Raw genomic sequence first — 71,620 nt, 5'->3', positions numbered from 1 at the left:
CTCAAATGCGCGTAATATTTTTATTTTGCTAAACAATTTTGACAAGTAGTATGAAGTAATCTACCAGATTTTCCAGTCTAAGTGTTTTGCCTATATGTACTTCTTGTTCGAGAATTCTACAACTCAGCTGTTCTCGACCCTGAGTATGCCGGAGACCCTTTTCGGGCTGGCAAAGTTGGTGGGGGAAGCAATGAGAACCGATGTCGACTCGTGTCAAAATGTGAAACAATTTACCCTATCAGCTAAAGTCGCCCTCATACTTACTCTATTCCCGCCTTTTGTGCTGATACGTGTCTTATTGTCGAGCAATTTGCTCTTCCAGCTAAAAGTTGCCCAAACAACTATATACTGCCTCTTGCGTGTTTGGCTTTTCTGCCTAGCCTCTGAGTCGTACAAAAAGCCAACCTTGAAAGATGTGATACGCGAAGCAATTAAAGGGGCCATGATGACAACATACCACTTTGTCCAGTTTGAAAGAACTAGCCTTTGGTAACTCCCTGAACTCCATTCCAGCCATGACAGACTTTTTTTTTATCTTAAAACAACAGAAATGCGTAAAAAAATTTAAATTTCGCGCTTCAGTGACTTAATATGGGCAGGAGTGACGTCATATGGGCCAGCGGTAAATATATTTTTATCACTGGTATGGGGTTTCTCCCCCTGGTTTCTTTCCCCTCCCCTCCCTCGCCTTTCCCCGCACCAGGCGTCCGACCTCTCCCTTCTGAATAAATAAATGCATTCATTCGTTCATCACTGCGGTACTGCACGTTAGCACGTTACCGCGAGAGCACCGAGGGAGCGCCTATGTGCACGGAAGCAAACGGAAATATTTTTTGCGCTCGACACTCAAGACGCTGCTCAGCAGCCAGTGGGACAGCAAAGGTAAGGTCGCACGGTAACTCGAGGTGTCGGTCCCGCTCGCTCGGCTCGCTCTGCCAGTTTCGCGTGATGTTTGCGTAGTCTCTGTAGCGCTTCAGTTTGCACCACAGACATGGCTAATCAGCAGAAAGCGGAATTCTTCTACTTTTCCGATCTTTCTAACCAGTTTATTTCAGTTGATTTTGCTTTACAAGGATAAGCCAAATTGCAAGAGAGAAAAAGCGTATTTTAAAATTCTTTGCCGAGTACTCGCACAGCCAGGACCGTTTATTGATCTGCATTTCCGCAAAAATAAAGATATCGTGGAAGTTCCACCTGTAATCGTTATGAAATTTTGAAAATTAATAAGAAATATAAAACTACGGGAAATTGCGAACCATGTAACGCCCTGCGTTCCCACAGTAATGCAGATTTCGTGAAAGTTCTTAATGTGATCGTTATAATAGCGTAAATGGAGGTAATGGGTACAAAAGGTTGAGTAATTTAAAAAAGGAAAAATATCAAAAAAACATAACCGCAAATCGTACAACGCCCTGCATTTGCACAATGCAGATTTCGCGGAAGTTCCACCTGTAATCGTTGCATGAGCGTAAATGGAGATAATCAGTCGAACTAAATTTCGGAACACTAAAAATTAAGAAAAATATAAAAAATTACGGAAAATGGCGAACCGTGTAACGCCCTGCATTTTTACAATAATGCAGATTTCGCCAAGTTCCACTTGTAATAGTTATAACGTAAATGGAGATAATTGGTTGGACAGGATTTAGAAAATCCAAAAAAATTTGGCTGTAAAGAACTCACACTCAGAACAAGTGGCATAAAATGCTATTAGTAGACAATTCTCTGAACTTCTGCAGAAGTTCTTGCTTCGCTTCCGTCGGTATTTACAACAATTGCAAAAAAAAAACTATTCAACGTAGTTGCATGTGGCTGGGTACGTGCTTAAAATACATGCCTGTGCAGACAATTACGCGGAGAATTTTCTTTTAAGCGAGTAGATTTTGTTATACGCAGTAAGAAAATAGCTGGAATAGAGTACTTCACTCGCTGAAATCGTTTATACGGCTTAATACAGAGCTATATGCGTTTTCGCATGCGCGTTGCCAGCATATGTATTTGTATACTACCGATGTGCACCTTCAAAATTTTCACAAATCAAGCTTGAAGACCTCCTTTAGGTATGAGGAGGAGGAAAACGTTTATTCAGAAAAATGGAGAGGGGAGGGGGAGAGAAAGAGTTAGGAGCGGTGGGTGGCCATCCTATTCCGGTAGGCCGTGCAGGGTCGCCGCCGCCTTCGCCCGAGAGATCAGGGCTTCCTGGTCCTCGAGCTGGCAACTGCGCAACGCGCTCTCCCATCGCTCTACAGAAGGGGGATCGGGTGGTTGGGGGTTCAGTGGGCACATCCAGACAAGGTGCAGGGTCGTGTTGGGAGTGTCGCACCGTGAGCAGTTGGGTGCATAGCAGGTGGGGGAGATGCGGTGGAGGGCGACGTGGTTGTGGTATGTGTTAGTTTGAAGTCTTCGCCAGATGCGGGCGTCGGGAACGGAGAGCGAAGGGTGAGGAGGGGGATAAGTGCGTCGGGAGGCCCTGTAGTGGTACAGGATGTCGGTGTAGGTTTGTTGGAGAGGGGTCAGAGCAGGGGGACCATGGTCTAGGTTGGGACGGCAGGCCTCGTCTGGGAGCGCCCGGGTAAGAAGATCGCGGGCCGTGGCGTGAGCCACTTCATTCCCAGGGAGGGATGTGTGGCTCGGTGTCCACACGATGCGGGTTAACGGTAGAGTGCGGCGTTGGGACAGGATGTAGAGTGCCATGGTGGAAACTCTGCCTTGAGCGTAGCGGCGGCAGGCAGCTTGAGAGTCCGTGAGCACCGTGACAGTTGGAGTCGTAGCGTGAGCGATGGCGAGGGCTATAGCGGCTTCTTCTGCCGTGCTCGTTGATGCTGTCTGCAGGCTGGAAGCAACGAGGGTGGTGGCGTCGGAGCGCACTACGGCAGCTACATGTGCTCGTTGTCGGGGGTAGGGAGTGGCGTCGGTGTAAAGGGAGTTGAATCACTGCCGTACTTTCGAAGAAGGAGGCGGGTCCGATGCTGTCGTCGTCCAATGTTGTACGTGGGGTGCATATGGTGTGGGATGGGAAGCGCCCGTATGTTCGCGCGTTGAGCAGTGGGTATTCGTTGGGGGGAATCGGGAGTCTGCTCTACATGTCGACCGAGCTTATGCAGCAGGTGTCGGCCCGTTGGGGTATGCAGTCGTTGCAACTGGTTGTTGATGTGGGCCTCCATCAATTCGATGAGAGTATTATGGAGACCGAGTTGCAGTAGCCGTTCGGTCGATGTGTACACGGGCAAGCCAAGCGCCGTCTTGTAGGATTTCCGAATTAGAATGTCAATTTTGGCCTGTTCTCGCGGTTTGAGGAGAAGGTATGGAGCTCCGTATGTGATCCGACTGATTAGCAAGCTCCGTATGTGATCCGACTGATTAGCATTGCTTGGAGAATGCGGCAGGTGTCGGCTTCTCTGAGACTGTGTCTTCTCGAACAGGTTCGTCGAATCAGGTGCGCGTAGCGCAAATTATTGTTGTGCAATGAATAGAAAAAGTATAAACTGACAGGTAAATTGGCCGATTTTTTCCACCCCGCCGAAAGCGCGCAAACACGTCCACTCACCTATATACACGAACATCCTGAAAGTGCGCCACATGGAATATAACGTCGTTGTCATATCTTTATAAAATTAAGTAAACGTGCAATTACACTTCTTTATTACTCCAGCGAAGATTTTATAGCTATAATAACAGCACAGTTTCTAGAAGCACCATCCCATGGCGAAATTGTGAAGCTTCTCTTTTCAGTTTCAACTTTCCGCTACGGATGGTGCGGCCACACTATTCCCTTTTCCTTTTCCGGGGTGCTGGTTCTCTATGAGTAAAGTCGCTTAGGCTTTGCGTTCAACCTGGGTAGTGAAACTGTGGCAGAGCAGTCTACCTATAGCGGGTTTTCTTTTCTATTCTTTTTTTTAATGAAGGGGAAACGCTGTCGAAAGTAACACAAAAAAACTAATCACACACCAGAGGGTGCGAAGCAATTCGCTCTGCCATAGCTCCCCTCGAATTCTTTGAAACCTGCAGCAGCAAGGACCCGCAAAAGGCTGTTCCACACGCACGTCGAGATGTGGCAGCTGTTACACCCGCAGCCAAATGCACCTAATTATGTATGTTCAAGCGACAGCAACATACGTTAGACTTATTTATCCAATTTCTTGCTTCAAGTTGTTCGGAGCTAGAAATTGACTTTTTTTTTTACAAAAAAAGAACGCCATCAAGGAGAATTGATCAGCATTCTTGGGTATATGTGCCCGTCTCTCATCTTTGTTAAATTCTGATCACGCTTTTCTAAAAAGAAATTCTGAATTCTGGAGTAGCAACTTCCATATCCACACGCAATACGCTAACAATGTCAACATACAAACATATTTTATTTGGACTGCATCAGACACTGTAGAGATAACTCGCTGAACATATCATAACTGGGTGGGATGCGAAACTAAAATGTCATTATAAAAAATCGATCTGGAGGTATTCGCCGCGGCATTGTGGAAAGGGGGGGGGGGGCAGTGTTTGTGGGCTTGGCAGTTTCACCTTATCTCCATTTCATGCTGAGCGAGGTTGCGAGAAGTCGGCCCGTGTGTAGCGAGAATTACGTGTATTTTTGTTTTAACACGACAGTGTTTTATTCCCGGATACACAAAGATTTCGCTGACGTCATATCCATTACGGAAATGACGTCAGTACAACGGAACAAGCGGCCTGGGAAGGTGCACTCCTTCACACAGGTCTGCTTTCGGGGAAGCAACCTTTACTACTAAAGAGTACGTTATACTTAGGGTTGTTCGTTTTTTTTTATATATATATTTTAACACGAAAGTTTTTATGCCACGGTACCCCAAGATTTCGCTGACGTCATATCCGTCACGGGAATGACATCAATGCACCTGTGCCGAAGCGACCCGCCAGCAGGACGTCGCTCGCCAAGCACACCCACAAGACAGCCGCGGACCCGCAAATCATGCTCAGCTGCTGATTTCGCTGCACATTTCACTCTCGTGTTTTACCGATTCCTATGACAGAGAAATCAACCACAGTTATGTGATCTTCTGCTATTCAGAAAAATAGAGTGCAGTGTGTGAGCTGGAAACCCGTGACAGTTGAGGTGCAAAAAGGGAAGAGAGACGAAAACGAGGCGACCTGCAGTATAGGGAATAACTGTTAACCGAACAAAAAACGTATGGAGACAAACTTTGGGCATCACAAAAACATAAATAGCATCGAATAATCCGTGCACGGAAATGTCCGGATCCCACGTGAAGGGTGTACCATCCGCGTTCACCACGGAAATCACCACACACAGATTGCTTTTGTCAGAGAGAAAAAGTTCTAGCTTTCTTTCGTATTCTTCCATTGGTGCATCGTCTGTGTAAACAGCGGCAAATAGAATGACTCGTTAGAAATTAGGTTTGACGGAGCGAATTTTCAGATAAAATATTGATTTGCTTGGAACGGCGGGTTGGTTCACGATCGCTACAAAGTTTATTTGACGGTCCTTCGGGAGTTTCTTACGTTCAAGCGGAAATTTTGCAAAGATAGATCGATTTTCTTATACTGACATTTTAGTTTTGCATATGTTCAGCGAGTTATCTCTACAGTGTCTCTGATGCAGCCCAAATAAAATATGTTTGTATGTTGACATTGTTAGCGTATTGCGTGTGGATGTGGAAGTTGCTACTCCAGAATTCAGAATTTCTGTTTAGCGTGATCAGAATTTAACAAGGATGAGAGATGCACATATTCCCAAGAATGCTGATCAATTTTCCTTGATGGCGTTTTTTTTTCGTTAAAAAAATGCCAATTTCTAGCTCCGAACAACTTGAAACAAGAAATGGGATAAGTAAGTGTAACGTATGTTACTGTCGCTTGAGCGTGCATAATTAGGTGCATTTGGCTGCGGGTATAACAGCTGCCACATCTCGATATGAGTGGGCTTGAAACGACGAACTAGTGGACTGCAACATGAAAATGAGCTAAGGCTCACGGAGAGAACACTACTTCCTAAAAATATGCCAATGTGCGAACGTTGTAAGCAAAGCGTTATGCTTTTCTATTGATAAATTTAATTTCATGATTCATTGTTTTTTTTTTTGTTTCCTTGATCAAAATACGCTGTATTTTATCATGGTTACAGAAGTATTGTAGCTCAAACACAAGCCGTTCGATCCTTTGATTTATACTCAAAGGAGGTGTAAATACGCGAGCGCCGATTTCTGTATACCGCTTGCACATTCGCGAGAAACATGAACCACATGAAAGGGGAAAAAACACAAATACGCAAGGAACGGACCGAGGACTTCCCCTGTGGTTCATTGACCAAACCGCCTGGAATATATGCATGAAACACAGGTAATCTGCACGATGTCACTCTCGTAACTCCTTTACACTCAAGTTCTTTGTTTGCTCTTTTAGTATGTGCGCTGGCAGTCTTGTCGACATATGTATCGCAAATCGTCCAACCTTCCACCCAAACAACAGTGGAAAGCAGGAAAGTCCAGTTGACGACCAATGTCCTGTTTTATTTGTGCTTCGCGCGTGTAGACCGCTAGCGCACTTCAGCGTGGTTAGGGAGAACGAGCAAGTCGCGGCAGCGAAGGCAGTGCCAAACCAACCCAGCCACGCATCTTACCGTGCAAGACAGCGAAAAAAAAAATGTTTGCCATGGTTCAGGCAGCAACAAAAAAATTCCCCGCATTTCCCCGGGGGGAAGAATGTGAAAGTGCGAATGCACGAGTTGAATTTGCGCGGTTCGGTAATGTTCGCGAAAGAGAGATCACACACACACACATACAAAGAAAGAAAGATGCATTTATTCACAGACACCTATTTGTGTTGTCGTTGTACTTGATTGCTAGAGCGGATCTCAGCTTTGAAATTTCGTGTCAGTACTCCTTTAAGCGGGTGCATTAGCCCTTCTCACGCCCGATTCCTGGCCAATCCCCCACGTGGGTATGCGCCATGTCAGCGGCCAGGCAGCGCGCGCCCATCTCTCCCCGTTGCCAAGGAAGACGAGGAGATTCCTGGCCAATCCCCCACGTGGGTATGTTATGCGGACATCGCCGGTGGACGCAGGTTCAGGGTCGCTTAAGAAGTGCATTCGCGCTTAAAAGGAGCGCCCTCGGGCATTGCAGGTGGAAGGGAGGGGACCCGGCACTTAATTAAATTTGCTCTCGCAAAAACCATCTCGGCCGCTTTCTCAGGTTGAATACCATAGGCAGATCCGGAGCACTTTCGGAGCAACTTTTTTACTCCGTCTGCAGCAGACACGTTCCAATGGCAGATCGGGAGCAACCAAACCCTGTTCCAATGGCAGAACGAGAGCGCCGTAGAAGCTGAGACCGCTCGGTGGAGCAAGAAAAGTTGCTCCCCCGAAATCGGCGGTGTTGGCCGGAACTCGCGGAGGCCTTGTCTTTTCTCGTGACGTCGTCTCCGTCTGCTTCCGCTGTATACTCCCCTTTTCGAATCGCCGTGACGCCGGCAACGCCGACTTCGGCAAATACGCGCAACGGCCACAGTCACAACGTAAAAAAAAATCACGCCATATCCACGGAATGAATGATGATAAGTGGGGCGAAGCTCGAGAGGGGGAGATCATCGGTAACCGTAACTCTCCCGTGAAAGTTCGCCCATTACATCATTAAGAAAAACGTCAGACTGTGTGCGTACATTGTACAAATCAACTTTTATTTTCGGAGTCAATTCTCCCAGGCCCAGACCTGGTGAAAGACCCCGCGCCATCGAGGACTACCCGGCACCTCCACCACAATTTGTCACCTAGGATGGGACACAACGGTAAAGAAAGAACTTTTATTTAGGGCGAACTTGTGCTCGAAAAAGACGAGAGGAAACGAGCAAAGGTCCTTGCGTCTCGTTCGATCTCCGAGAACGACTGCCTGCGTTCGTGGCGTGATCTCTTGCGTGATCTCCCCATCGCAGTGCACGTGCGCTCGCGCCTCCGTTGGCGAACACAGACAAGCTCGCGCTCCCGGTGCCGAGTTTGCGCTGCCGGTTGCAGCCGGTTCTTGCGCGTGCAACGCGGCCCACTTTGCGACATCTCCGAAAGCATGCGGCGGTCACGTACCACGAGACACAAGGGATGGACAGACCCATGACTTAAGGAGCTTCGCCCCTAAAAAGATGCTGCACGCCGTGTCCCGTTCATGCTTGCTACTTAACGAAAGTGAGTGCGACATCTGAAACTCAGAATCAAACGGCGAGGAGCCCAGCTCGAACGACGATTGGGTGGGCACGGCGTATAAACGCGCCTTCGGCGTTTCTTTCTTTTATCGCCTACCTGCGAAAAGGCCCACGAAACTTTCGTCACTTCCTGGTTGGGGTGGAAGTGGGAAGGAAGGGGGGGGGGGGGGGGCGTGCATGCATGCCGCTAGCGATGACATGCGCGGTGGTATGGCGGGAAATTAAAACGTGGAAGTCTCGCGGCTCAATGCGACCTGTCAGCTGTCCGCAATGGTCGAGCGGTTTGGGTTTAGGTTGGTGTGTTACACATACAATCAGATATACCTACAACGTGGGAGGGAAACGGACAGCCACATGTTTGTCCACTAGAAAAAGCTCGAATCCTTCCAGGTTTTAACTCCCGATGGAAAGACGCGTGTCGTTCGCTCGGATGAAGAACAGCGGGAATCGAAGAAACGTTTGCCGGAACTGAAGCGCAAATGGGCGCGAAAACAACAGAAAGAGGCGGCCGCGGCTGCCACCGTTTTCCACCGCAAGTTCCAGCTAACCGAATAGCTGGGAATCTCTCCCGGATGAACAGCAACTTCGAGGTGAGCCAATATTTCTTGTTCAGCTTGAAGGGCTGTCAGAGCGACAATTTTGGCGCTGTTTTTCACGCATGAGCACGTGCACATAACTGGTTGCTGGTTTACCAGGCACGAGTTGGGAGGGGAGGGAGGGGAGGGAGGGGAGGGGGTGCGCAGAAGTAGGTTTCATGCTCTCACTAATGGAATTGCCGTCATGCTGGCGGAAGGTTTAAACGCGTACGGCCACCGCCCCGAAATTGGCGAATTTTCCGGTGTCGTCAGTGGTCGAGCGAATTGGGCTGGTGTGTTACGCAGACAGTAAGATGGCTACTACGCGGGAGGGAAACAGACAGTTCCATGTTGGTCCACTAGAATAAATCTCGAGGCCTTCAAAGTTTCATTGGGCTAAAGCGCTGGACACATGTACGACTAGTTCACGCGATTCGCATGCGACTGCTCGTTACGATTGATCGTTAGGACCCGTTTTGGCGTCGATCGCTGGTCGAAGGAGGCTCACGACGTGCGTCTGGCAAGCCAGATGCAGTCGTGCCATCGTTGCAATCGTCGTGAGGCCACAGCCAATGAGAGCCCGCTGAGCCCCAACACCCCGCAACCGGCGTGCGTTGCTCTGGTCGGCTCGGGTATTGGAAACTCTAGGCTTAGCATCCTGGCGGATATTTGATTGCCGCTACCTGTCTAACTGCGAATGACAATCCGTAACACAACTTTTCACCACACTATCATCCCTTTTCTCGCATAAGCTACTTCTTTTTAGCGATCAGATTGATTCAGAAGAGCAGCGACAAGCGCGGTTGCTACCGTGGTCTGCGCCGGTTCGAGCCGCTGAGTGTGCCGAGCTGGCAGGCGCGACCGGCGTGTGCGCGGACTGTTTCCGAAGGCAGAAAACACTTCGCGATTGCCTGCTTTATCAATTTCTTGCGAACAAACGCGCGGAATCTACAAATTCAGCTCAGCGATCGTCGTAGTTGAACATCTGCGTAGCCTGTTTCGATGCTTCCGCGCAGGTATTGCCATCTCTCGACCGGTCGGCGCACCGCCCGCCGCGCGCCGCGGGGGCCGGTCAGCGTATACGCTTGCATCGCGGCAGATATCTGATCGCCGCTTTTAAAATAAGCCCTGATAACAATCCCAAGCACAATTTTTCACCACACTAACACCTACTTTCTCGCATGTGGAACTTCATTTTAACGACCAGATTGATTCAGAAGAGCAGCGACAAGCGGTTGCTACCGTGGTCTGCGCCGGTTCGAGCCGCTGAGTGTCCGAGCTGGCAGGCGCGGCCGGCGTGTGCGCGAACTGTTTCCGAAGGCAGGAAACGCTTCACGATTGCCTGCTTAAAAGTGCTAATTTCTCGATCGCAACGTAAGCGTGTTTTGGTGGTGGTGGTGGTGGTGGCCCGAAAAATGGCGCATACCCACTTAGGGGGATTGGCCAAGAAGAGTTATGTTTTCATTAGAATAAATCAAGCGAGGCAAAATAGTGGAGCAGAAGAAAGAATTTGGTCTAGGTTAATGAAAGAGAGAGAGATTCGTGCATTTCGTGTGCTGCGTTCAGCCTCGCAGGTCATCCTTCTTCACAGAGTAGAAAGACGCTAATATTTTAACTGCCGGGCGGTAGCCGGAACCTTGGGCAATCTCCCTAAGTGGGTATGCTTGTCTTGAAAAACGTGCGCCGGGGACGCTGGGCGGTCGCTGATAGGCACCCGCTCACGTGCACTCGGCATTTTCTTAACGTTTTAAACTGCGGACACGAAAAATAACGATTCTCTAAGCAGCTTCGCTGTTAAAAAACAACACAAAAGAAATTGGAGGCCCTAACCGGCGATAGGCTACGGTCCAGATCCCACGCTGATCCTCGGCAGAGGCAGAGGCAGAGGACGAGATTCGAACGAAACCGGTATAACTGGCCTCCAAACAGCAAAAGGAAACGAAACGAACATCCCAACTCAACAACTGGACCGCTTCAGGCACAAACACTTGCGTCTCCTATAAAGGCCTGTTACGTTATTTAAAACAATGCAAATGGCGAGTCCAAATAATGACCAGAACAACGGTGGTTTAACATGGGAGGAATAAGGGGGGCACAAAAAGAAATGCAACACAACAGGCACGGTAAAGGAGATAGTGGAAATTCTCGGAGAGAAAGAGAACAACCACGACAACAAAAGTGTGAACCTCCAGATTGAGTGTGGGGAAGGGGACGTAAGAAGATTTCGTGCCGTCTGCTGCGGGGTTGTTCGCTCCTCGTCGCCGCCTCGGTCATGCGCAGGTTGTTTTGTCGTGGATGCATCGCGCAATCGACCACTGCCTGCGGCGCCGCTGAGGCCAGCGAACGTCAGCGCACCTTGTTTTAAATCCCCGCGTACGAAGGGACTTTCCCGGTCTCTGTCACCTTCTTTCTGCGTTGGCTGAGTAAGCACATGTGCTTCACGAATGGGCCCTGGCCTCCGTAGCTCTTTCCTCCGTTACAGCCCTTTTATTGCGGCTGCCGGCCGCTCACGGACCGGCCGAAATTGAGGCGAAAACCACCCCGGAAACGTGAACGCCGGAGATGATTAAAATAAAAAAAAAAGAAATTGTGAGGAGGGGGGAGGTTTCAAGAATCTTGTGACCTCTTCTCCCTCCCTCCATCTCTGCGCATTCCTTACTAGAGAATCGCCAAACTCTCACTGTATGAATATACTACTACAATCGCAGGTGCCGCCGCAGGTGCAGAACGTCGCCGTAAAAAACGTCACCGTAAAGTCAGACCTTTTTGAAGAACAGGAGTGACGCATACCACAAATACTTCAGCTACGCGGCATGTACATGTGAACGAATACCTCCAAAAACTCACTGTGGCGCTGTTTGGCGTTCGGAGACCTCGTGCATTAACATGTGCATAGTACTACATCTGCTACTTAACTCTTAGTATACTAAGAGTAATGCGCCCGTTTTCCCCGAGCTTCCGCCGCCGCCACTGTTTGATGTTGTGCAGGAAGGCTCCCGTAGCACGGAGAAACACACCCCGTACGGCCGAACAGCTGCCACTGCAAGCAACGGCGCATGCGCGCCCAGACTCCGACCGCCCGAAGACGCAGTCTCCCGCACGATATCCGACATTCTGGATTGTCGCGCAACTGTGCTCCCCACAGGCCGCGGGGAAGCCCGTACCGACGCGCCGTGACAGCCCAGGGCTGGTCGTTAAAGGTCGACACGCCAGTGGCGGAAACGTGCTCATGGTGCATTGTCTTCGCTGTTTGCGCGAGAGATGATAAGATGCATCGCCTCTCAAATCGTATCTCATATGGACGAGATAAACGCTGGCGCCCGCGGCACGCTCCCGCGCTCTTCTCCGAGAGCAATGGATAGCGGCGCCGAGTCCCGACCACAAACCTCGAGCGCAGCGCACGGAACTGCGCCTTTCCCAGTCTCCAATGACGCCGACGACGGAGTGCTGCGGGGAGGGCTACGCGACACGTCACGGGACCTGGGGCGGTTCTTCGCGGGGCGTCGGAGCACGCCGCGTGTGCCAGCTGACCGTGCGTCACTTGCGTCTCGTCTCGACTGCCGACTCCGGCGCTGACTGCTCCGGTGAGTGCGACCGCAGATATGTGCATACCATCCCTGGCAGTCAATAACGTCGGCGGCTAGGCAACCGCACTAAGGGGGTTGCCTTAATCGCAGAATTCCGACTGCGAATGCTTTCTCAAGCACCTGCAACTTAATGTCAATGACGAGTACGGTAGAGATACGCAGTAGGCTGTTTCGTTGTACTGCAAGCGCAAAAGCCCTCCTTGCCCGGCGACTTACCGAAAAGGGAATGCGAAAACCGCAGGCTGGACCGCTGGAGTCGAAGCGATGTTCGGGGTCACAGTGCTCGTGTTGAGGAATCAGGGATCAAAAAACGTTTTCAACTTCAGCGTAAAAATGATCCTTGTCAGCGTCGCCGACCCGGAAGGCTTCATAGGAGTTGGTACCCCGCTTAGATGCAGAATTCACTTTGGAAAAACTTCAAAGTTGGATTACCCATCGATTTCTTCGAGACCGCTATAAATTGACAACCGCTATAACTACTCGTATTGAAAGGAAATTATAGTCTAATTCGTAAGCACATGTTCGCAATTTATAAGTAGGGTGGTTCGTTTCAGGGTAACACCCGATGCCACCCGATGTCCCTCAATCTCCTCCGACTCCACCGTCCAGCATTTTTTTTAAACCATCCGTATAAACCAATTTCTCTCTAGAAATGAGCCCGTCATATTGTATTTTTGCTTCCTAATGCGACTGTGTCTGTTGCAAGATACCTCGAGCAGGAAAATGTTTAATGCTTAAATCTCAGAAGATTTTTATATATCTGTGACTGAAAATCGCTTTCCAATGATACATTTACCAGATGTATTACTTCTGCTTTCAAAGTGTGGAGTACTTCACTATCGAATAAGAAATAACACTTCATGGTTAAATAAATCACTGCAGTGATATTCGTGGTCGCGAATGGGGAAATATTCTCAGCGTTATGTTTTAAAGTATTTTTTTTTCTGCCCTCAGGGAATTCACCGTACGTTCAGTCGAGGCCAAAATAATACTCCGAACTTGACGCCTTCAAGAAAATTTATTAATAGCCGATACAAAGACCCGCTGTGCTCAATACTACACGGGTCGCCTAAACCGTACACACTACATGTATCACTTCACTCACTACACCATTCACTACACACACAGTTCACTCCACAGTTCTCCACAGTTCACTAGTACTCACACTATTAGAAGCACAATTACTCTGAAAGACCACTGTAGATCACATCCTCGAAAGTTCACGACAATACGCCAAGATTATTACAACAGTCAATAGGGTAGAATAGACACTTCTATGTGTTTGTTTACCACACGGATAAACCGTGTGGACCACCGCTGAAGGAACAGCTCTTCCCCCAGCGCGGCGAGCTCAGCCTCCAGGTGATCGAACAGACGCGAGCGCATTTTCCGAAGCATTGGAAACATGTACTTTTGCGGCCGCGCTCTGAGAGCCGCAAAGCCGCGCCTTTTCCAGATGATCTGGGCACCAACGCACAGTAAAAACAGAACAAATGCGTCGCGCGACTTTGTGCGTGCGTCGAGCTTGTGTCCAAACATCCGAGATAACAATTTCCAGTAGGTCTTTGCAACCTGGCAATCGAACATCGCATGCTGCAGGGTTTCACGCTGCCCGCACTGTGGGCACCTGTTGGAGGGCGCCACACCCCATTTTGCGATGCGGTCTGCCGTGGGCAGGACCCCCCAGCCGCGTTGCCAGCTGAAATCTCTGACGTCGGCCGGTAAAAATGAGGCCGTCAGCTGCTTCCACCTTACCGCCCTGCTCTTTCGGAGCTGGTCCTGAGTGAGCTGCGTCACTGCGAGGGTTTCGCAAATTTTACTCGGTGGTGTGTTGAAGACGTCAATGTCAGGGAGTTGCGTTCTCAAATTTCTGAACGACTTTATGACGTGCTTATAAAACGGGGGTGGCTGCTCGGCTGAGGGTCCTACCCGCACACCATCGAAAAACAATGCTCGGTCAGTGCCAAGGAAGAACTCACAGAGCTTTCGCCCCGGGTATTCCTCATCACTAGCTAGGTTGAGCAAGTTCCTTATTGCGAGGAGACTACTCATTGTTTCTAAACAGGGGATACTGAAACCGCCCATGTTGCTTGGAAGTCGCAAGCAAGTGCGGGCCACTTTTTCAGTTTTCCCACCCCAGAAAAAGGAGCCGAGCATAGTTCCCAGTTTCCTGAGTGCATGCCGTGGTGGCCGCGCCACCCTCGCTACGTAGTAGTAGGCTGCCGACACACAGGCTTTTATCACATAGCTGCGCTCCTGCAAACAAAGGTCGAAGGATGCAGCTACCGCTAGCCGCGCCTCCGCCTTTCCTTTCAACTGCCTCCATGTCTCATTCGCCACCTCGCCCGACGCGCGAAAGACAACCCCCAACACTTTCACTCGGGCAACCCATTCAATGCCGCCAGGCAGGTCCGACGCGAACGCGCCAAAGCGGAGCGCCTTGCTTTTCCCCCTGTTCAGCTGGGCACCAACCAGACAGCTCGCTGTACTCTGTGAAAAGCCGTAAAAACGCTGCGTAACTGTCTTCGTCTCTTAAGAACAGGGAAACGTCGTCCGCGTACGCCGAGACCTTGACCTGGCCCTGGCCAGGCAACGGGAAGCCGCGTATCGCAGGGGAGTCAATAATTCGACGCAAAAGCGGATCAAGGCATAGAGCGAAGAGGAGGGGCGACAGCGGGCAACCCTGTCTTATTCCACGAGTGACTGGGAAGGGTTCAGTGAGCTGCCCGTTCACAAAAAGCTGCGATGTCACGTCCGTGTACAGTGCCCTCAACCTTGCCACGCAGTCCCGAGGAAAGCCGTAATTTTCCAGAACGGCGAGCAAGTACTGGTGCTCGACCCGATCGAAGGCTTTCGCCTGATCGACCGAGACAAAACAGCCGGAGATGCCCGTCCGCGTGGCAAAGGTGAAGAGGTCTCTAGTTAGTGTCAGCGCCGAGAATATAGTGCGGCCGGGGACGCTACACGTCTGCGCTAAGCTAACTATTTCCGGGAGCGCCATGCCGATGCGTTTAACCAGCACAGACGCTACCAGCTTGTAGTCCGCATTCAGCAGCGTTATCGGCCGGTAGGCATGCGGTTCTGAAGGATCACCGCCGGGCTTAGCTATTAGAACTACCCTCCCCGCGCGAAACGAGTCGGGTTTCCTTCCTTCGGCCAAGAATGCGTTCACCATTTTTAGCATCTGCTCTTTGAGGACCGGGAAAAACACTTTGTAAAACCCGGCCGGGATTCCGTCAGGACCAGGAGCAGAGGAGTCACGCATATCTTTCAGTACTTTCCATAGCTCCTCCGCCGTGACAGGGGCACAGAGACGCTCGTGCCAGTAGCTAGGGACGCTGGGCAGTGCCCCGCAAAAGTTCCCTACGTGATTTTTGAAGCTGTTCTCATCTAGGCAAGCCTTCTCTGAACTGAAAAATTCTTGAAAGTACTGGGCAAACGTCCTGCAGATATCCTCATTATTCGTACTCCGTTCACCATTCGGTGACTGTACGTATGGAACTTGAACACGCGATGCCTGATCTATTGAGCCTGCTTTAACGTGCCTCAAGACAGACGGATCTGAAACTGGGCGCCCCAAAACGAACGCTTTGCTTGCCGCGCGTGACGATTGGCGCAAAAGGCGCTCGTATCGCGCCTTTAGCAGGTCCATGTAGTCTCGCATAGCAAACGTTACAGTATCCGCGTTCTTAACTATTCGAAACCTTCTGAGGGTTTCGTTGAGTTCACGCGTGATGCGAACCTTGCGCTCACGCCCTGCTTGGGTAAGAAGTGTACGCCATCCAGCTTTCAAGCAGTCCCAGTCGGCTTCCCCTTGATGCGTGTTCCTTTCCTCCACTAGAGAAACCCTAATTCCTGCCACGCTAACGGCATCAGTAAGCAAGCATTGATCCATTCGCCACAAATTGGGGTTGGGATCACCTGTATGGGATTTTAGTTTAACCGAAACTGGCACGTGATCTGAAATTCTGGGCGCCTCCTCTGGGAAGGACAACACTTCGCAACTCTCTACCAAGCCACTTAACTCGGGCGGAAAAAGAAATTTGTCTAAACGACTGGCCGATCGACCCCCAGACCATGTTGCAACAAACACGTCTCCGTGCAGATGAACCCACGCATCGCAGAGGCGAAACTGATCCATCAGGTCGCGCAACGCGCTCGCACCTCTATACGGCCTTCCTCGGCCTGGCCCTCTAACGTCTCGCTCGGGGTCAACAACACAGTTAAAATCGCCCACTAGAAAAGTTGGGTAGGCATCCAACAAAAACATGTCTAGCGAACGAAAGAAACTGGCGGAAAGATGGCGCGGTGCAGGCGCATACAAATTAACTGCCCTCACCCGGCGTGAGAACAGGTAAAAATCAATGGCAATTACCCGGCCGTCAAATCCAAAAATTACATGTGCTTTGTCGCGAAGGTAAGCACTCAAAAAGACAACACCAACGCCTGAGGCCATAGAGTCGCTTAGCGAAAAAAAGGCGTGAACTGAAAAACGCTGTTTAAATAATTTAACATCATGCGGGGTGCGAAAATTGCACTCTTGCAAAAAAAGAATATCAACTTTCATTGCTCGCGCAAAATGCATGATCTCTCTCTGCTTGTCAAGGCTGCGGAAGCCTTGAGCATTTAAAGAAAGTAAATGCACTTGCATTAAAGGATATGGTAAATCAGGGCCTTTTTCTGTTGTCAATCCCTTACTCCTCCCCAGCAATCAGCGACGCAGATCACGAGCTCAGCTGGCCTCGTTACACCTTTAAAGGAAGGCGAAGCATACAGCCTCGTGAGGCGCAACCTCCCTGCGTCTCGCGTGCCCAACGCTAAACAAGCACCTAGCGTGGGGCGAGCCCACGACATGCACGTGATGCCGGAACGGAGCAACCGAGGGAGCTGGCAGAGGCCGTGTGCAAAGAAGAACGCTGTCACATGATGTGCATACGGAGGAGGAATGGCGACCAAAATGGCCGTCGAACCCAAAACAAAATCGAACATCAAAATGGCAATGAAAGGAGCATCAATGGGATTTCGTGCTGGCAATCGTTTCAACCAGTGCTTCCCATTTCGCCAGCATAAAACCCCGTGGGCAGGAAAGAATAACACGGCCATCTGACAATGAAGGATGGCTAGACTGGCAACGAAACCCATTGATGCTACCTTCATTTACAAATCAGGACTAGCGTTGGAGGCGGGCAGACACAGTTTCTTACTGAGGTCTGCCGTGTCATCTGAGGGCGTTGACGTCGATAACAGCCGCTTGCTGTCCACTCGTGAGGCACCTAGCAAGTCCCACACCTGATTAATCGGGTTGACCAGACGCGGGTCCTTGCCTTGCGTTGAACAGTCCGGTTCGCTCAGGGGTGCTGGGTCGGTCGAGAGGGAGGCATCCTCGGAGAGTCTAGGGGGGGCGCCATGATGGTCAGCTGCTGTCACATCGCGATGGTAGGGTTTTGCCGCCTCACGACGAATGGGCTTCACGTCTTCCTCGTTGGATGGGGCACGGAGACCACGGCTGCGAGGTCCTCGGGGAAGCTTGGTCGCACGAGTAGAATCCACTGACTTCAGTGGAGCGGGGGCTGTATGAAAGTCAGTAGAGCCACTTTCCTCTGTTTCGATATCCGAAGAGCTTGGCAGCGAAAGGGAAGCATCAGAGGGTGAGCTGCTCTCCGTCGCTGCACTGGGCTGGCTAGTCTGCTCGTCAGATGATGACGTGTCCTTGTCCGGATACGGCAAGGAGGGAGATTCATCCATCGGCGTCTCTTCAACTGTAGCTTTGTCCTGCGACGTGTCATCGTTGGAAGAATGCGCAGGGCTACAGGGGATATCGGCAGGTAGGGCCTGTAGGGGGGTCAAAGTCGCCTGAGGGGTCTCGCTGGTATTTCGGGGCAGTTCGGGAAAGTCGCTTGCCGCCTGCGCGTAAGAACGTGGACGAAGGCAGTCGGCCGTGGCGTGATCTCCCCGACAACGGCGACATCGGGCCGAGCACGAGTTGAACTCGTGGCCGAATGTCTCGCACCGACGGCACCACGGCGTTTTACAGTCTGTGCCGTTGTGACCTTCAAGATCACAACGAGAGCAAACTCTCTTCACGCCCCTGTACTCACACTGCACCTTGTACCCACGCACCGACAGGAAGTTCGGGATGGGCGACTTCATCTCGATGCGTACGAGGCGCATGCCGTTCTCAATGCGCGGCCGACTATTGAAGTTCGGGTACTGAATGCTGAGCACCCGACCGTAAGGCGCTAGGGCTGCCCCCAAGTCTTGGTCGTTCATGTACCACTGAAAACGGTACACGGTTACGTACACAATCTGGGGTCCAATGCATGTAACTGGGCACGAAATGCCATTCACGACGATGGCAGAACGCTCATTCAGGGACTTCGCTGCAGCAGCGGACGTGACCGCGGCACAAAACTTCATGCCTCCTTGGTGTTGGAGACCCTTCAGGCCGTGGGGACCCACGACGTCTTCTATGGCATCGATGATGTCGTCAACAGAGGCGTCTTTCGGCGCATCAAACTTGAAGCACTGTGACTTCGGCACTGGAGGCCGGTAGTGCACGGCTGCGGGCTGAGGAGAGGCCATCTTGGCCACAAGTCAAGGATTAGGCAAGTCCAGAAGGCAGCAGACGTCCAACAACGCGGGAGGGCGGGTAGGGGCTACCCAACGCAAACGTAGGGCCGCCCCGCGAAAACACCGAGAAAATGACGAAACCTCGCCCTCGCTGATCAAGACCGCAATATGCAAAACTAAGCCTCAAGAGAGTGCATCAGAGTGCAAGAGAGTGCACCATGACCACCGAACAGCCCAGCAACTTGACGCACTGTATTGTTCTTGAACTCCCTGTATCCCTCGTAGCACGGACATGAGCACAGCAAGTCGGCCAGCTCCCTCGCTTCTCCCCCACCAAACGGGCCGGTGGTGGTGAGAAACATTTATTGATTTATAGCCTTAGATGCAAGCTAAGGCTGAATTTAAAATAAAAAAGAAGGAAACTGGGGAAAACTAAAAAAAACCCATCATTGAGTCAGTCAGAGGCAAATCGCAGGAGTTTAAAATTTCCGTTTCTGAACGAGCAGAGCGAGGTCAGTGTAGACAGGCTAAATGACAACCCAACATCGGCACTCAGCGAATCAGCAGCACCTGTGGAAGAAGCAACGTGTGGGGAACAAACTGGAAAACCATCTAATAAAACGAAGGCACCAATTGCCAACGTAAGAACATGAAAGTGCCAAGTACGGCGGATCGTATTTGATTGGCTGAGCTTTTCAAACTGATTAACAGAAGTAAAACAAACGACATTCGTGCATATAAGGTGGAAGTGATCGAGGAAACGGGAAGCTTGTAAGCAACTGAGAGAAAGCTAGCCATCGGCAAAGAAAATTGTATGCGCACTCAAACACGAGCAGGGTAACATTACGCACAACTTGGACGAGATAATAAAGGTAGCAGAATGATTCTACACAAGGCTGTATGACAGCAACGTTATACCAGGGGAAACTGCTGAAAGTACAAGCTCAACTTGTGATGTCCCACAAGTAACTGAAGCTGAAGTTGGAAAGGCTCTCAAAGGCATGAAAATATAAAAAGCTGCGGGTGACGACGGCATAACCAGGGTTCTTTTGAAGGAGAGAGGAGATATTGTACCGGAAAAGCTCGCTGTACTATTTTCGGAATGCTTGAAGAATCAAAAAGTGCCCATAGCCTGGAAAAAACGCCAACATTATTGTGATTCATAAGAAGGGAGATCCCAAGGACCTCAAGAACTACAGACCCATCAGCCTACTCTCAGTTGTTTACAAACTTTTTACCAAAGTTGTAGTTAGCTGCTTAAGTGACAGTCTGGATTGCTAACAACCCAGAAAGCAGGCTGGGTTTAGGAAAGGGTACTCAACCATGGATCACATCCATGTCATCAATTAAGTGATTGATACGGCATTTATACATTATGAGAAAGTGCTCGATTCCGTACTCGTTCTAGAAACACTAAAATACTTTTAGCCGTTCTAGAAGCAGCCGTTCTAGAAGCACTAAAGACCAGGGAATAAAGGAAACCTACATAAGACTTCTAGAAGACATATACAGTAATCCCTCGTTAACTCGAACTCGGATATCCCGAAACATCGGTTAAGTCGAAACTTTTTTTTGTCGTGCATTTACCTCCCATAGGCGCCATGTATTTGCCCCCCCCCCCCTTTATCTCAAAACGTGTTTTCGGGGGACCATGGATATCTCGAAATGTTGACAGACAGGACACAAGGCAAAGTCCACTGCAGACAACTGATAAGGTCTCCGTTCTAACGCCTAGCTCCCACTACGCGCCGAACGCGGTCGTGATCGTCAAATTTACGCTGTACGAGGATGATGTCCCCGTTACCGGAATGCTATCCGACGCCTACATCGTTGAGAAAGCTGTGGACGATGCAGCTGGTCATGGGGACGAAGAGGAGCCTCGAAAAGTGCCTACAGCGATAGAAACAAGAAAGTTGCTGCGCCTGCTTCGCAACAAGGTGGAATGTAGCGGTGGCGACCAACAATTGATTCGATGCATTGAGCAGCTCGAGAACGCTTTTCTGGGACCAGATGCGAACGAGAAACAGGCAAACATCACGCAGCTCTTTCTTCGGAAATAATAAAAATTCGTTTTTCCTGCGACCTTTTTCGCTTTCATTACAAAAGCTTCCCTGTGCCGTGGAGTTCTTGTTGCCAGCATTAGCTTTCACTTCAGCGACCTGGCCACAAAATAGTCAGCGTTTCGCTTAACTCGAAACTCCACTCATCTCAAAATTTTCAGCGAATTTTACGAGTTAACGAGGGATTACTGTATTGCTTGTATTCACTGGCGAGGCGCACATGTAGGCAACCATGTGAGTACGCCGTCACTCGTTACGTCGGTCTCCGCGGGATGGCGGTACCTGTCCGTGCTAAGCACATGACTGTGTTGCACGCTAATGAACTCTACCTCACCGAACGCAAAGTATTGCGTCGAGTCCACTGTGAGCGCGATTAATAACATCTCTGTTGACACCACCGTTGAGAATCGGGTTGAAACGGAGCAGACGACGCATATCGGTGTTCTTGTTATGGTTTTTTTTCTTCGGCGGGCGGCCGCAGTGGCCCAAGCCGCGCCATGTCCGTGGCGCGTCGGCCGTTTGCTGTGTCGCCAGGCGAAGAAATTGACAGCTGAACTTTTCAACGAATACCACCTGGAATGGAAGGGCAGGATTACCCTCCACAAACAAAGCGATAAATTTACGATCCGACAGGGAGCAAGACCGGGCGATACCATCACGCCAAAACTATGTATAGAAACTAGACTGGGAAAAAATAGGATCAAGGGTAAACGGGGAATACTTGAGAGCCATTTGAGTGAGACTACAGAACACACGCAAACAATGCTAGAAAAGCTTGTGGGAATCGTGAAGAATCGCGACCCACGATCCCGAGCCAGCGCACGCTTCGGGAGAGACTGGTGCGCTGAAACCGGTCCGGCGCTGCGCTGGTTCGTCGGCGTCCCCCTAGAGATGGCACCACCGATAGGCGCGCGGGCGCGGGCGGCGCGAACGTTTGCGCGCGGGAGTCGGGAGAGTCTCGTCGGAGACCCGGTCGGGGCTGGTTCGGCGGAACATGGCGGCGGTGGAGGGGACATGTATCTCAGGTGGGAACTTTGTCGCGCGCCGTGAGTGCCTACCTCCCGTTCGCGATTACGACGCGGACGGCGTGATTCGTGAACTCCGTCGAGCCTTGTGCTCGCATGCTTTGGGATTCCCCAAATAAACGGCTGTGCTTCGGCACTACTGTCTACTGTGTTCTCGTATCGGCGAACCTCGCTGGGCTGCAGGCATGGGAGCCCGCGTGGTTGACACGCCGGGAGCTAGCGTGGTGGCTTACGCCAGGACTGGCTAGGTCGCCCCGAGGAACCCCTCCCTATCCCACAAACTTCAATCAGAAAGCACGGTACTGGGGCTAACAATAAATATGACAATGTGGGGCTAACGATAGCAATATGAATAAATCTAAATTAATGAGGAATAAGCATGCCAAAAACGTCCTCTTCAGCTTAGGAAATGAAACGCTAGAGGTAAAAAAATATAAATACCTCGGACGGTAGGTTTGTGCTGACCCCAACCACGAGAGAGAAATCCGGCGCAGAATAGGTAAGGGTCGGGGAGCATTTGGCAAGCACCCCAAATAATGAAAAGTGAACTACCTCTGTCACAACCAGGGCATACTGGGGGCGATGACATACCGAGCTGAAACTTGGCACCTTACTAAACAACTAGAAAACAAACTTAGGTCGGCTCAACAGGCTATGGAACGAATAATGTTAGGAATAACACTCAGGGACCAGAAACGAGGAACCTGAATCAGAGAACAAACTAGAGTAGAAAATATTATAGTTGAAATAAGGAAAAAGAAATGGACTTGGGCTGGCAACGTAGTGAGACGAACCGACAACTGGTGGAAAAGTAAAGTAACCGAGTGTATACCTAGAGCTAGAAGAAGGGGAAGGCCATTAATCCTATGGAGGGGTGAAATAAAGAAATTCGGGGATAAACTGTGGACTCGATCAACTCAGGACAGGAGTGGTTGGAGGTCAATTGGAGAGGCGTTCATCCTGCAGTGGACCTGAGTAGGATGATAATGATGGTGGTGGTGGTGATGGTGATGATGATGATATTGCAGAGAGGTAGCTAGAAGAGGGCGCCGTCCCTGGTGGGAAGTGCTCCCGTCACAATACTACGTGGAGTCCCTTCCCTATTCGAGGACCCCGTTGGCCGTGACCACTGAACCAGGGCTTGCTGAGCCGGTAGGTCGCACCGTTCTGGCGCACCTGAGCCGGCCCGTTCCCTCTTCGTTCCATGCGACACAACGCATTTCCACCATATCCGTATTCACGTCGGCGCCTCGCCCTTTCCGCGCTTTATGCGCCCCAGCACAACTGCGACACCGGTCCATGCGGAGCACGAGGTCGCCTCCTATGGGCATCCGTACCGGACAAGGACGCCGACCAGCCCACGCACTGGTTGCCCTCCATCCTGACGTCTGCCGCCACGGTCTCCCGTATATACGAACGCCGCTACCGCCGCCCTGAGCCCTCGCACCCACCACAGCCCCCACCGGCCAATTCATTATCCCTGCAAACTCTGAGCAAGCCCGCCGCAACTTTCTCAGCGGCTGCATTTCATTCCACGCCCTCAGGCTTCTCCAGACGGTCGAGACCCCGCCCCACACCCACATCGCGCCCATGGACCCTAGTTCATGCCTCCCTCCCACGGATGGAGGACTGCGTGCCTGAAGGTCCAACGAGACGAAAGATCCAAGAGCGGATCTTCTGCCTCGATGTACTTCTCGTCTCGTTGCATATCCGGCTCGATTAATTGGACCTCCTGCTTGTAAACTTGAAATCAGGAAACAGGAAGATCTAATATGCTTCGTCGTGCTGGTGCAGTTCAAGCGCACCAAGGAGCATGCGTCAGGGAAGAGGTATATTCTGCCAGCCGAGGAAAATGATGCAGTCAATAGCACGCGCTCTTCGTGTCTCAAGTTGGTTGACGACGACGCTTTACAAAGAGTGGTACCATGCAAGGAACGCGTTCCCATCCTCAACGGCGTTACAGGGATGTTCGTTGTTGTTCTCCTATTCGGCGAGCAGCTTCGTAAAAGATGTGATGGGGTCGCATAATGAGGTTGTTGAAAGGCCCCTCCTGCTCATACGTTTCGGTGTTTCCTATATATACCGTGAAAAATTGGCATAAAATACAGAAAGTTCGTTTGTTTACCTAAAAAATAACGATATCGGGGATACTTTTACAAGTCTTCTCCCGGTGATGCGATCCTCGGCTTCTCTTTTTTTTTTTTTTTTTTTGTTATGGTTCTACGAAGGACCTCTTTCCGAATGCCAGTTCTCTGGTAATTGGAGAGGCGAAAAGTATTTGCTTTTTCCACTAAGTTCGCTACGTCGAACGGGCATGGTGAATGGGCGGCGCACCTATTTGTTTTTGTTAAGGCTAAAGCCCTATGTGTCTCATGTGGGTGTGCCCTTGGACGATCTTGAAGAAGTTGAGCCGAAAGTGGACCCAAAGCTTGAGGACGCGAAACGTACCAAAGATACGACGTGACCGCAAGAGGCCTGGCCGCCGGAACAAAGCATACTAGCCGTGCATTGGGAGTCGAAGAGAGATTTTATTAATAACTAATTCCGGAAGCGCCGGTGTCGTCATTCCTTCTTGTCCGTGTTTTATAGTTCGCGCTTAATTTTCGGCAATGTATGTTCACCAACCGGCTCGACTCTCAATTTTACTAAAACTGCTAAAACGTTTATTCCCTTATTGAAAACATTGTAACACAAGTATTTGTATAAATTAAAATTGTATATGTATTTCCAAACATTAAATTTTAAAGACACGCCGCCCGGCGCCGCGTTGCCGCTGGGTTGCTCTCAGTGTGGCTAACTTACACCCATGCCCAGAATCAAAGGCAAAAACAGGCCCAGTGATGGAGCTTCCTGCTTGTGTTGTACGTTGTTTGACGATTGTGCCTGAGCCAGGGGCGTTTCTTCTGCAGAAATATTCATTTTCAGTTTCCAAAAACGCCAACGGCAGCTTAACAAAAAAGAGCGCGCCCGCGGGAAATCGAACTGCCGACCCCTGCAACCAGAAACCAGGATTCTACCTTCGTCCCTCCCAACAGATGGCGCCTCCGTTCAAAATTGAGTGGGGAATGTAGGGAGACTAAATGTAGAAAAAAAAAACACATAAAGTGGTAACAAAGCCGGCAATTCACTTTTTATTAGCTGGGGACAAGTTTTTAAATACCGGTTTTCATCTCGCATACAGACAAGAGTATGTTGCCGTGTTGCTGTATGTCATGGTTGCCGGCATTATTTCTGAGAGGACCCGAGCGCCCCTGGATTTAAAAATTTCTCTTTAGAAAGTACTAGGGCGCTATCAGCCAATCCGTTTCGCGTTAAGGTGTTTTAATGGATTCCTTTTGATTTGGGATAGAGAACATATACACTCGACAAAAATCGGTTGTCTGTCCCTTTAAAGAAGCAGAGATAATACGCCTCAAACAGGCATTTCTAATAAGACGCATTACGTATCTCTGCAAAACATCAATCCCGCTCAAGCAGAGTTGGCAAAAATTAATTGTCTCATTCGCCGGATATACAAAACGGCATTGCAATTACACCAAAGCACACACAATGCCAGATTGATTTATTTATCATATACTGCCAGCCACCTGTTTGCAGCCAAGGCAGGAGTAGTGGTTACATATTTATGCATTCGGCACTGTGGTGCTGAATGCATAAATGTTTCGCTGTACAGCGAAACATGAAACCGAACAAGGCAGCACAAAGCTTCCTGAGTAGAAACAAACAATCAGAAAAAATTACGCGTAACACACCCGACAATAAGCACTCTTGGTTAGGTACATCCGTCACAAAGTTTTTGGAGTAGAAAAAACAAGCAGAAAAAATCGGAAAGCAGAAAAAAAGAGAAGCAGGTGATTCGAACACCTTGGGACCTACAACAACGCAGAAGAAATATTCGAGGCTCATAGGCTCAATTAACTCAGACGCCTATCGACAACACCCACTGGTCGACAGATCATGCATGGATTAAATCATCGAGCCCCGTTAATACCTGATCCCAAAGTCCCCATTCCCCCCAAGCATTCATGCACACCTCTGCATTCGCCCTCTGCCACGCAACGTGCACCCAGTGCACAACAAAACACGCAGGGAACAGCGAGCACGGGCCTTGACTGATAAATACGCTTCATTAAACCGATCACGCTTTACGTGTACTCTGGGACAACTTTCTGTGGTAATGCAGTCAAGCCTCCTCCATGATAAGGTGGGCGTTCTTTCCTTCATGCCGACGGCCTTCGGCAGCTCGCGTCAGCTCGCCACTTCATTCCCCGCATAGGATTTTCAAGAAGCTTGAGAAGCAAAAGCTGCCCAAACAAACGAAGCAAGTGCTTCGATCAAGCTGTACGCCCAAGTGAGACTGATGCAACCGGGTCCGTCGTTTCCGCAATCCGTTTGGTTCGCCAGTTTGCCGGCGTAAGCGATCAGCTTCGTAGCGTGTGTGCATGCTGCTCTTTCAGTACAGTGCGCCCACGCTATGTAAGTACGCTACACACGTTTTTCAGCCCAGTTTTCAGCTCCAGAAGAGTTTACAAATCAGTGCATGCCGTCAAAACTGCAGCGCTGACAAAATGCATTTCACTTCTGAACGATACTGAGTGCTCCACTCAAAGCATTGGCTTGTGTTTACAAACAAACGAAGCGTGGGGAAGGGGGCCCCAATATGCCTGCACGCTTGGTGATACTGAACCACGCATACTGAACCACGCACGTCATGCGAATAAATGAACTGTATCAAATGCGTATCTGTCACGCCGAAGCTGAAACCGAAACAAGTTTACTGGGAACTACTTTGGTGCAGTAACATAAAACAGTTAGCTACCCCTCCCCTCAGAGCTTTCTCTCCATTGCCACAGAAAGTTGTCCCCGACTATAGATGCGGCAGACGACCGGCATCACGACGCGTACGCTGTGGAGGCCATATTGCGCCCTCATTCCCCACCCCTCAGCTCCCTCATAATACGCACCCGTCGTCCGGCAACAGCAGAGGAAGCAGCAATCGTCCTAGCACTAACGCAACGGCCAACCCCCCACAATCCCCATCTCTGATTCGAAAACGGCCATTTAAAACTTTGTAGAGGCACCATCTCTCCTCAAGCGCTCCAAACTCTTATTGACGCACGGGCTTAAAAAACATCGTGCACCAATACTAAAAGCTTTACAACTACATATCAGTGTCCACAAGTGTCTAGTTCACTTATTTTAGATATCTCACTTGCGCGCTGAAATAAAGAAATAAAACTCTTGCTTGCTAGTCAGCTAGCGCCACCTGGTGAAAACCGGAGAACCAAAATGCTCTTCATGTTTATTTTTTATCTGAAACGCAGGCACTGGTAACCAGGGTAGGCAGACAATACCATGCCGCCCGTGAGCAGGATATCGATTGTTGAGCTTTATCGCTTGCAACAAGGCACGTTTTCAAGCGCATACTTTCTCGAACTCAAGAGCGGCGGATACGGTTACCGCTGACGGCCGCGAGCGCCAGGGTAACCGGCGCCATTCTGCAGCCAAGCTCAGCCTCTTGTAAACTACCACGCCCAGTCATACACGCAAGCCAAGCGGCGATTAAAGATGTCAGATAAGGGGCCGGTGCAGTGCGCGCGCATCCCCGAAACGTCGCTCGTTGCTTCCGGCCGGCGTTCCTATAGACGGCGCCGCGATTCAATTCAGCCACCGCTCGCGTGCTCCGTTTACTTCTGCGCGGGCGTGTACACAGCGCCAAAACGCGCTAGATAAAATACAGAGTACCGTCACTGAGGCACGCAAGTGAGTGACCGCGGCCATTTTGGTGTTTATCAGTGTTGCCAGATTGCCGCTCCTGTGGCCTCACCACTAGCTTTGACGTGGTCATCTGTAAACAACAGTGCCGAAGACGCAGCAACACGGCATCTTCGGACACACTTCTGCAGCTGAAATGCTGCGAAGCGCGTTATCTTTGATTCGCACTCGGAAGGACGCCAGTTGCGCGCAGCCGCAGAGCAGGGAGGACAAGCTGAGACTACCACAGTTGCCCGACAGAAAACGCATAAACAACAAAATGGCGGTGCCTATGAACCGTCGCAGTGTAAACAAATGTCACGTGATGCGAACTGACCAATGATCACGGCGGCGGCACGGAACAATATAAGAAAAGAGTGGAGATAATCTGTAACCCTATCTAGTGACACTAGATAGGCCATAACTCTGCTCCGAACGAACTCTGCGCCGAATTTTTCGTCGTGATTTGGATCGGCTGTGACAGCTTGTCCAAAACATTCGCATTCTTCCTCACCCCTTTAAGTATATCTTCAGGGCAAAGGTGAGACTTTCTGTGTGTCTGTTTAATGTTACTTTAAATTTCTTCACGGAGCTTCCTGAGTGCAGGTCCTAAATCATTCTTGCAGATTTTTTTCAGTCTCACATAACAAGAAAAAAAATCGCTCGCAAGTCTCAAGAGAATGAAATATTCTGAATTTACTGACACCCTGGCTCCACCCAGTCAAGCTTCCCGAATTCTCTCTCCAGATAGGGTGCAAACAATTTTGGAGACATCGTGTCTCCTTTTTTCATGCCCTTCTTGATCGGGAACTTTTCACTCATTTATTTGGTCAAGGATTGTCCTGCCCATGCATCCCGTGAATATGCAAGCCCCATGCTATCCCTGGTCTTTCAACGTTTCGAGTACTGGGGGGGAAGGGGGGGGGGGTCTACAGGGTAAGATGCCATGTAAAGCGGCTTTTTATACTCCGAGAGTTTCTTTGTCATCTGGCTAATGACATGAATGTGACCAAATGTTGAGCAGGCCTTCCTAAATCCATCCTGCTCTCGGTGGTAAATCCGGGCCGTTGTTTGAATAGCGAGCAATAAGCTCTGTAAACAACTTCTATACTACAGAGAATACGCTGATACAGTGGTACTTAACCGTGAGTGTTCCGGGGACTTCTTCTGGGCTGGCGAAAGTGATGGAGGAGTCCAGGATAGCATGTATTGAACCGTATCATAATGTCAAACAATTTCCCTACGCAGCTAACGTAACCCACGCAAATTCAACGTCCGCCTTTTGAGGCAGAGTATTGTGCTGATGTACGCCGTATTGTCAAGCGATTTGCTCTAACATCCGCCTAAACTTTGAAATGCTGCCTTTTTGCGTGTCTGGCTTTCTTGCATAGCTTGAACGTTGTGCAAAAAGCCGACGTTTGAACAAATGTTCTACGCGGAGAAAACTTAAGCCGCATGTCTAGCAGAGAAGCCACATTCTTGCATTGGCAGCAAGGATGGGCGAAGCGGAGAAATGAGGGGGTTTGGGAGGCGGCTTCGGGCACCCTTGCAATGCTCTCGTGGACCCCCTGGGGTCTGAGTACCACTGGGTAATTGTTACGCTCCTTGACTCCACATTGCATGGGAACCAAATTATGTCGGCATTTTAGGGGCGAAGCCCCTCAGGGGCTGGGGCTTTTGGCGTCACCTGTCGTCGTCATCGTAATCGTCGTCTCATGTAGTCACGGTACTAATACACCGGGACACTCGTTTATGCCTCGCGCTGGATCGCTTCGTAACGCGCACTAAAAAAATAGCAGTGGCTTAGCTCGGCTATGCCAGGATAGCTAAGGTTCAGCTGGTTATTCTTAGGTTTCCTGGTTGTCTAGGATTACCTGATTATCATGCTTTTGCTGCTAAAATGATTTCCAATCCAATCAAGTCCAACCCAAATCAAATCCAATCCAATCGCGGCAGCGGTGGCTCCGGCGCGCCAGCTGTGCGCCGTGAGACGTCACTGCTCCTCGCGCATGCGCAGCACGGGTCTCCAGGAGCCACGCGAAACTGCTCAAACTCGGCCAGTGTAGTTCAAAGACAAGAAACATTTACAGCAAAACTGTATACCTCTACCCCCCAACGGTTTCATCTCCGTTGGCAAAAACTCAAAGGCTCTAAGAATACACTTATACACTGCATGCTTCGCCGCTTCCCATGTTTCACGTTGGTGGAGATGGCCCGGGATTTTTGCAGGCTAAGTGTACAGTTAGCCCATCAGTCATTCTCAATATAATTGTGCGAGCTTTCTAACACATTGTTCTCTCTCTCCTTTGTGTGATACGCGGCTATTCTGTCGTGTCCTGCCACTTTTCCTCTCTTCGACCCCTTCATCGCCTCTTCCACGTACCGTTAGTTACTAATGGGACCTCCCTAACTAAACTGGTTCTTTCGGTACTGCCTTCCGGACTAACATCCCTACCGCACTGAGTATAAAGATATTCAGCTCATCCATGTTGTGCGCAGTGTCACTGAATTTACCTTTTGGCGATCGACTTAGCAGTAGCTATTGCTAAAGCTGTTCATGCCTGAGTATATTTACACGATGCTTTGCCCGCATGTGCTCAGGTTGTCAATGCGCCTGGCCCGCGCGTAAATGATGTTTCAACCCAGTTAATGACGTAAAAGTTTGTTTCACGGTTGCTAATTTTTAAATGAAAGAATAAATGAGTGAATAACTATTTCAGAATGAAGGCGGCACGGCCCAAGCAGCTTCCATCCCAGATGGCAGCATTCTGTCAACTCCTGTGCACCTGCTTGATGATGGCGGTAGCCTCAGGTGAGAACTATTCATCTGCTTTGGGGCGGAAGAAGGTCTAACTGCCTTTACTGTAAGCTACCTGAGCGCTTGAAATTTGCTTTTCATCGCCCGTTTGACCTTTGCATCCATGATATCCTTTGCTGCCGACATGCTACTGACAGACGTGGTGGTGGTGGTGGTGGTGGCCCGAAAAATGGCGCATACCCACTTAGGGGGATTGGCCAAGAAGAATTATGTTTTCATTACAATCAATCAAGCTAGGCAAAATAATGGAGCAGAAGAAAGAATTTGGTCTAGGTTAATGAACGAGAGAGAGAGAGAACACGAGAAAAAAAACCACAGCGAGAAGAATAGGAAAACTATAGTAAAAGTCAGCCTAATCGGAATGTTTTTAACACTGCAGACGAGCTGTCTCCGAAATGAAGGAGTGGATGGCGTTGCACACGTCCCTATGGCATCGGCCCATCCTAGTCCTCCCAAATGACAAAAGCACCGGTACAGTTAAAGGCAGTCCAAGACGTAGCAGGGGAATCTCCAGCAGCCTTCTCCGATGGTTAGAAAATCGGCGGCAAAAAAGAAAGAAATGCTCTTCGGATTCAATTTCTTGGCAAAAGTGGCACAAAGGGGTGGTTATCAGATTTGCCCTGTATAAATACCGATTAAGTGGTGGCACACCACAACGAAAAGAAGTTATCAATACTTCGCACAAGCGAGTTTGGCATAAACTTCTCTCCCAGCGGTACCTGAGGTGTTCAAGTTCAGGAGAAGTGTTCAGACCATGGTCGGAGGCATCTTGATTGAACAGGTATTGGTGATAGCGTGCCAACAACACGAAAGAAAACGGGTGAAGAACCTCGACGATCGGTAAAGCCAAAGCTGTTTTAGCTAATATGTCAGCGATTTCATTGAGGGTTAACCCACAGTGGCCGGGCAGCCAAACGAGCCGAATCTCCCGCACATGAGTGGGGACGCAGGAATAAAAAGTTTTGGCAATAGGATGTAAAGTTTCTGAGGAGAGAGCCATGCACACGGACAAGGAGTCGGTGAGTAGCATCACGGAAGAATTCACCGGATCAAGTTTCAGGATTGCAAGGAGTAGAGCAAGAAATTCTGCATGAAAAATGGGGATAAAATCTGGTAATCGCAATGAAAAAGACCAGTTCAACGTCGGAGAGAAAGTGCCCACCCCAACCTTTTCGTCTTTTTTCGAAGCGTCAGTTGCAATGACCACGTGGGATGGGTATTCGGACTGGTGAGCCAGGAGAATGTTATTGAGTATGTTAGGCGGGAGAAGCTTAGCATTTTTAGGGAAAATATTATCAAACGAAATCCTTACTACTGTGGATGGTATCTGCAAGGCGGGAACTGACAGGAGGGTGGTGTTTAATGGAGTAAGCAACCAATTGGCAAAAATGACCTGTGGGCGCCGGAGACGAGACCAATATATACCAAAAAAGGACCTTGCATGCTCGAGGAAAACAGCCTGTGGTCTGGCCAGCGGGGACTCAAAGAACTTTGCGAATGCATTAACGGTTAGGTATTTGAACCTGGAGTTCAGCGTTAGGACTCCGGCTTCTAAGTACAACACTCTAATCGGGACGTAAGCGGGCAGGCCTAAGCAGCAGCGCAATGCTTGACGTTCAAGCTTCACCAAAGACAAGAGCTTATAGGCCGCAGAGCCAGAGAACAAAACGCACCCAAATTCTAAGACTGGGCGAACATACATGCGGTAGATCATCAAGAGTGTATCTGCTCTCAGACCTGATCGCTTGTGGCTAAGGCCCCTCAAAAGAGCGACAGCGCGGGAGCCTTTCACTGCAATGTGCTCAATGTGGAGACGCCAATTCAATTTACTGTCATATATAACTGCAAGGTGTTTTAGTGAATCAACCTGCCGAATGGATTGTTGACGATAGGATAACGAAATAGATATTGGGTCCGTAAGGGGGAACACGAGAATGGCACACTTATTAATATTTAACGAAAATTTCAGAGTGTCCAGCCATAGTTCTAGAGCATTCAGATACGACTGAAGAGAATGAAACAGGGAATGAATATCCTGCGAAGAAGAGAAAAAGGCAATGTCATCTGCATAAACGTATGTTTGTACATCAGGCTGACTAGGTATGGAGCTCAAGAGCACATTAAATAGCACTGGGGAGATGACAGACCCCTGGGGGACTCCACGCGTCTGCTTATACCGAGAAGAGGCGTAGCCATGTTGGTAACAAAAGAACTCTCTGCTTTCTAGAAAAGCCGCTATCCACGCAGTGATGTACTCCGGGAATGAATAATAAGCCAGGAGATCTAGGAGGATGCCATATTCCACGCTGTCGTAAGCTTTTGAAATATCCAGAGTGACCAATGCTGCAACCTACTGGCACCAACCCTCGAGCTGCCCCGTCGTATTTTCTTTCTCTCTGTTTTCGTCGTTTCTTTCGCGCTCTGTCTTAGACAAGTTCTAATTTTCGCGATATGTATACGGAAGGCAACTGCAATGTAGATACATTCCATGCATATTAAACACCTTGATTTTGTAAACTTGCGTGATGTATAATTAGAATCATGAGTGCGGCGAACTGGGCAATTTGGTGAATGTTCATGGTGAAAACAGCGCATAAAAGGCGAAGACAGAGAAGATCGACGCAAAGCTCCTCCCCTTTGCGACGTGCCTGCCGTGTACGGTGTTCAGTTTGACAACGGAGTGGAGGCATAGGCAAAAGTGATAACTCGCACCCTTTCAGTCTTGGCTGGCGATATCGCAATCTGCAGTACTCTGAACCGCTATCGAAACACAGAACAAAGAGGAAGAGCTTTGCACGGGTCTTCACAGTCTTGCGTGCGTAATCATGCGAACGGCACTTAAACTTCGCAGTTCGTTATCTCGGAGTACGAATGCGCCAGAAGAATTGTGCCAAATGAAACTGCATAGAAACACGATTGCGTCTAACTTTTGTATGCAAACATGCCTGCTTACTGCGGCCACTAAAAAAGTTCATTATTAAATTTTAGTTAATTATCCAAACGTCATCAACAATCACAACCTATTTCGGTGTCCCCCTTTGCGCGTAACCTCACTGTAGAGGTGGTCTTCATGTAAATGTAAGCGCCTAAATTTACAAAAAAATTGGCTCTAATCCACGCTGTGAAGGTGGTTGGAAAGCAAAACTTTAAACGACACCCACAACAATTGCCCGTGCGACGTCACTTGAATTCACACACGTGGCTCTACAAACAGTGAAATGATTCTACCAGCCGTTACTTGGAATTCGCGGGGGCGGTGTCGCGAACGCAGTCGCAGCGTCGGCCACGGCCGGGCTAGAGCGGTGGGCGCCGCCGCAGTAGCCCGGCCGTGCGTCGGCGGTAAGAAAACGGAGAGGAGCGTCTTTCCAAGGTTGAGACAGCGGAACCCAGCCATCCTGATGTGCTAGCTCGGGGCTACACCACCGCGCGACACAAGTGTAGACACCGAAACAATTCGGCATGTGAGCATATAGTGATTCCAATTTATACCGATTTAAAGTAGTTAGTTTAGTGTTTGAGAATTGCGAGAAAGCCGAGGGAACTTTTATAATCGTTATTTATCAGGACCAGTTGCTCCTTCCGCCTTCTGTAATGCCTCTTAAAACACAACCGAATTTGCATTCATCAATTTAAAAAACGGAGTCCCATTCGTGGTAAGCAGTGCGCAAAAGGTAGCGTTTCTCTAGCGGCCAGATGTCTGTCACCAGTTTAAAAACGGAGTCCCATTCGTGGCAAGCAGTGCGCAAAAGGTAGTGTTTCTATAGTGGCCAGATGTCTGTAAGTGGTCTCTACATTTTGCTTTCCCGCCCTTCAAACCCATCCTTTACGTATCTTTGCCTTACGACCACTTAATTCCGTCGGGTCCGGGTTACCCAGGAGGTGCTGTCGAATAAGTTCAGCCGTGCGAAGGAAGCGCGCAATGGACGCGAAAGCTGCGCCAAAACAGGCCCAAAACAACCGTCGCTAAAGCAGACAATAAAGACGCGTACCGCCAATGCGCCCGCGGTGAGCAGGCACCATCGCACGGGGAACGCTGGGTAAATTCGCCGTGTGATCTGCAGTGTGCTCCGTGAGTGAAACCCTCCGCCACATCCTCCCCCGTCAAAAACTTTCCGTTCCCTACAATGAAAAATAAATTAAATTAAAATGGGAACAAACCTGCGGGAGTTCATTGTCCCGCACGCCGCGAAAGAACCATTGGCTGGTAGAGGTAGAAAGGTTTGCTTTAAAACACCTGTCGACTTACTTTCAATCACCCTGTATAATGCGTGTATAAGCATGGGTAGACGTGTATATGCACACTAATGGGAGGGTCATATAATGCATTATTCGTTACTTTTATTTCAGCTGACAGGAAATGATGTGATAATTGTTGTGAAGTGTACTTCGTATCTTCTTTAAACTGCATGTGTAGTGTATGGGTACGGTTTTTCAGAATTCTTCAAGCCTGTCAGCATTCTGTGTCAACACAGTAACTGGCAGTAACTCATTTCTTCTTAGGGCTTGCAATGGTTGAAACCACATTTCTGCCTCAATGGTCACTTTGTCTCGATCCCCCGAAACATGCGCCCTACGCACCACACCGCTCGCCGTTCACACGCGCTACGGCCCTACACAGTTCACTTCGTTTACACAGGAAGGTTACACAGGAAGGATATATATTCTATGTCGATGCCACTGCCTACCCGTCTTACTCCTCCTTTGCCCTCGCGTCGTTACTTCAGATGCCCAAGTTACTACGGCAGCATCAATTTCTGCCGCCTCTCAGAGGCCGCCATCGCGCTTGCCATGACCCACTGCCCTTCTCTCACGATTGTGACTCGAAAATCGCAATCCGCAATTTCAGCGCTGGTAGGATTTCCGCTAATGACCTTGCCATCCTCTCCAGCCGACCCCCAACGCATGCCAAAGCTATTACCTACCAGCGCCCGAGGACATACCTACGGAGTTCTGAACACTCGGCAGCTCCAATCGCCGGGACTACCTTTAAGCTTCCAAAACATTGCAAAAGCTTCCACACCTTCCAAAACATTGCATCACAGTGCACCGTCTTGAACGACTCCCCCACCCCCCTGCCCGTCGCTCTACTTGGCGACAGCGGTAGGTCTTGTGCGTCAGCTCCAGACCCAGTCTTAAGGCACCTCGTGCACCGTGCCGTCTACTCTCCCTCCTGTCTCTCCTGCCCTGGAAGAGCTTACCTGAACCACGTATACTTCGCTGATGACCCTGACGACCCCTAGTCCCGAATCCGTGCAGGTGAGTACGTTTGCGCTGCCGTGGGAGGAGGCCATGCGCAGCGTAGCGCCTACAACCCAAGACAAAGTCCTGGAATGAGCGGAGAAGGTGGCAACGGCATACGATGTGTAGTGAGATGATATCAGGGTTCAATTGAAACATGAGGCTCACACTCGAGGTCAATGAAGAGAGATCTACGGACGAAGGTGAAGCGTAGAGGCTTTGTATTGAGATGTAAAGCGGGTCAAACGAAAAAAAAAAACGCTTACAGAAATGAAAGACGCCAAGAAAAGAAAAAAAAAAGCGGTAACGGGATTTGCAGCCGGGTTAGGATGATGGCTTCGCAGGAGCGGAACTACTACCTTATGAGACTTTTTTTCTCTTTAATGCATGGAAATTTTAGAAAAATTTAGAAGACAAGACACTTAACACACAATAGAAACACTAACAGACAGCAAAGGGCAAGGACATAAGTCAAACAAAATTCCCCCGCATTTCCCCGAGGGGGAGAGAGAGAGAGAGAGAGAGAGAGAGAAAGACTTTATTGAATTGTCCTGCGGGGGGAGGTGGGCGGGAGCCACTCAGGGCCTGCCCCCTCCTTGACGTTTCCTAAGTCGTCCCCGAGACAACGCCTTGCGGGCGTCTACGAGGTCGACGCGCGGAGGGTCGTCGGGTGTGATCCCTCAGACCTCCCGTCGGCGCCTCCCTACGCTTCTGCCCTGCAAGAGCAGCCTTGTATATGTGCGAATGCACGGTTGTCGGCCCGCTTGCGGCGCTTGCGCTCGGCCCCCGCAGCCCACCGCCTCGCCGCCTTCTCTTCCATCTCTTCCATCGGGTTTGTAGTATCACGTGTACACCACGCAGTTATCAAGCCGCTATAACGCCGCTGAGTCGCCAACGCACGCCGCTGACGACGTAGTTTGAATGCGTTAAAGATATAAGGCGCGTCACTAACACTGATATCAGCGTCGCGTCCGTGGCTTGGTCGGTAGAGCGTCGCGCTGCGGCCGCAAAGTCCTCGGATCGAAACCTGGCGCCGGATGCTGTTTCTTTTTTAAATATAGAGGAGCACTGCGGACGCCGCCGCCGCCGCCGCCGCCGCCGCCGGCGGTGGATGGTTTGGGGTCGCTTATAAAGTGCATTCGCACTTAAAAAACAGCGTGAGTCAGTCCTCCTCCTGCGCACAGTTCCACGCGAGTCCCATTTCAGTGATGATAGGGTAGAACAGGCTCACACGGGTAGTTCGTCGCTGTTGGTAGTCGGTGGTCGCAGTCGTGTTGGTCCCGTTGGGCCATGAGGCCCCACGTCGACCCGAGCTGTAGGTGAAGCAACCAGGCGCAGCATGAATGGCAGGAACACGAGGTGGTCCGGCACGGACCCCTCTCCCGGCGTCCCGGGAACGGCAGTCAAGGGTAGGCGTGGCGTCCCCGACGGGTGGTCCGTTCGAACAGATGGCGGCCCTGCCGATGGCCCGAGGGCCAGGCGCCCCGGCATAAAGCACGGCTGCCCGGTGCGGCGGCTGATACAGGTGACCGGCGCTATGGCGCGGCCCCCGTTATCTTGAGGTTGCTGGCGACGACACGGTGCGGTGGCAAAGGCGCCGTCGATAGGTGTGGGTGACGTTCGGTGCTGTTACGACTCAGCCCGCCGCTGGGCTTTGTTTTAACACTCCGCGGCTGTGCGGCGAAGCCTCCAGTACGTGCGCCTTTCAAGCAGACCACCCCCCCCCCCCCCCCGTGTCGGTGACTCATGCTTTCACGCCTCGATAAGCCTGAGTCAGACGCTTCGCTTTCGGCGAATTTCAAACTTCGGCGGTTGCCGACGAGGCAGGCTTCAACGCGCCCCAAGGACACAGAGGCCTCGCGTCCGCAGCGGAGTCCTCCTCTCTCCCCTCTCTCGGACTCAGCGTGCGCCGCTACTACCGACTGCTCACGAACTCTGGAAAGAGCGTTGTGTGTCTGTGACGTTCGTGGCGTGTGCACATTCTAGAGAGAACCCTGTTTTGACCGTTGCTGCTTTTGGGTATAAATAGAGCCGCCCAAGCGCTGTATTTTCATTCCTGTTTGAGCAGTGAATCAATGCTGTCACTCTGCACGAGTCCTGTACTGTAACCTCGCCCGTCGGGGCATTGTTGGCTTCGGCTCATCTCTCGCTATGAAGTAAACAGTTACGTTAGCCTACGGCTTCTGGACTTCATCACGGCTGCAACAGCGGCTGGCCGCTCGCCTCATACCACACTACCAAACGTATGTCGGAGGCGACGGAGCCCGGCTCGGGTCGGCCTTCCCGTATGCAACAGTGCTTTCGAAGCGCACCCCAAGCTTCCGCTGACCGCCGGTGGTTGGTTGGTTGGTTGGCTGCCTCATAGCATCGCACATACCCACGCGGGGGATTGGCCAAGACGCCTCTGTACCTAATCAGGATGTGACCTATGTTATTTTAGATGTCAAAATTTAGAAAAGGAAATACAGAGCAGAAAATATTTTTTTATAATATGGAAGTAGAGTCAGGAAGAAAAACCAAACAAATGTGAGCGCTTAGCTGGTTAGCAGGGAAACCGGCCTGTCACCACAACATAAGAGTGAAAGGCGGACACAGCATCCCTGTGGCAAACTCCTTTGGCGCCTAGTGACAGAACTTCGGAAGTACAGATAGCGGAAGGTGGAGCCAATTAAAGGTTGACGCCAGATGCGTACGTCGCATCGGGAAGAAGCTGCGGAAATGAAAAAGAAAATCTTCTATATTTTCCAGTTCATCGCAAAACGGGCATTGCGGAGATGGAGCCATACCAGATTAATGAAGATAAAAATTTAATTTGGGATTTCGCATGGAAGTTTAGTGATTGCTGCCTCGCGTATCCTTGATTCGCAAAACCTCGGTTCCCGTGAATGACGAAGGTAGTTATAATCGCTAGAAGAGAGAAGGGCATCTTGCCGATAAGTCTGGAGCGGTTGTAAATGCCTAAATCACACCCCCAATAGAAGGTTATCGTGTGGACATCGCACTACCCCGGGGTTACCAAGAGACAGACAGGCTAATTGATTGGTTGTAGGGTTTAACTCGCCGATGCAACGCAGGCGATGAGGCGCCCCGTAGTGGAGGGCTGCGGATTAATTTTGACAACCTGGGGATCTTTAACGTGCACCGAAATCGTATACACACGGGCGTTTTTTTATCTTTTCGCCTCCATCAGAAAAGCGGCCGCCGCGGCCGGGAATCGAACTCGCGACCTCGTGCTCAGCAGCACAACGCCTTAGCCACTGAGCCACGGCGGCGGGTAATAAAATAAAAATGTTTCCACCACCGCCACCACAAGCACTCACCTTTTCGCGTTGCACTTAAAACCGTGTTCTATTAACACACTCCCGCCTCAGCAATATCAGCTCAGGTTTTACTCTTTTTTGGCGAGGGGAAGGGAATGCTGACGTGAAAGAGACCCTGCAACACTGCCGATGAAGGTTTTCGCTCTCCTTTGTGCACGGAAGCACTGCAAAAAGCCATAGCTATCGCCAGCACGGAGCGACACGCTCGCTCGGTGCGAGTGCTTTTCTTTGAAGTGGCCATGAAATGCGTTCATTGCTATATACAGCTGAAAGGAAGCCAGCCAAAAGCCGCAACATCGCACGAATGACGCCATTCGAGCACGTGAACAAGACCAAGACCGGGCAACAGAGGAAGGTCTTTTGAGCAAGTTCCTGGTTATCTGGAAGGCGGAGGGCAGTAATTTTTGGATAAGATACTTTGAGACCCCAAATTTTAAGCACGGGGCGCGCTTGTCGGCTACGTTTTGAAAGCATTCAGGTTTATAAAAAAGCTGGTAAAAGTTGCAGGGTTGCTTGAAATCACATGCGCTGGGATCAGTTTAGTATTTATCTGTGTTATGCTTATTTTCACCTGCGCTTTTAGCTTCATAATTGCTATTGTAAATTTATACCAGCGTCGTGAATAGATGCTTATATACTTTGTTAGTTGCTTCATTCCTTTGCGTTCTCCTTTTGGTATAATTTGTGTCCTCTATATCTACTCTTCCTGGAAGCTCGAAAATAATTAATTAATTATTTAATGGGTCATTGCAGCCGATACGGCCGAGTTAATGCGGCCGTGTTCTACCTTCTGCGGACTCCTCCTCTGCATACTGGGCCGCCTTCGGGGCCTACAATGAACAGAAGGTCGCCATCGCGCTTGCCATGACCCGCTCGCCTAATAGTTGTGAGGGTCTTTGAAGTTGAAGCCCACAAACTCAGCGCTGGCAGGACCTCCGCGGCTGCCTTGCCGTCCACTCCCCCCGACTCGCATCCCACACTGTAGCACTTTGGATTACCGCAAATGCTGACCTCTCTGGCAGTGAGACAGCTGTGGCCAGTGCCCGAGGATTCACCAACGAAAATGTGGCCACTCGGCAGCCACGATCGCTGGGGCCACCCACCAGCTTCCGCGATTGCCTCTAGCAATATCACGTCCTATCACCGTCTCGCACGACTCCTCTACCCCCCATACCCATCGCTCCACTCCTTGACACCGACAGGCGTAGTGGTGTGAACTCACCCCTGCAGTCGTGAGGCACCTCATCCACCCCGGCCTTCTGTCTCTTCTGACCTGGAAGAGGTGACCCAAACCACATAATGCCCCGGATGGACTCCTCCGAAAGTCCTCCATGTACTCGCCACCCTTGAGCAGTGTAAGGCTACCGTGCGCAATTCAGCCTGCAGAATCCAAGACCGAGGTCTCGACGGGGAGGAGAGGGTGGCAACCACTCGCCCCATGTAGGCTCTTCCGCCCCCTCTTCCGCCACTGTTTTTTGTCTCCTCGACTATAAAATCGTTTTAACACCACCACAACACTCTTTCTAATCTGCTTTTTAGGAGATGCCTTGAAGCTGCGCCTGTCAACACGTGAGCTTGGCATCCCCATCGGCGAGAATGCAGGGTTCTTCACGTACCTCAAGTAAGTGTTTCACCGCCGCTCTTATTTATTTTTTTTTTTTGCGCTCTGGCATACCTTCTCTCTGCAGGCGTGTTTCACCGCGTATAGCTGCACCATGCATACTTACACCAGCTCATGCCGGGATTTGTGCTTGTCAGCAAATGATAAAATCCAGTAATCGAGAGATAAACGAATCACTGAATCCACTGCCCACCTACCTAATGTGGAAGACAAAGCGGCTATGTATCGCGAACTTGGTGCCTCATGTGCCCGCATGCACGATACCCCACACCCAGAACTGCTCATGTGCACAATTCGTACGTGCCGTGCCCGCCGTCTCCGTTCCTTGTCGTAAGTGGCCGCACCAGCTAAGGCCATTCGTCTATATATGTGCTATACACTCCGAGGCAAATGAATGGCCGCGGCATATGCCCACTCGGCTGGAGTCAGCTGAACCGCTGCCTCCACAAGGAAGCGGAGACTGGCTAACCGGAGTGAAGGCTCAGCGGGGTCGAAACAGTCGAGCCCCCAACAAAGGCTGGTGACGGTCAAGCCGCCATAAACTGGGTGTCCCGGTGGCGCCTATACTGGCAGAGCAGGCGCCAATGTTCTATTTATCTGAGTCCCTCTTCGCGGGACTTTGAGTTGGTGTTACTGGAGTGCGCGGGAAAAAATTGTTTGGGGAGTTTGTTCGCGGCTAAAGTAACAAATGGGCACAGCGCTAGCACACAAGGGCGAATGTAATGCGCAGAGCGGCGTGTCTGTCATCCTGCGTCTTTTTTCGTCCTCGTCGGTTAGCGCTGCACCCCTTCGGTACTATAGTACGACCCTAACAGTGCACGCGAACAGAAGGCATAGCCCCTATAAAAGCCCATCGACAGTTCCCAAGCGCCACCTGATTTAATCATGATTGGAGGCATGGCAGGCTGAATAGAAATCCCGAGGCACTCTGCCCTCTGAGCTGTCTCGTGTTTTCACCCAATCTCGGTCGTATAGCCTGAGTGGCCAGAAAGCTAACGGTGTCGCCCAGTGCCTGTATCATTATAACTGTCCTAATCGTTTCCCTCTTTTCTTTTTAGAAGTTTTACATTGTACAGATACTGCTTACTACTTTGCATTCGTGTCATGAATAATTGGCAATAGAAAACTTTAATGTGCCATGTTCGAGAGAACGAGAGAGAAATTTTGATATATTGTATATGCCAGCCCCAGCCATGGCTTCTGCAAGCTGACTAATCTTTGTGCACAGCCTGTGTGCCGCTCGGCAGGCTTAGCATATACAGCCACGTGTCGTCGACTGTTAACCTGGACCGTGCCCGCGTGCAGTGTGCCGTCCAATGAGAGCGTGGAGGTGCACGCGGCCGTAGCTGAAGGAGCGGGAGTGGTCGGCTTACCTGGGCCAGCCTGGCGGGCGCTTCCTGCGTGGATCAACGTCTCTGCCATCCAGGCAGGCCATGCCACCGTCACACTGAACGCGTCCCTGCCTTCCGTCAGGTACACTGGCGCCTGCGTTTGGCACGGACGCATTCTTTTGCTCGACAGGTTGTGTGGTGCATACACTTATCGCCATCAGCTGCCGTGTACTGTAGTCACGGGAGACGCGAACACTCAAGATACGTTCCCACAGGCGGTCCTGACAATTTCAATGTTATCATGACGTTGTCACTCGAGTGCAGCCAAGCTAAAACTACGCGAGCGGTTGTAGACGCGATTACTGAAAATAAAAGAAAATACCTGCCTAAATCAATAGAGTCAGCGCTTTTATATATATAGTGTTTTGAACTGGAACTGAACCGAAAAAAGAAATAACGGTTACCGGTACATGCCGAAACGGTTCGACCCTCCGTTGTTGATATTGCACAGTCAATGCAATTTAGGCCTTTTTTTCTTTCACGTACCATCAACTTCGTACCCTCTCGCGCACTTTCCCCTCCAGACAAGTGAACATTAACACGCGCTATGTAACAACAGGGGAAATGACTGAGCACCAATGTAGCAATGGTCTGTTGCTGCTGGAAGCGCGAGCGTAGTGCAAGCTGACCAAACGAAATGTCATTCCCGCCAGCTTGCAAAGGATATAAAACGACTTTGCCCATCCCCAGCTGCGACTTTATGGGAGCAATCAGGCTGCAGGAGTGCTCCACTGCGCAACAGCGAAGGCCCACGCCCGATGTGTGCAAACTTTTTGCATTTCATAATTTGTTTAAAAGGTCCGACACCTGCAAATTGTTAATACCTGACAAGTGTGACCGCAGGAGCTGCTCAGTGGCTAAGCCGTTTGCTGTTGACCACAAGTGGCCTCGATCTCCCATCCCCACGACCGTTTTTCTGGGGTAGATGGAAATCGAGAACGTCCGTGTATCGAGATTTTGATCCACGTTTAATATCACCAGCTCGTTAAAATAAGTCTGCCGGCCTGCAACATAAGCTGCGCCTCGAAGCAGAGATATAGCACGGGGCATCAAATGCGCCAGTTTTTGTTTTATGTGTTGGCTGCGCTAAACAGCTCTATGTGTGCCCTGTTTCCCGTGACACGATAACTTCTAGCAGCAGCAACGTTGGTGAAATGGCCATCGCGCTGACTGAGCCAGTACGCGGCCTCGCCTAATTTCTCCTGCATCCGGGCAGGAGCGTACTTGTGAGCTCGTGCACCCTTGCCTCACGCAGCCGCTCCTTCGCAGAACAAGAGAGGCCTTCGTCCGAGTCGGCGTCTTCAAGCTTGGCTGGCTGGTGACGTTCAGTGACGTGGTGGGCTGGGTGTACTTCGTGGCCTGGTCCGTCTCCTTCTACCCGCAGATATACCTCAACTGGAAGCGAAAGAGGTGAGTGCGCCCGCGCTCTTTGGACCAGTCAGGGCGTATACTGTATGCACCAGCCGCTCGGCTACGCCCCTGGACCCCGTGCTCGGACATCGTCTAGCCGCCCATCGTATCAAAGCTTACCATCACTCAACCGGAAATGTTCACCATACATTTTATCACAATGCTTATCAGAAATACATCCGCATGGTACTATCAGGTTGAACCCCAGAACTCAAGAGTATGGATCCCTGCGATAAGTGAGGTATTAACATCCTGTCTGAGAATTTTTCATCAAAGAATGACCTCGTGGTTCCGGGGATCGTAACGAAGGCTTCTTAATGAATCGCAGTAATAAGAAGATATACGATAGCGACAAGGCAAGAGAAATGTCAATGGTAAAAGCAAAAAATGTGTGTAAATAACAGCGTTAAAACCAATAAAATCTGTGTCATCTCTTCACCATCAATGACAGAAGCATCAGCCTGCTGTTGTCTATTGCAAGACTAATGCCTCCCTTACCTGCTTCCATCCTGCAACACCTTAATCCATGTTTTTGTACCTGTTCCGTCCATTTAATTGTCCCATTCCGTCTCACGGAGGCCCCCCTTCCTACTCGGGTGACGTGGCTGGCATATACCAGCACTTGTTTGCCTTGTTGTCAGCTTGGATGTCCCCTACATGAGATTGTTTCCTAATCCGGGACGCTCGTTTCCTGTCCCTAAGCGCTAGCCACATATATCCATTCCGTGGCTATTTGGGCTGACCTACCCTTTTTTTCCTGGATGCTAAGTATGAGCCCAATTTTCTGCCTCATCAGTTAGCGCCTGGAAGAATGCGTCGATTAGTGGCACATTGGAAGCACTCAATGTGGCAAAATGTGTAGAAGAAGCACGACAAAAAAGCACATATGGGATTGGTTGAATACAGGGTGTTTCAGGGAAGACTAAGAATTAAAAAAAAAAAACTAAGAAAAGCTTCGCGGCCGCCGAGCTCGAGATGCCCGCGTTTATAGGACTGAAGTATACTCAGCCCGTAGGTCTGCGGGCAATTACATTTTCGCAAACCTAGCGCTGGATATCGGGGTGACTGGTGATTTTCCATATTACAATCACACGCCTACCACTGATAATTAAAAAGCTGACTAGTACTAGTTAATTGTTGGCCTAATTAGCAAATAGAACTCGTTTTATTGCTCCCGCCACGGCCCGTGATCACGTTGAACAAGAAAAACAATTTCGCCTCTGAAAGCCAATTTTTAGTCTTCCTTGAAGCACCGTGTAGCGTCCTCGAAGGGGCGCTCACGTCAATTTGTAGAACTTATTTGGTGGCTGCATTGCGTGCTTTAACTTTTGTCATTTGTAATCTTGCCAGTATTTATCTCAAGACTATTGAGGGATCTTTATAGCGCCTATAGTTCTCTCGAAGGCGTTGTCAGTATACGTCACTCCCGCTAATGTTTCGTCACTGCAGCACAAAATTTGAGAGTTCTTCAACATATCTTACGCTTTCTTTTCTCGGTTAAAAAAAAAACGTATTTCGTGGCTGCAGTGGAGCTGAGTGAGTTAACAAAGGCCAGTTGCTTTCAATTGAACAAAGCTTTATTTTGTCTTCATGGCCCCTTTCAGCGTGTCTCTCCTGCTATCTGTGTACGGTGGTGTTAGGTTGTTTCTTGTGTTTGTTTTTAGCAATTCTTCGTGCGCCACCATTAAGGCCAGTCACACATAGTGAGCGCATTGATAAACATGATTTGCTGCTTATTACCCAGTTATATTACCCATAATTACCCACTATTATGTACATCTTGTGGCAGCTGTGTACGTAGCACCGCTGTTCCATTCAGCGAGCTGTTCCCCCTCCCCCTGTTCACCTGAGTGGCTGCGTCATTGATTCGCACACCGTGGCGCAGCGTCGGGGGCCTGAGCTTCGACTTCATCGGGCTCAACCTGACTGGCTTCCTGGCATACTCGTTCTTCAACCTGGGCATGTTCTTCAGCCGCATCGTTCAGGTCAGAGGCTTCCCTGCGCCTTTTCGTAGCCGATCGGTTGGAGCGCGAAGTTAATAAGCGCAAAGAATGTTTCTTTGCCTTGACCAAAACCCCTTTGCAGGAAAGGACTCTTGCTTGCTTGTGCGGCCTCAGTGATGACCATGCACTAGTTTCCTAGGTCCTTATTTCTTTCGTCATGCCTAAAAGTGATTGAAAACGCAACAATATTTTTAAAACGCATTATGAGCTGTTTTCCGCCTGCGTAGTCTAAAAGCAGAAAGTGTGTCCGCTGTTTGCGAAATTGTGACTGTTCAGGGGAGTGGTCTCTTGTATATTGGGGGGGATTTAGAATGTCGAACATGGACCTCTTGCGCGTGCAAGTGACACTGAGCTGCAAGTCACTTGCAGCTCCCTTCTTTTTCTCTTTACAGTGTAAAGAGAGGGAGGAGGGAGCTTGTGCACACCAATGTAAGGGCCCAGCCACGTGGACGCGCAATTACGACGTGGCTCGGCGTAAGCGCGCGTAAGCTTAAGCGTACTCCGCCTTACGGTGAATGCATCGGTATGCGCCTGTTGCGCCCAAGACTGCGCAAACCAGATATCCGCGCAATGCAACCGCGCGAACTACGCGCTGAAACCAGTTCCGCCTGCGCATCCGAGTGGACGGCTGGTTGAGCGGCGGAGTTGGTAGCCAGAACAGCGCTCTGTTTCTTCCCGCGTTGAAAGTGGTTTGTCATGAAATAAAAACGAGTCATTGTTTTACCGTTCTTCTTTAGGGCCTAATTTACCGGTCAGGCAAGCCTTGTTTTGAAACAAGTCCAGCGGCCTATAGCTGTTGCAGTAGCATTGGGCTGCTTGCCCTCGCCGGAGTCTGTGCGGCAGCACGTGGTGGTCTACGCGCCCTTACGTCGATGCGCGAGTACTTTGTTATTTGGCGCCCATGTGCAGAAAGCTTGTCTATCACATTTACAGGACGAATACCGCGCCCTGCACCCTAGGGGCGTGATCCCTGTGGAGCTGAACGACATCGTGTTCGGCCTGCATGCCGCACTGGCCACTTTCATCACCGTGCTTCAGTGCTGCTTCTACGAGGTGACCCATTTCTCGCTACACGGCGCCCATTGCATTTCAAGCGGCCTAGACGACGAGCAAAAGTTTGGCCAGTGATTCAAGTATAGCAGCGTGGAATGAGTTTAGTTGGAGTCCACTTACGAGCCTTTCCTAATTGGAAGTTCGAGGTAAACATAAGTGACTGACCCCCCCTCCCCCTTCCCTCCCCCCCACATGACAGATCGTCTTGCAGTCACATTGTTTCGCACCGCAATTGTGTACATCCATGCTTCTAGTAACAGACGTTCTATCCAGTGGACTTCAGTAGGTACACGAGCTGCTGCTTGGGACGCCTTTCCATTGCCGGGTTCACGCAGATTCTTGGCATACAAGTATCGTGGCTTTGTTTCGGCTGACACGAGCGGCCCACGGTTGGGCGCCCCGCCGGGTTCAGTTGTGGGGCGGGTCCTGTTCCCTGGTGGTGTGCAGCGCGAGCAGCAGCGGGTGTCCCTGGCGGCGAGGGTGCTGCTGGGCGCCGTGTGGGCGGGGGCGGCCGTCTACGGCGTCGTCACGCTCTCCGCCGGCCGGCGACTGAGCAGGAGCCCGTGGCTCGACTACCTCTACTACTTCTCGTACTGCAAGCTCATCATCACCCTCACCAAGTACATGCCTCAGGTACGTACGGATCGCTTTCGAACAGTACTTCTCCCACAGGCTGTGAGCGATTCCTCGTGCTGCGTGCGTCTCGATGGCAATACTCCGTCCCCTCGACTGTGCGACTGCGCGCCGTTTTTGCTAACGATGCCCTCTGAACTTCACTGGAGGCAGGACTGGCAGGAGGCAGGACTGGAGGCCTGGCGAACTCGAGTCGAAACCAAGCCGGTTGCGGCTCAAAATTATTGAGACCTTAGCAGCTCAAAAGTTGATTCCATTTTGCTAGGGCATGGCCGAACGCAATATTTTGTTCAACCAATACAGCAACGCGCAACACATAGCTGTCTAGTGAACAAATGACGAAATTCAGTAGGGCAACAGTTCTGAAACGTGAGCACTTAGCAACCTGTGTGGGAAGGACGTAGATGGAGTGTGCCATCATGCGACGGGAAGCGTTACGCAATCGCAGCCGCGAGACGTGCAGCGGCAAAGAATGGGCGCCGGCATCGCAAAACAGCAGCAACATGGAGGTTCCTTTGTCCTGCAGTTAATGAACATGATGGTGCTGGCAAGCTTGATGAACTTTCGCATGTGCAAGCTTAATTGTTTTAGCAAACTACTACGGCTATGTTGTACTCCTATTGGCAAGCCAGTGTGGAACTATTTTACAGTAAGTGCCTGATCAAATAAAAGTTGCGATCTTATCACGCGTCCAGTGGGCCAAATATTTAACTAGCGTTCGGGAGCGGTCACTTTTCATGCGTCAGCGGCGTATGACGGAAGCCAAGTTGCAAACAGGTCGACTTCCAAACAGGTCGGAAGCCAAGTTGCAAACAGGCCCATCGTCTGCAAGGCTGTTCCTTCCAAAGAGCGTCATTAATATTGAAAAATCGCAGCTAGCGCACGCTAGTTAAAGATTTGGCCGACTGTAAACATACGCGCCCCCATACTCTTATATCAGCGCCATCTGATGATTGCAGCGCCTCCAGCTTTTCGTGCCTAGCTTTCTGCCCGCTGCACAAACTCTGCGTGGATGCTCTCACGGTTCCGCACACTGAGTGTGGGGGTCTCCCTAACTGCGGTGACATTTCGGTCGTGCGTTGCCCTGTCGAGTACGAGTTCCCACTTTGGCCCCTCCTGCAGGCGTACCTGAACTTCAAGAGGAAGTCCACCGTCGGCTGGAGCATCGGAAACATTCTGCTTGACTTCACGGGAGGAAGTCTGAGCTTTCTTCAAATGTGCCTGATCGCCCACAACTACGGTACGTGCGCTAGCTGTACGCGTATTGTTTTGACAGACGCACTTCAATGCGGTCCGAGCAACGCGAGCAGCGGACGACCCACCATATAGTCCCACTTGAGAGGAGGACCCCACCCACTATGTATGACTCTTCACTGGGAAATTATTTTCACCAAAAAAGGCTTACCTCTTTTTCTTTATAACTCACGCCCTTACACTATGCCTCCCCTAAAAACGAGCCAAAGCCCTCTTTTACGGGAGTATCTAATTTGCATAACACTCGTTAAAGCCTCTAAATTACTATAATGTTGTTCGAACACAAATATGAGCTAACAAAGGGCGCACAGGCTGTTTTAGAGCGAGATCCCCAAATTCCCCATCGTGTGGAGAACCATCGTTGTTGTAGTTGCTGTGCGGTGCAGAAAATGGCCGGCGCCGCTGTAAATAGTAAACAAAAACAGATTGGCCACAGCAGCAAACCACGGTGCCTTCGTCCCTGAGATGGGGAGTTGGTCCTCCGATTCATGGCTGTTTCGTAGCCCAGAGCTTAGCGGAGCCGTGACTACGCCGCTCTGAGCGCTTCCATTGTACGCGACAGTGCGCTTATACGTAATATATCATGCTCATAAGTAGGCGGATGCTACGCAGTTTGAAATTATCATCCTTAAAGGAGTACTGACACGAAATTTCAAAGCTGAGATAACTATGTAAAACGCTTCCTTTTTATCAGGAGATATCTCCCAGCAAGTTTCAACAGCAACCGTTCAGCGAAACATATTTAAAATCCATTTTAATCTTCGCCCGCACGAGAAAGCCCAGAGCGGGCCGACGTGACATCATCTGCTACGTGCCCCAAACTGCCGACGTCGGGGCTCCCGTGACGAAGCCGACGCGCTGGCTGTGGTTGGCGCGCGCTGCTCGGGCGTGTGTACACGTCATGGTTTTGGGACTGACGTCATGCTGCCCGGGCCTGTGGGGACGGCGAAAACCTCGGCCAGTCTGGGCGCGCGCGTGCGCTCGCTCGCGCGCGCTTCCAGAGAGGCAGCGATACGGCAAGAATGGTGACGTCATGTTATACATGCTGTCATGGCGGCCGCTCGGCGTTTTTCAGTCGAAACCGAAACTGGCACGAATAAACGACGCCGTAAATGAATGTTTACGCTGCGCTCGACCGTCTAATCTGTCATTCTATGATTAGTGGGCTGGTAGGCACGCATAGCAGCGAAAAAAACGTAACATAAAAATTTCGTGTCAGTACTCCTTTAAACACTAATTTCCCAGTTTCCCGTCTGACCATGTCGTTGTCGTGGAGTACGTTTTCGTGCATCAGACCACTCACTCTTAATAAAAAAAGTTCGTAAAAGGGTAGTGACGGCCGCATTTACTAACTCCTTACGAACCGTACTACCCCTCGGTACGGCACGTAGGCTCTGCCACGAGCAACTGCATGGTTAGGGAATTAACTGAGTGTAAGAAGTAGTATGCGCTAGAATAAGGTCGCGCGCATGACTAGGTTATGCATGGCCTGTTAGTAAACGCATGTAGCTCAGAAGAGTGCTATCGCTAGGACTTTACTAGGGGAGGTAGTGGTACTTACTGCCGGCTTCAGTTAGTGGGGCCTGCTGCATTTACTACCTCCAGTTACTAAAAACCTAGTGTATACTGGGGCAAGTAACTTTTCAGTATTCTATTAGTGAATGCCCCGACCTTTTTTTTTTTTTTAATGCTCGTTCAGGTCCGTTCGCTAGAGTCAGCAGTGCACGCGCAGGGAGGGGGTCGCTGCCTGATTCACGATGCCCAACGCGTACCGTCGCTTGTGCGCGTGCAGATGACTGGACGTCCCTGTTCGGCAACGTGGTCAAGACTGGCCTCAGCTTCATCAGCATGGCCTTCGACGTGCTCTTCATTGTCCAGCACTACGTCCTCTACAGGCATGGCGGGAGCGGACGCCTGGAGAACGAGGAGAGCTAGCCAGCTGTGCGACCACGTCGGCGCCGCAGCAAAGGTCACCGGCCAGCGGGGCCCACTGCCGGGAAGGCCTGCCTCGAGTCTATTGCGAGGCTGTTGCCATAGGCGTAGCAGCATATTCTGCTGCTGGACACTGAGCGCCAAGCGTCTTGTTGCTCCCCTCAGTGCACACCACGGCGACCTTTGTATACTGGCTCCCAATTGACTGTTACCCAACGCGTACCTTATGAACTCAATTAAATCTCATTTTTGTTACTTTGACATAGGCTGCAGCTCTGCTCTCCACTTCCAAACCAGAGCTGCCCGTGAACTAGACTCCGTGGGGAAGTCGCTCGCTGAACGGCTGCATTTACGGGTTGAGCATATTTCGCCCAGCCTAATGCAGTCCGCAGTGCATATCTGGTTATGCTAATTTCCCCCTGGCAAGTCATACACCTTTATGTGGAACCATATTGATTACCAGTCAGAAGTAATTAATTTTTCATCATTTTAAGGTCGCAGGAAAATGCATTACGATTAAAATTTGCCATTCTCAAGTTTACGACTACTTTGGGGTGTAGACTAAATGCATTAAACCTGGCTTCCATATTTCGAGAAATAATTTACGCAAACACGCTCTTCCCTATATGTGTAAGGAGATGTCCGGCGCCCCTTAGATGCGTGCAAGAAATGCTGAAGGAGGCATGCAAAAAGTGTCGGGGACGTTTTCCGGCCTGCGCCGTCTGTCAATCCAAAAAGTAAACCCAGTTTCACCCAGTGTGAAATCTGCTGAAACAGCAGAGCCGTGGTGCTCTTTTGTCATCTCGAACGTCAACGGCCCTCGCCCGACAGCGGCACCGCGCGCCGTCTGCCCTACAGACCCGTAACCCCCCCCCCACACACACACACATACACACACACACGCACTCCCCGTTCCCTGCCCTCACCTCTGGGAGCAGATGTTGCGTTACCCGGGGGAATCAGGCCAAGTCCTGACCACCGCCCGGGCCCTGGCGGTCGCGGCGGCCCTGTGGGCCAACGTTACTTTATTCTAGTAACGTTGCTGTGGGCCTCCTCCACCCCAAATACCTGATTACGATGGACGAAAAAATGTATTCCTTCCTTCCTTCCTTCCGCGTAAATTCTACAATTCAGGCAAAATAATCGGCAGCTAAACGTCAGCGGCGGGAGGAAGAGGAACCCACCCCTGCGAGGCCACTGCGCCTTCTATCGGTGGGTCTGGGAACCGGTTTCTGCGAGCCGGTAGGTCTGGGAACCTGCTCCTACCCCTGCGTTACGCATGACCTTCAGCCGACGGACGACCTACAACAGCTCAACGAAAATAATCGATGGGTATAATGGTTGGAGGTGGGAAGCGAGAACAACAGACAATGAAAAAATAGCCCGGTATGTGCTTGCGTCACTCCAAATGTCGCCAGACTATCGTCTTCTGCCTCCTTTCCCACATCACACCTTCTTCTCTCTACCCCTCCCACCCCTCAGCTTTTCCCCTCCTCTCTCGTTCCTTCCGTGATGAATGCAGTACAGGTTTGCTCAATTCAACTCAATTTTCCCGCGCTCGCACGGCTCGCGCGCCATCTATGGGAGCTTTTTGTTAGTGTTGTGCTTGTAACAGCTCGTGGCGACATCCTTTGCTGTTGTGCTTGCTTTTATCGTGCCTCCCTTCTACACTATTTTTTAGAGTTTTTTAAAGCTGAGCTTTTTACCTCTACCCCCCAAGGTTTCTGTCACGACCGTTTGTGTCAACAGAGAACTACCGCGAACAAATAATAGTTACTGGCACCGCCAGGAATCAAACCTGGAACGAATAGAGAAACGGAGCGAGAGCCCGTTATCTCAGCGATTGAGCTACGAGCCCACGCGGAGGAAAAGGACTCACCGAGCACATTTACGGGTTTACCCCCGGAGTTATCGCTGAATGCCACGTAATAGCATCACGCGACCTCTCGTGCCACTGTGCACTCAGAACACGGCACGTGTAGCGGCCGTGTGCACGCCTCGCGAATGCGCTAGAAGTTATTAAAAATTAAACAAATCTCACACCAACGCAAGGCATCTCACTTCTCCTCTGTCTGCCGCCGATCTCATCGTCTCCACCGGAGGCGGCACAGACGGAGGAGAAGTGAGATCGTCTAACACCGGGTGTGAGCTTCCTTTTATTTTCTTAAAAAAAGAGTTTCCACTCATGTGCGTCACCCATACAACTCAACCAACCACCGTTCAAAGATAATGCATTGATTTGACCTTAGCAGCTCAGCCGCGGCGCCGAGCTCGCGCCGCCGGAGCAGTGCATCGCGTGACCTCAGATACTGTCCCGAGCCACGGGTCACGCGGCCGGCAGTTGGAATGGAGACACCGAGCCGACAGCACCGCGCTCGCACTGGGCCACGCACTACCACCACCGGCGCCATGGATCGCCTGTCTCCGCCGCTGTTCGCCTTCTGCTCTTCGCTCGACACTCCTCAATAAATTTGAAGGCGGAACGTCTCCTCACATCCCCTTCAATCTCTTTGAAGTAATGAAGGGTGTGGTTAAGTTCATTTCACTTGCCTATGGTTTCACTCTTTGTAGACCCGCGTGTGTGAATTCAAGGGACGTCACATGGATAATTGTTGTGGGTGTCGCTTACAGCTTCGCTTTCCAACCACCATCACAGGGTGAATTGGCGCGCTTTTTTTTCATTTTCTATTGTAAAAACCTATTCGCCCACCTTTTTCAACGTGTTGTTTTAATGAGCAGCATTAAGCTCCCGTTCCTGTGGTTTCACTGCGCTGTCGTCCCTCGTTGTAACCCAGCGAACGGAGGGATAACGAAGGCAAACGAGATAAACCGAGCACGAAAGCGGACGAGGAAAGAATGGCGAAAGTGTGAGGGGGAGGGTGGTATGCCGAGACGGCGCGAGACATTTTTGCGGCGGCGACGCGCCACGAGATAACCGAAAGAACGAAGAGACCACCCAAGCTTGAGCGAGCAGAAAAGCGGAGGATGAAAGTATGGCGGAAGGGCGCGCGAAACGCGGTTCTCCGCAGCAACGTGCTACGAGCTAGACAACGCCCGAGGATATCGCGCGCCTTCTCAGCGCGTTCGCTGATGCGGCGATGACTTCGTGAGACGCAGCAGGTATGCACCGTCACCCAGAAGACTGCATTTCGCCCTGCGCACAAATTTCACATTGGGAAGTATCATAACCGTAAGCTAAATTTTTTTGTTCATTAGCCTAAAAACCAACATGTCGGCTCGAGCTGTTTGAAGCACAACGAAACAGGTCCCAACAAACGGCCTGCGAGCAGTGTGAACGCGGGAAAATTGTATTATTGAGCAAACCTCTCGCATTCATCATGGAAGGAGCCTCTAAAGGCGAGGAGAAGAGCGCTGACGCTACGAGAACGCTACGTGCCAGGGGTAGCACGACTGCCGTCCCTCGACCACATTTGCAGTAAAGCGAGCAGATAAGCGGCCAATTTTAACGCTATAGCGCTACTAGACTCATTTCTCCGTTTTTTCGTGCCTGCTAGCCGTTGTTACGACTGAGCCCGTCGCTGGGCTTCGTCTCATCACTCCTCGGCTGTGAGGCGAAGCCACTACGTGCGCCTTTCAAACAAGTCCCACCGTGTCGGTGACTCAGTTTTTCACGTTTCGACAAGCTTGGGTCAGACGCCTCGCTTTCGGCGCGCTTCAAACTCTGGCGTGCTTCAAACTCAAAAAAATATGGAATATTCTACTTTGACAAGCTCCGCTCCCAAGGCATGTACACTTTGGAGCTGGTAGAAAGAAACCACTTATCTTTTTTTGGGAGCCGGGCATTGGAGCCGTTAGTTTTTATACGCCGGCCACATCTAACACATGTCGGTATGATCATTGTCCCAGTTCGTTTGGTTTAGTTGCAGTAGAGAGAGAGAATAAACTTATTTAATTTCGAGCTTAATGGTGCACGATGGTGAGAGCACCCGTGTGAGGCGTCCGATGGTCCGGGATGCCCTGGTCCTTGCTGGCTGCTTGTGCCCCCTCTATCAGCATGCGCAGGGTCAAGAGGTTCGAGCTGGACAGCCGGTTCACACACTGCTCGTACGTGGGACGGGATTGCACTAACAGTGCCACATGGATCGAGCTGAACAAAACTCAGCGTTTATAGAGCTCCGTCCTGTTTCTTTTTCTGTTTTTTCTTCTGTTTTAAACCGTTTGTGACCAGTACCAAGGAAAATATAAAGGCCGAAATATTTTATCATGTAGAAAAGCGGTGATCCGTAATGCGATGGCTATATCAATTTGAATAATTGGAACGTAAATTGCATTTGTATTAGGAAATGTCGAGCAGCATGAGGCTCTTACAATATGAAAGCAAGGGAGTATTTTTAATTTGGTAATTCGGGTTCGGAATAGTTTATGGTCCATTTAAGAAATCTGAAAAACAGCCCAAAGACCCCAAGACCTCCCCCCCCCCACCAAGTGGTGGCTCTTATAATGTCGGCATAGAACCATTATTTATTGTTTGCAAAAAGAAAGATTCGTAGCTTGACATTGCTCTCCCCCCCCCCCCCAAGGTGAGCAAGGTGATTACAAGGTGATTACAAGGTGAGCAGCTATATAGACCACATGAATAAACGTATTAAAAAACATTAACATAAAAACACATATGTGAGAAAATCACGGGATGCTTCTGTAGCAAACTAAACTGTTAAAGTTCTCACACTCGGAGAGAAAAAAAAAAGGCGTACAGCACTAAAATCATAAATAATTCAAGCAGAGCGATTCACATCAGAGAAAAACCAAAATTTGCATTCTACAAACACCTATACAACACTTACATGGGAGATGTACAACTCGCAAACAATGGAAACGAAAAAAGAATAATAAAGCTGGTACAGTTAATAACAAATGCTACACTGTTAGCGACAATGACGCACAAACACTACGCTATACATATAAATGAAGCCCATCTTTGAATGTAAGTCGATTTCCACTGCTCATCAAGACATCCAAAGTTTCGGGACAATGTTTTGCATCAAGTCGTCGCCATAATTTGATCTAGTGGCAAGGAATGTCCAATAATCAGATCGTCTCGTGCTGTAGGAATGCTCTTTAACGGTTAGGCTGGACATATTACAAATAGTAAATGTTTGCCTTATTCTTTCAGCAAGCAACGCCTTCCATAAACGGTAATTATACTAATTAATTGTTCGTGCTGACGAAACCAAACGATTTGAACAAAGATCTAGTTGGCTGGTCTGCTGCAGCGTTGGGTATAAATCGAACAGCTTTATTTGCACCCCAGATATTTTAGGAATATTTGTAACCGCTGTTGGACCCCAAACAAGAAAACAATACTTCAGTAAAATATATGCCGTTGGGATGGTTGGTGCATATTGCTTCAAGAAAAAGAGCGCTACAAACCAAGACGGAAGAAACGAAGAACGACGATACAGATGCGCATCTGTCTCGTCGTTCTTCGTTTCTTCCGTCTTGGTTTGTAGCGCTCTTTTTATTTAAAAAAAAAACAATAGTTTACGCACGACAGGAGCAGCCAATAATAAATGAGTAGCTTTGTATTCGCCCGAAATAGGTCATTAATTGTGTAAAGCAATCTAGTTATTCTCGACAGTTTGTAGGAAATTTGGTTAGCGTGCTATTCCCGAAGCATGTGTTCGGTAAAAACTACTCATAAGTTTTTTAAAGCTGGCTACTACCTCTACAGGACACCCATTTAAAACTAAATATTGGTTTTGATGGACGAATTTACCTTTTTGCACGAAAAATAACTGCCTTAGATTTTTCAGCGTTTTTCAAGAACCCATTGCAACAAGCCCATACGGCTAATTTTACAAGGACCTCATTACCTCGTTGGAGTAATCTCTCGCTAGCCTTTTCTGCGATAAACAAACTCGTGTCGTCTGCGTAAATTGCGAACTTCACTGACGGGTCTATCTGCACAATGGCATTAATATAAATATTAAATAAGAACGGTCCTGGAATACTGCCCTGGGGAACACCCGAACATGTTTTCTGAATATTCGACTTGCAATAGTGTTATTGTCACAAATAGGGAACGATAACTGAGATAATAAGTAATAAGGCTTAAAGCCGTACCCCGAATATCATAGAATTCCTGTTCATGTCCAAGAATATCACGATAGAGTATTACGATCAAAAGGTAACAAAAACTCCTTTTTTTACATCAAGCGTAAATATCAAATCGTCAAAACAAGTGAAAAAACATCAAGTAAAATTCGTAACCTAGCTAAATAACCTTCGATTTTCTTTCCGTGTACCAGCAATGCTCTTTAATGAGAACTTTATATGATAACTTTTCTCTCTCCGTTCTCCGTTCACGTCCATCGATGTATTAGTGCGAATGCATCTTGCTTCTAAACGCCTAGAGTATCTAACCGATCGTTATGTAGTAGACTCGGTCTAAAAGTACATGCCAAAGCCTCTACATGCTTATTGGAGGAAGTAAAACACAAGATCAGAAAGTGCTGTCGCGACTCACGAATTAAGGGCAACGTGTGGGTAAATTGATAAGAGCGTCCTTTCCAACGTCTAAATGGAAAATGGCGACTACCTTAGCACACAAACTGCGTCAATGAACCCAGTGCATTTGTTAGCGTGTATAAGTGACTAATTATTTATGTCCAAAAGAGGAAGACTAAACAGTCCTACCGAACTGATAACTGTAGAGAATGGTACATATCGTAGCGAGCGCTGTCTGCCGGTCCGGTAGCAGGGCCGGTCGCAGTCGCGCCTCCTGTGCGATGTAGTCCAGCTTTGTACAAGCTGAACATGCTTATTTATAACGTACGCGTACGTCACACTCTGCGACCCACTGCAGAGGCGCTGCCCGTCGTTTCGTGGTTTCCACAAACAATGCTGTCCCATCGGAAAAGTGAAAGTTCCCCTCTCAGCAGCACGACCATCAAAAGGGGGACACGCCTTGGGCGCATGTGTGAGGCTTTGATGTGTGGTGGTTTGGCGGCAAGTAAGCCGCCGAACGATGCCGCGCCGCCGCGCAGTAGCGCCAACAAACTGTAGAAGAAACACACACACACAATGCCCTTGGCGGTACAGGAAGGGGGACACACTGCAACAGCTTTACCTTACAGGATGTTCAACGCCGCCGCGGCATCGTGCGCTCTATTCTTTAAAGCTCAAGGACCTGGCCCACGTGCGAGCCCTTCCGCCGCCGCAACACACATGCCGCTGGATGCGTTGAGCTGAAATGCCGCCATACGCGTTTTACATGGAAACACCCCGTACCTCGACCCCTTCGGAGAGCTAACACGCCGTGCACGAAAGTCAGGACTGCCCACCTACAATGTGCACACAACGCCCTTGCGGGTTCGACAATAGGCCTCCTGCGCTGCCCAGGGGGCGCTGCGCAAGCGGCTTCCGGGCAGTACTTCCGGGTAGTACAAAGCTGCGCGGGTCCCATAGGATCCCGTGTTGACAGAAGCGAAATGAGCTCGACGCTCCCGATTATTTTGCGACGTGGTCACCAGTTCATCCCCGACGCGTCCGATCTATTTCAGCGATCAACTTGGCATTAGGGGAAAAAGCTTTGCAGCGCTTAACACGTTTACAGCGCCGACGAAAGTGCCGGGACCGTGACGGCGTCTGCTACTCGCAGGTTCACCGATCGATGGTCGTACGAAGTGAAATTTTAAGTGAAATTTCTAGTTTAAACTAATGCTCTAGGTGACAGAGACTTCTCAAAAACAGCCAAGAAGAGTGACGCAATCGGTGATGATCGCGCTTTAAAAAGCCAGCGAGTCCGGCGGACCGCAGGCTCGCCTGCTGCGGTGCGCCGCTCTTTTGCGTACCTGCACACTATGCGTGCACTTCCATTAAACAGTGCTCGCTTGCGTCGCCGTTACGAATACACGGTGCAGCGTTAGCTTGCCGTTTTGTTGCGTGTCTCAGTGACAAATTGCCGCGACCGTCAGAAGCGTGAAATCTGTTTTGCGATTCCGAAATTATATAGTGGCCGTAAAACAAAGTGGTCGGGCGAACTAAGAGGCCGCTCGCTTTCCTTGTTTGCTCTCGCTTTACTTAATTACGCTCTTGCAGTATACATTCCCAGTTCGCACTTAATAGCCTAGAATGAGGGTCAGCAACGGCCGAGTTCCATGCAGCCGACACGGCGGAGGACTGGACGGCAAATCAGGAGGGGGGGGGGGGGGGGAGGGGAGGAGGGGGGCTTTGAATGGAAAGAGAAAAAATTCAGCGAATTTCTAATAATATTTGACAATAATCTGGCGAAGTGTGAAGATGAGGGTGCAATTCAACTGGAGGACGCCAATTCTCTGTTCTTGCCTCGCTGTCTAACTCCATTTGAAGTCAAAACTGGCGTGTCGGCGTTCAGATTCGACGACCCCTGCACTGAAAACCAACACAGTCAGTGAAAATTGTATGTAAATATTCGGGGCCCCGCGCCGTGTATCGGCTGTGTTATGTGGTGTTATAGAAGTACATATCTCTGCAGGCAGCGGGCGTGTGATTTGGTGCATGTTGTGCGTCCTTTAATAGCGCATAATTTGTTCATTTGGCGCTATTGCCCCACCTACTCGCTAGTCATGTACCCTCCCGTTCGTAAATCGTGCGGCGTAAAATGTTACGCAAGAATCATTTAGTTTGCGAAAATACGAAACAAAATTTCCACGCGTTTCAAAGGCGGTGCTGCAGGCCAGCAGTGTCAGCTGAGTCGGCTGCGCAATTCTTGCGTTCGCTTGCATGCTCCCGCTGAAGCAACCTTTTGCAGTTACCTCAGGATATAGGATGAGCAGCGTTCCGTGTTTATGCTACTCGTGAACTTTCCTTTGTCGACCGCACGCAAGAAGAAAAAACTGTAACTGTCGTGAAACAGTTAAACCACCCGACCTGGCGATACTGTCCCACGCCGCGAACATCGCGAAAGCTCGCTAAAAGAAAGCCGACAAATCGGCTTCTTTTAGCGGATATTATTTTGTTTAGCCTCTGCAACTACTTTAAGGGCTATTTCATACAATATGCAGTTATTTAAACTCGCCACAGAGCGCCACAACCAACTTTCACTCTGGCTTGTAATTGAAAATACATGGAAGGCGGCGAGGGTCGTCTGCTTTTGTACTACCCAGAGGCGTTGGCCGCTAGGGGCGCTGCCTGTCGCCAAAACTCCAGCGCAGGAGGCCTATAGGCGGGAGAAAGTCAGAAAGTGGTGGCACAGTACAACTTATACATAGGGTTGGCGCTACTGCGCCGGCGGCGCGACATCGTTCGGCGGCTTATATTGCCGCCAAACCACTCCACATGCCGGTGGGTGCGTTTACCTAAGGTCATCCACGCGGCTTTTACGTTGACGCGCCGCATTCCCCGTACTTTCGAGAGCTAATTGGTCATTCATTGCAAGAGTGGTCGTCTGCCTGCTGCCGCGGCTTCTGGGGGTAACATCTCCGCAACCCCTTCCGGTGCAACGCACATACGAAATCCTGCTTGCCGGTTCCTCTTCAGTTTCACTTATCAATAGCATGTGTATCTCGCTTGCCGCTAAGACCGACAAAGCTCGCCGTCGCCTTTCAGCCTTGGTAGCACTCCTCACGGATCAATAGCAGTCGTTTCTAGTTTGTCGCCTCCACTCGCTCTCAAGCCTTGCTTCACCCATTACAATACCGATTGTAACCTCGCACAAGAAAAGTCTGAGACTGCAGGCCTAGGGAGATGAGAAAACCACTCCCGTGTTCCTTTACCTCAGCGCAAGTTGCCACCACGCGTCAGCGTGTCGGTTCGGTAATCCGCGACTGTTGTCATGTCTGTGAGTGTTATAAACGCAAAATTGGCTACTCTCACGTCAGCGATGAAGCCAAATTTATAGAAACTTGGAGATCGTAAGTTGCGCAACAAAATGTCAATGAGGCAGGAAGTAGGGGGGGGGGCCGAGCCCGCACATAAAATTCTTAGGGGGGCTCTGGCCCCCCGGTTCCGGCGTCCCTAGATGCAGGGAATTTTAGGATTCGTAGGGTAAAAAGGAGAAATAATGTCAGTAAACTGGACCTCCCATCATTTATTACTTTGCTTTCCTTTAGGCGTTCTCTTAGCACTTCGTCGGATTCGTGTTCAAATATTCACAATCCTGTTCTCGTAAACTACAAGTATCCAAGACTGCTTCCAATCCAGTTCATTAAACAGGAGGGAGCCCCCTCGCCCACCGCCTGCGTACGTCAGTGGATATTGCGACTGCCGTTGTGATGTAGCTTTTTCTTTTTTTTTTTTTTTTTTTTTTTTTTGTGGCAGGTTTCATCTCCCCTTCCTGCTCCGAAGGGCGGTGGTTCGAATCCGGCTCTTGACTTGTTTATTTTTTATTTTATTTTGTTTCATTTCCAGCTTTCATTCTTACAGAAGTTTTTTGGTCTTTTAAATTATTTCTTTCTGCTCGTACGGTGTTCAGGTTAGGTTACATTAGGGAGAGAAATGCGATGCCAGACGCTTTATATTTTTCTTCAAAACACCGATGGACGTCGCTTTAGTGTAGGGCTTACTGTGCCATCAGACGGCACTCTAGACACAGTCAAATATTAACTGTTGGCAGTTTCCTTCTTGGAAGACACTAAAGAGACGAACATTTCTGCCAGTTTTCGTCATGGCCGCAGGAAACAGCTCCATATAGTGGATCGATGCGCAACCCTTTAGTTCCTACCCTGTACTAGCCTGGCGACCAGAGGCGCTGGTACATCCCGTTTAAGCTGGAACAGGAGATCATATGTTTCGGTTCTTGCATCAGGAACCGATACAAAGACCGGTCACTTATTTCTATAATTTCCACCGCTCCACATTCATGTTCTTTGACTCTGAGTTCGGAGGATTAACCGGTCCCCGCATCAACGCGCTCCCGCAATGCGCGGCTGCCATATTGCTTGGCAAGCTATAGAGAGAAATTTAATCCAGGGCGATTCTAACATTTAGCGATTACCTTCCTGTCTTTTTTTTTTTTTTTTGTCGTTACTAATCTCAACGAGTCGATTGAACTGATGTCAGCGAAATAGACCAAATTTGTGGTCCTAAGTTCTTTGTGACGTTTTGGGGGAATATATTGTTTATTGTTTATTTTTCAAACTGAGTACAGGAGGAGGTCCCGAAGTTCCAAAGAACTGTCCGGGGGACCTCCCTCGAAAAGATATCAGAGTGTAAAGAAATATTGCTTCGGCCTTCTACTGAACTGTGTTGACGTGTGAGCGGATTTTGGATGGCTAGAGAGGTGGTTTTATATTGAAATACCCATGAAGTAAGCCGTAAATTGACCATAGTTTGTTCTGGCTTTGGGTACTAAAACATTATTTTCGGAAAACCGCGGGTTACTGTAATTAAGCAGACCAGCGGCTGTTAGGCTGCCAATAAAAATTTCCTGGGCACGAGCACGGTAAATCACTATGGTTACTTTTTTGCTGAAAAGTATATACCAGAGGAAAAATATTTAAGCAGTGAAAAATCGGTTTCGCGTGAGCCGTGAAAGGACTAAACGTAATGAGCCTCAACGCTTGGGTTTGTGAATGTTGCGCATGCGCAAGATGAGTGGCGTATGTGTTACCCCATGTAGACACGCAGTATTGCAAATGGCTACGAATAAAAGCGGGATAAAGAACGATCATAATGTAGCGCGGAAAATAGTGACGTGATTTGATAAGTACCCTTAGCCCAAATCCAATTTTTTTAGACAACAGTTTAGTGTGCATATTGAATTTTAAGTGCTGGTCCAGCAGCAAGCCTATAGGAACCTCACATCTGATGAGGGATGAATGGCATGGTTTTGTAACAGTAACGTCAATGTTAGTTCAATTGTGCGCAGCTGCGAGTGAGAGATTACAAAATGGGTCTTTGTAGGGTTTATGCAAAGTTTGTTTTCTGCGCACCAGTGGGATATGTTGCAAGTTTGTTTTCTGCGCACCAGTGGGATAGGTTGCTTAAATCATGATTTTATTGGTCAACTACTACGTTTGCCGATTTATTGTAAGCATAAATGGTTGTATCATCAGCGCATAGCAAGCAATTACTAAAACGTAGACATTCTGGAAGGTCGTTTATATATATTAAAAATAATGTTGGGCCCAGAATAGAGCCCTGAGGGACACCTTTATTGATACTGAGTGGTTGTGAAAGGGAATCATTAAGTTTGACAACTTGAGATCGGTTAGTTAAGTAGCTGCGCAGTAATGATGAGGCGGGACCGCGGATTCCAATGTTTTCAAGTTTTTGGCAACGTTTATTATGACAAATGGCATCGAACGCTTTATTGCCGCCTTAGTGGGGATGACGGCACCACGCTCGGGTAGGGATAAGGTTAAACCCAGGCACTTGAAAAGGAAGCAAGTAAAAACCATGGCGAATATCCTCCGCTCTTCCTTTCTTTTCTCGTTGTGCAAACACAAGCTGATCTAAAACCTCCAGGAATCATAAAAAAACGCACATCATTGTTTTATTCGGATTAACTAGCCCTTCATAACTCGATCAACTCCATTCCGGCTCCGAAGGACGGCGTTTTCATCGGGGCAGAAGAATTTAGAAATATTTACAAGAGCCAAAATTTCCCGCTATACATATATACAGCGCGGCATCTGTGACGTCATTGGAGCAACGCCAAGAACAGAGCAATCGGTGGGCCCCCTCGATTTTCCAGTCCTGGGCAGTGCGAGGACCGACCGAATCGAGCGCCTGATCACGTTTCGGGCAGTCCGCGGACAATCCGCGACTGATAGTCGAGGAGACCCAGGGTGTGAGCCTCGTGATACCGGCATTCAAGCGGGGGGATCACAGGGAACCAGACGGCAGTCGCACAACCATGTTCTTCAGAGGCGGTTCATTTTGTCTGAGGCCGCCAATCGGACGAACCATGCTTGGCAGAGTTGGTAGCCATATATAGTCGCGGCTCGTTCATCTCTTTTCCCTATACCACGTCATTGTGGGGCAACAAAACCTTTTTGGTCAATTGTTGTGCCTTGTTGCGTCTCGTCCGTTCTAGTTTGTGCGCTGTTGTTTCTATGATGAACAGTGTCCCACTAGTGCACCCCAACTGGCAACCCTGTTACTGCGTGACCCATCGAAAGGAAGCGTGTAAGCGCGCATACACTCGACAAGTTTCCAGCGTTTGATAGGTTTACTCTGACATGAGTAATCGGTGGTTATAAAAGCTAAAGCCTTCTTAGTGGGACCGATGGCGTCCTGTCAAAACACTCGTGCGTTTCCCCGTAGACCGGTTGGTCGACTGAAAAGCACTGATAAAATCTCTGGACACACGGCTCGTGCGTGAGAGCGGGCTCCCGTTGCGTCAAAACGGTTACTCGAGAATCGCGAAGGAGAAACGATTCTAGATAACACAGTGCACTCATCGATCATGAGAAGGAGCATGTAGCGTACCTTCATCCCATAATGAGCCACGCATCGGTATAGATTTAGATCGTTCGTCGATGCGTTTACTTAGGGCGCGAGAAATCGTCGTTTGCGATTTGGGTCTCTGAAGGTAAATTTGACAGTCGATTGGACGCACCTTCAGCGAAGGTTCTGCCGCACTGTTGATGTAAGGACGCTTTCGGTCTCCTATCAACTTTCTTTAGGAAAAGATAGATAGATAGATAGATAGATAGATAGATAGATAGATAGATAGATAGATAGATAGATAGATAGATAGATAGATAGATAGATAGATAGATAGATAGATAGATAGATAGATAGATAGATAGATAGATAGAGAGATAGATAGATAGATAGATAGATAGAGAGAGAGAGAGAGAGAGAGAGAGAGAGAGAGAGAGAGAGAGAGAGAGAGAGAGAGAGAGAGAGAGAGAGAGAGAGAGTAAATGTTTTTTTGAAAAGGAGAAGAGGTCGGCCTGAGAAAGTGATCTCGGGCCTGGTATACTGCCCACTGGGCGGAGGGTATATTGGTCATTTTTTTTCGAATATGCCTCACAATGGCTGTTAGCGCAGGCCGTGCACGTAGGGCGCAGAGTTTGTCTATATTACCTAGGGTAGAGCCCATTCTTACAACCACCTGAACGCATGCAGTGGTCCTCTTTGGCGCAGCTCGTTCACATCTCCGAGTTTTTACGCGCGCCAAAGGCACTGGCCCCTGAGGGCGTTTCGCGTGCGCCAGAATCAGGACACAGGGGCGTTTTTGTGTTTCGCCCCATAGAAATCGCCTCTGCTGGGTTCCTCGGGGCAGCAGCACAACGTCCGACCCGCCGCGGTGGCTCAGCGGCTAAGGCGTTGTGGAGCTGAGCTCAAGGACGCGGGTTCGATTCCCGGCCGCGGCGCCCGCTTTTCTGATGGAGGCGAAAAGCAAAAACGTCCGTGCGCACGAGATTTCGGCGCACGTTAAAGATCCCCAGGTGGTCAAAATTAATACGGGGCGCTTCATCACCTGTGAAGCGCCGGCGCGTTGAACCCCACAATCAATCAATCAATCAAGCACAACGTCGGCAACCATGATAGCCCTGTAATAGGCGGCCGTTTGCGACTCCCGCGGGACGACTGCGGAAGAGCCCGAGGAAACATCCCGCTGCCGGGAACAGCTAACGAACCGCTTTGCTAGACAGTGCAATATGTTTGGTTCTTTTCTTTTTTTACTATTTTCACTGTTCCACATGAGCACGAATAACGCATTAATCAATCAGGTAACGCCTATTTATTATCAAGCTTACAATTTGTAATGTCCAGCGTTAGTCACTAATGACAACAATAACAATGATAACATGTCCTGGACACTGGTGCCATGCCATCGCCATGCATGGCGCTGGCAGGCGCGCAGCGAGAGCAGCAGATAAAAGGGGGAAACCGCCTCCAAACTATATTTTGAGCACGCTTTCTCGTAGCTAGCTCAACAAAGGACGAAACACCGGGGGAAGAATCGGGTACAGTGAATAATGTTGCTGCAGAAAAATCGAGATAAACTGAAGCCGTCTCATTTGTGCCGTTTCGGGCAAAAGACAAGCGTGCGCAGCAGTAGCGCGCAAAATCAAGCCGAAGCACGAATGAATCAGTGTCGGGGCTCTTGGAATTTAATAACTTGATCCATAGAGGCGTGGGCCGAACAACAGGACGGTTATGGATTATCGCTTTCATAAAAAAATTATTAAAGATGTTAGTATTCCTTGGTCTACTTAAACGCGAACGTTTTGGTTGGTCGGTCTGTCTGTCTGTCTGTATGTCTGGCTGGCTGGCTGTCCGTCCGTCCGTCGATACAGCTAGCCGTCCGGCCAAAAGTTAAAAATAATGATTGAACGAGCGGTTTATATAAGCATAAGCAAAACTTCTCCGAACCTCTATAGCTGGACAAACATTTCATTCGTGTCAGTAGTGTTGAGCAAAAAGAAAACATTAGGCATATTTGAGGCACAACATCATGCCTCCTTTGTCCTTTGAATTAAAAATACACGGCTGTTTATTTCGCGATAGCAAATAAGGAAATACGCCTTGAAAACAATTTTTTTACCCAGAAATACAACAAGCGCTCGCGGTGAAGTCAGGTCGTTGGCTCCAACGCCAAGCAAAACAGAAGCGAAAAGTCCAAATAGATGGCGCGCCAGCAGCGCGAACGCGACGAAATGCAAATTGAATTCAACAAACCTACACCGTGTTTATCGTGCGAGAAGCGAGACGGGAGGGTAAGAGCATGAGAGGTGGGCGGGGTAGAGAGGACAGGAAGTTTGCAGCGAAGCGAGCAGATACGCGCCTTTTTTTTTTTTTCCAAAGCTACAACATTAAATGATATTCTTGAAGCTATTATCCTTTATTCATATACCCCTGAATTGTCGCAGCGAAATTTTGCGCGAACCCGCCGCGGTGGCTCAGTGGCTAAGGCGTTGCGCTGCTGAGCACGAGGTCGCGGGTTCGATTCCCGGCCGCGGCGGCCGCTTTTCTGATGGAGGCGAAAAGCAAAAACGCCCGTGTGTACGAGATTTCGGCGCACGTTAAAGATCCCCAGGTGGTCGAAATTAATCCGGAGCCCTCCACTACGGCGCGCCTCATCGCCTGCGTTGCGTCGGCGCGTTAAACAATACAATCAAATCAATCAAATCAAATCAAAAATTTTGCGCGAAGGTCTCAGTTAACGGTCAATTTCTTTTTTAAATATAGCAGGGGCGGCACCAGCCCCCAGCTTATTTAGCAATCGGTTAAAACCAGTTTTCGCTTATCGAGGGGACGCTGGCCGCGAAAATATTTTCCCTATGCGGGCACGTGTAAAAACCCAAAAGGCTTGCTGCACGGACGAAAAGAAGTTTTTCTTAGAATGCAGAAAAACTAAAACAATAAAGTTGTCTGTGTTTTTCGCAGAAAAAATAGGCCACAAGATGCGACCTTCCGGCAGAGCTTGAGCGCAACCGGATAACTGTTTTACCAAAATATATTTTTAAGCGAAGTTTTTTACCTCTACCCCCCAAGGGTGCTGTCGCGACCATTGGTGTCAACAGAAAACTCCCGCAAACAAATAAAAGAAGATACTGGCATCGCCAGGAATCCAACCTGGAACGAATAAAGAAACGGAACGAGAGCCCCTTGTCTTACCGATTAAGGTACGAACCCACGTGGAGACGGGGAGACAGACGGTGCACTCACCGAGCAAATCTGCGCGTTTACCCCCCGCGTTCTCGCTGAATGCCACGTGATAGCGTCACACGACCTCTCGCGCCGCTCTTTCGCGACCCCTTTCGCCAACACCACCTAGTTGCTTTCGCACCTCTCGCCACTCTCTTACTCTCTCGCGACCTCTCACACCTTGCGCAAGCGCTAGGAGTCCGTAAAAATTAAAGAAATCTCACACCAACGGATGGCATCTCACTTCTCTGTCTCTCCCACCGACCTCGTCGCCTCAGTCGGCGGCGGCAGAGACGCAGGAGAAGTGAGATCGTCTGACACCGGGTTTGAGCTTCCTTTACTTTTGTAAAAGAACTTTCCACTCATGTGATTCATCAGTACAACTGATTGATTGATTGTGGGGTTTAACGCGCCGACGCAACGCAGGCGATGAGGCGCGCCGTAGTGGAGGGCTCCGGATTAATTTTGACCACCTGGGGGTCTTTATCGTGCGCCGAAATCTCGTACACACGGGCGTTTTTGCTTTTCGCCTCCATCAGAAAAGCGGCCGCCGCGGCCGGGAATCGAACCCGCGACCTCGTGCTCAGCAGCGCAACGCCTTAGCCACTGAGCCACCGCGGCGGGTGATTCATCAGTACAACTCAACCAAACACCATTCATGCATCATCATTGATTTAACCTTAGCAAAAATATCTCTTTGAAGAAACAAATTGCGTGGCTAACTGCATTTCACTTGTCCCTGGTTTCACTCTTTGTAAAGCCGCGTGTTTGAATTCAAGTGACGTCGCATAGTTATCCTTGCGGGTGTCTTTTACAGCTTCACTTTCCAACCACCTTCGCAGGGTGGATTGGCGCGCATTTTTTAAATGATGCTCAGTCATCGTTGTAACACCTTGTACAGCCTCCCAAATTTTTAGATGCAACGCATCTCTTTAACTCGCCTTGTCCCGCGTCGTTGTCGCGGCGTAGTCCGCATCCCTCCCCCATTCTCCTCGCCGCGGTAGCTGTGCGCTCCGCCGCTCTCACCGCAGCGCCATCTGTGCGTCAGCGCGGTCAGCGCGCAGCTTGCGCTCGGCTGCGCTCGCTCCCGTCGCCGTGCCAGCTGTGCGTTAGCGTGCAGCATGCACTCGGTTAAAAATTTACACCATCTTCCCGCGAGGGGAACCATGGGGTAGATGCGACGCTTCGGGGGTGAACATGCTGCGTAAACAGGATACACAACAACAGCAATCCACACGCTGACATCGCTAACATAACGGAAACGCAACGACAACCCCCGATGCGTTGCACTAACGACAATGACATAATACGAACTATGGTTAATTGTCTGACAGAGTCATCGATCGTAGTGAGGAAGCGCCTAGATATTAAGACCGATCCAGAATATGAAAGGCTGCGTGCCATCCGCAGACGCGCTGAGCGTAATTCGCGACGCACCAAAAACTTAGAGGACTTGAGGCAGGCTCGCAAAGCGCAAAGACACGTGAGGCGTTATTTAGAAAAGTTAAACCGACAACGGTGGCGTGATTTTTGCACAAACTTAGATGTCCACAAACCATTATCGAGGATATGGCGCATTATAAAAGGTATGTGCACAGATAACCAGCAACTGTATCCTTTCAAGGCGCTGTCGTTACACGAAGGCATATCACAAAAAGAAGCCGCTGAGGAGTATTGTCGGCTCATATCTACAGTATCCATGCCTCCGCTATTCCTTCAACGTGTCCCCGACGTAACGCCACCAAACGCTGTAGCCGCAATGGACCTTCCGTTTTCTATTCGAGAGCTCGACACGGCCATCTCGAATGTCAAGAAACGTTCTTCTCCAGGTCATGATGACATACCTTACGAAGCGATTTCCCATCTGCTTCTCACCATTCCCGCCTACGCCTTCTGGAATACTACAACTCAACCTGGCTCTGTGGTAGTGTTCCTACAGAATGGAAAATCGCTAAAATTACTGCAATCCTAAAACCTGGAAAGCAACCGACAAGATTCGACTCATTCCGGCCTATCGCCTTACTAAGCTGCATTGGCAAAATCATGGAAAAAATGATATTTAAGAGAATTACGTGGTACTTGGAAAGCAAAAACCTTTACCCACCTGAAATGAATGGCTTCCGGGAAAACAGATCCGCTGTTGACAACATAATCGCTCTCGTCGCTTCACTGGAAGAAGAACTACAAAGCGGGCACATACCGACAGTAGTATTTCTTGACATAAAGTCAGCATTTGATTCAGTTTTGCACACTGCAATTCTAGAGTCCCTAGCTGTCCTTGGTCTTGGTGGAAGACTGCACGCCTGGATTGCGAGCTACCTCAAAGGACGTGAAATTTTCATGTGCACGCCAGAAGGCCCTACTTCCCATCACAGTATACAGAAAGGAGTGCCTCAAGGAGCCGTTTTAAGTCCTCTACTATTCACCCTTACGCTTATCCACCTAAAGCGTGCGCTCCCTCCCGGCGTCAAGGTCACACTTTATGCGGATGACATCTGCATTTGGTGTGCGGCGAAGTCACGTCGTACAACGCAACAGCGGCTGCAGAAAGCTTTGAGCAATGTGTCTTCGTACCTTGCGTCCAAGGGTCTCCGCCTTTCTTCCGAGAAAAGCGTTGCCATGGCGTTCACCCGCAAGCGGATGAGACAATACCCTCTAATCCTTGGCGGTCGTTGTCTGCAATACGCACGAACCCAAAAATACCTTGGGATCATCGTAGATAGAAATCTATCATGGGCGCCGGAAGTCAAGCGATTACGTACTCGTCTCTCTGCGGTGGCACAAGTTATTGGGTACCTTGCTGGATGTCGATGGGGCAGCGACTGCAGATCCATGGTGCTTCTCTGCAAAGCATGTGTAGACGGCTTGCTGCGCTACAGCCTGCCTGTTCTGCGACGGCTGTCGCCCACACGCAAAAAGCAACTCAATGCGGCTAGAAATAACTGCCTGCGTACCTGCCTCGGCCTTCCTAAGGGCTCATCGTGTGTTGGCACTGTCGCAGAGGCTGGTTGCTTGCCTTTAGATATTATTAGAATGCAGGAAACATTTCGAATATACTTGAGGCATACGCTGCACGCAAAATCCAAGTTCTTGGCAGGTATTGTACGATGCAACAAAATTTCGAGCTTCGCAGAAACTCTAAATACTATAAACATCTCTGTACCTACTCAACGACGACAACTCATGCCATCTCATTTCCCGCCTTGGGCTCTATCACCCCTATGCATAAAATTAAACATGCCCGGACTCACATCAAAAAACGTTATGCCTCAGATATGCCTCCTTCAATTAACACTTGCCCATATAAGTGACCAATACTCTCGTATGACCCACATTTTTACTGATGGATCATCTACACCTGACTGCAGTTCTTCTGGGCTCTTCATTTCACCCACCGGCCAAGCACTCTCATACCGTCTTGAGCGCCCAACGTCATCTACATCTGCTGAGCTTCATGCCATCAAACAAGCACTTCGCTACATTCTCCGCCAGCAGCCAGCACAGTGGGTAATCTTTACGGATTCGAAGGCAGCACTGCAAACTCTTCGACGTGCCAGCTGCTTCAGCATTCACGAACATATATCCCGCGATGCCTCTTACCTAAATCATCTAGTTTGTGTCGCCGGACACCGCGTGATACTGCAGTGGATCCCTGCCCACTGCGGCATTATAGGCAATGAAAAAGCAGATGAGGCTGCCAAGAGAGGATTGCAACTGCGAAACGTGAGGAACATTTTCTTCACGAAGCACGATGCCTCTAGGCTAGCAAAGGAGCTTGTTTTCAGGGAAAGAAGCACCTTCTGGTCTCTCCCGGAAAACCAGCACCCATTCCTGCATCATGTCGACCCAACTTTGGCACTGAGGTTACCGGAACGACTTCCACGTCGGCTAGAGACTGCTCCATCGCTTACGTCTCAACGTGGCGCTAACACATACCTACCGCTATCGCCTTGGCCTAACCTCGAACCCCTATTGTGACTACTGCGGTTCACCAGAAACCGTTGAGCATATTTTACTGGAGTGCCCTACATACTATCAAGCAAGAAGCAATCTCGCACAGAAGATTGAGTGCCTCAACCACAGTTCCTTGACTTTAAAAGCACTTCTGGGACCATGGCCATCTCCCTCCTCTCAGCGTAAAGTGCTAACCGCATTATTTGAATACCTCAATGACATCGGCGTCGCTGAGCTGATATAGGACCAGACCATCCTTGAACTGTACAACCGTCCATAGGTTTTCACATCTCGCACTGACGGTCCCCAACGCACACGCTTCGTCCTTTTTTTTTCACTTCTTTTATTTTCTTCTTTCTTCTCTCCCTTCCACATTTCTTCCTATTGCAACTTTTTCCCTCCTCCCGTACCCCGCAGAGTAGCATGTCGGCGTTAACATGCCGGCAGACCTCTCTGCTTTCCTCTAATAAAGAGCTCTCTCTCTCTCTCTCTCTCTCTCTCTCTCTCTCTCTCTCTCTACCCATGGTTTCCCTCGCGGGAAGATGGTGTCAATTTTTTTTATAATATTACGGGAGCGACGACCGATCGGCGTGTCAGTGCCTTATCACGGTGTCCAGCGGCGGAAAAGGCGAGTACGCGTACGCGCTCAGAACTATCTGTTGTATGAGCGTCGTCTTGTATACGCTGTTCTCT

The 71,620-nt window shown here is 49.8% G+C and overlaps 2 protein-coding genes across 6 annotated transcripts in view; both read left to right on the top strand.

Annotated features, from left to right (window-relative positions):
* Positions 1–479, top strand: part of LOC144174287 (cystinosin-like) — a 190,663-nt gene extending 190,184 nt beyond the window's left edge. For all 5 annotated transcript variants that reach the window (XM_077702902.1, XM_077702899.1, XM_077702900.1 and 2 more), the window contains one exon: positions 1–479. This exon is cut by the window's left edge and continues 4,210 nt beyond it. The gene's annotated coding sequence lies outside the window, so the exon portion shown is untranslated.
* Positions 480–12,088: 11,609 nt separating this feature from the next.
* LOC144174286 (cystinosin-like) lies at positions 12,089–50,686 on the top strand. The gene is made up of 10 exons (XM_077702897.1): positions 12,089–12,340; positions 30,473–30,564; positions 40,668–40,749; positions 42,055–42,222; positions 43,410–43,550; positions 45,436–45,535; positions 46,487–46,606; positions 47,054–47,239; positions 48,362–48,479; positions 50,286–50,686. Exons 2-10 carry the CDS (start codon positions 30,474–30,476, stop codon positions 50,426–50,428), a joined length of 1,149 nt encoding a protein of 382 aa, XP_077559023.1. The 5' UTR covers positions 12,089–12,340; position 30,473; the 3' UTR covers positions 50,429–50,686.
* The last annotated feature ends 20,934 nt before the right edge of the window (positions 50,687–71,620 follow it).

The sequence above is a fragment of the Haemaphysalis longicornis genome, unplaced genomic scaffold (genome assembly GCF_048455015.1).
Source record: "Haemaphysalis longicornis isolate Haplotype H1 unplaced genomic scaffold, Haemaphysalis longicornis Haplotype H1 scaffold_3, whole genome shotgun sequence".
In the NCBI taxonomy this organism is placed as follows: domain Eukaryota; kingdom Metazoa; phylum Arthropoda; class Arachnida; order Ixodida; family Ixodidae; genus Haemaphysalis; species Haemaphysalis longicornis.
The sequence above is the reverse complement of the archived record's forward strand: the minus strand, read 5'-3'. Positions and strand labels throughout refer to the sequence as shown.

What these genes read in the sequence shown, in the direction of transcription:
- LOC144174286 (XM_077702897.1), top strand. Translation starts at nt 30,474, where the DNA reads ATGAAGGCGGCACGGCCCAAGCAGCTTCCATCCCAGATGGCAGCATTC. An exon ending in CTCAACTGGAAGCGAAAGAG is followed by an intron (nt 43,551 to 45,435) that starts GTGAGTGCGCCC and finishes ACCGTGGCGCAG; the next exon opens with CGTCGGGGGCCTGAGCTTCG. An exon ending in CCTGATCGCCCACAACTACG is followed by an intron (nt 48,480 to 50,285) that starts GTACGTGCGCTA and finishes GTGCGCGTGCAG; the next exon opens with ATGACTGGACGTCCCTGTTC.